The sequence below is a fragment of the Lolium rigidum genome, chromosome 2, assembly GCF_022539505.1.
Source record: "Lolium rigidum isolate FL_2022 chromosome 2, APGP_CSIRO_Lrig_0.1, whole genome shotgun sequence".
Classification (NCBI taxonomy): domain Eukaryota; kingdom Viridiplantae; phylum Streptophyta; class Magnoliopsida; order Poales; family Poaceae; genus Lolium; species Lolium rigidum.
Window position 1 is genome coordinate 106186068 of NC_061509.1, and position 72089 is coordinate 106258156.

Below are 72089 nucleotides of genomic sequence, written 5' to 3' on the forward strand. Positions count from 1 at the left end.
CTAACCTATTAACGAGATGCCGAAGAGCCGGTTGATGTTTTCTGCTGTTTTTGGTTTCAGAAATCCTAGTAAGGAAATATTCTCGGAATTGGACGAAATCAACGCCCGGGGCCTATTTTTCCACGAAGCTTCCGGAAGACCGGAGGACTTACGAAGTGGGGCCACGAGGTGGCCGCACAACAGGGCGGCGCGGCCCAAGCCCCGGCCGCGCCGGCCTGTTGTGTGAGCCCTCGTGACGCCCCTTACCTGCCCTTCCGCCTACATATAGTCTTCGTGGCGAAACCCCCGATGCGAGAGCTACGATACGGAAAACCTTCCGGAGACGCCGCCGCCTCCAATCCCATCTCGGGGATTCAGGGAGATCGCCTCCGGCACCCTGCCGGAGAGGGGAATCATCTCCCGGAGGACTCTTCACCGCCATGGTCGCCTCCGGAGTGATGAGTGAGTAGTTCACCCCTGGACTATGGGTCCATAGCAGTAGCTAGATGGTCGTCTTCTCCTTATGTGCTTCATTGTCGGATCTTGTGAGCTGCCTAACATGATCAAGATCATCTATCAGTAATGCTATATGTTGTGTTTGTTGGGATCCGATGGATAGAGAATACTATGTTATGTTGATTATCAATCTATTACCTATGTGTTGTTTATGATCTTGCATGCTCTCCGTTGTTAGTAGAGGCTCTGGCCAAGCTTTTACTCTTAACTCCAAGAGGGAGTATTTATGCTCGATAGTGGGTTCATGCCTCCATTAAATCTGGGACAGTGATAGAAAGTTCTAAGGTTGTGGATGTGTTGTTGCCACTAGGGATAAAACATTGATGCTATGTCCGAGGATGTAGTTATTGATTACATTACGCACCATACTTAATGCAATTGTCTGTTGTTTGCAACTTAATACTGGAAGGGGTTCGGATGATAACTTTGAAGGTGGACTTTTTAGGCATAGATGCATGTCTGGATAGCGGTCTATGTACTTTGTCGTAATGCCCAATTAAATCTCACTATACTCATCATATCATGTATGTGCATGGTCATGCCCTCTCTATTTGTCAATTTCCCAACTGTAATTTGTTCACCCAACATGCTATTTATCTTATGGGAGAGACACCTCTAGTGAAGCTGTGGACCCCGGTCCATTCTTTTACATCTAATACAATCTACTTGCAATACTTGTTCTCACTGTTTTCTGCAAACAATCATCATCCACACTATACATCTAATCCTTTGTTACAGCAAGCCGGTGAGATTGACAACCTCACCGTTTCGTTGGGGCAAAGTACTTTGGTTGTGTTGTGCGGGTTCCACGTTGGCGCCGGAATCCACGGTGTTGCGCCGCACTACATCCCGCCGCCATCAACCTTCAACGTGCTTCTTGGCTCCTCACTGGTTCGATAACCTTGGTTTCTTACGAGGGAAAACTTGTCTGCTGTGCGCATCACACCTTCCTCTTGGGGTTCCCAACGGACGTGTCATCTACGCGCATCAAGATCTGTTTTACAGCGCCGTTGCCGGGGAGATGAAGACACGCTGCAAGGGAGTCTCCACAATCCAATCTCTTTACTTTGTTTTTGTCTTGCTTTATTTTATTTACTACTTTGTTTGCTGCATTATATCAAAACACAAAAAAATTAGTTGCTAGCTTTACTTTATTTCTTGTCTTGCACTCTATATCAAAAACACAAAAAAATTAGTTACTTGCATTTGCTTTACTTATTTCAACATGTTTCCTTTTAATTTTACTTGTAAAATATATACTGTGGGACAAGGGTCTATAATTGGAAGAGATAATATAGAAGAATTTTTCACCCATGTTAGTATGCATGAAGATCTTAAAGATATACCCCTTGCAAAAGCTGTCCCTACTTATGAAGATGCCTCTTGTTTGTTTGGTACGCATGATGGAAGCTAGATTTATTAGTCTCAACCCCATGATACAACACATGTTTCTTACACTTTCGATATGGAGCGGGGAGAGAAGAGAGATTTTGTTCTAAAAGTCTTAGTGCGAGAATTTGCGGATATAGCTAAAGAAGCTAGAAAAGTTTTTAGTAAGCATGAGAGGCTTGGTACGATCACCGATTTTAAAATAACACTTGAAAAAATGGATATGGATAGAATTAAGTACACTAATAGTGTTAATGATGGTGGGGAGATTAAAGCACCAATACCATGTAAGCTCCTAGCGATGCATGAAGCTCTACATGATAATTATGCTTGCCTTGTTCCTGAAAATTTGTTTGATGAGAGTAGCAAGCCCAAGACTAATGAAAAGGGAGCCGCTGAAACCTATGTATCCAAAATACTATGCATGGTTGAGAAAACTCCAAACCCCGTTGTCGATGCATCATCTCTTGATAACACTTGATATACACTTTCTGCGCCTAGCTGAAAGGCGTTAAAGAAAAGCGCTTATGGGAGACAACCCATGTTTTTACTACAGTACTTTTATTTTATATTTGAGTCTTGGAAGTTTTTTACTACTGTAGCAACCTCTCCTTATCTTATTTTTGTGCATTGTTGTGCCAAGTAAAGTCTTTGATAGTAAGGTTCATACTAGATTTGGATTACTGCGCGAGAACAGATTTCTTTGCTGTCACGAATCTGGGCCTAATTCTCTGTAGGTAACTCAGAAAATTATGCCAATTTACGTGAGTGATCCTCAGATATGTATGCAACTTTCATTAAATTCGACCATTTTCATCTGAGCAAGTCTGGTGCCTCAATAAAATTCGTCTTTACGAACTGTTCTGTTTTGACAGATTCTGCCTTTTATTTCGCATTGCCTATTTTGATATGCTTGATGGATTTTTCTATTCCATTGACTTTCAGTAGCTTTGTGCAATGTCCAGAAGTGTTAAGAATGATTATGTCACCTCTGAACATGTAAATTTTAATTGTGCACTAACCCTCTAATGAGTTGTTTTGAGTTTGGTGTGGAGGAAGTTTTCAAGGATCAAGAGAGGGAGATGATACAATATGATCAAGGAGAGTGAAAGCTCTAAGCTTGGGGATACCCCGGTGGTTCACCCCTGCATATTTTAAGAAGACTCAAGCGTCTAAGCTTGGGGATGCCCAAGGCATCCCCTTCTTCATCGACAACATTATCGGGTTCCTCCCCGAAACTATATTTTTATTCCATCACATCTTATGTGCTTTGCTTGGAGCGTCGGTTTGTTTTTGTTTTTGTTTTTGTTTGAATAAAATGGATCCTAGCATTCATTGTGTGGGAGAGAGACACGCTCAGCTGTTGCATATGGACAAATATGTCCTTAGGCTGTACTCATAGTATTCATGGCGAAGGTTGAATCTTCTTCGTTAAATTGTTATATGGTTGGAATCGGGAAATGCTACATGTAGTAATTCTAAAATGTCTTGAATAATTTGATACTTGGAAATTGTTGTTCTCATGTTTAAGCTCTTGCATCATACACTTTGCACCTATTAATGAAGAAACACCTAGAGCTTGCTAAATTTGGTTTGCATAATTGGTCTCTCTAAAGTCTAGATAATTTCTAGTATTGAGTTTGAACAACAAGGAAGACGGTGTAGTGTCTTATAATGTTTACAATATGTCTTTTATGTGAGTTTTGCTGCACCGGTTCATCCTTGTGTTTGTTTCAAATAACCTTGCTAGCCTAAACCTTGTATCGAGAGGGAATACTTCTCATTCATCCAAAATCCTTGAGCCAACCACTATGCCATTTATGTCCACCATACCTACCTACTACATGGTATTTATCCGCCATTCCAAAGTAAATTGCTTGAGTGCTACCATTAAAATTTCCATTCTTTACCTTTGCAATATATAGATCATGGGACAAATAGCTTAAAAACTATTGTGGTATTGAATATGTACTTATGCACTTTATCTCTTATTAAGTTGCTTGTTGTGCGATAACCATGTTCCTGGGGACGCCATCAACTACTCTTTGTTGAATATCATGTGAGTTGCTATGCATGTTCGTCTTGTCTGAAGTAAGGGAGATTTACCACTCATTTAATGGTTAGAGCATGCATAATGTTAGAGATGAACATTGGGCCGCTAACTAAAGCCATGATCCATGGTGGAAGTTTCAGTTTTGGACATATATCCTCAATCTCATATGAGAACATTAATTGTTGCTACATGCTTATGCATTAAAGAGGAGTCCATTATCATGTTGTCTATGTTGTCCCGGTATGGATGTCTAAGTTGAGAATAATCAAAAGCGAGAAATCCAATGCGAGCTTTCTCCTTAGACCTTTGTACGGGCGGCATAGAGGTACCCCTTTGTGACACTTGGTTAAAACATGTGTATTGCGATGACAATCCCGGTAATCCAAGCTAATTAGGACAAGGTGCGGGCACTATTAGTATACTATGCATGAGGCTTGCAACTTGTAATATATAATTTACATAACTCATATGCTTTATTACTACCGTTGACAAAATTGTTTCTTGTTTTCAAAACCAAAGCTCTAGCACAAATATAGCAATCAATGCTTCCCTCTGCGAAGGGCCTTTCTTTTACTTTTATGTTGAGTCAGTTCACCTATCTCTCTCCACCTCAAGAAGCAAACACTTGTGTGAACTGTGCATTGATTCCTACATACTTGCATATTGCACTTGTTATATTACTTTACATTGACAATATCCATGAGATATACATATATGTTATAAGTTGAAAGCAACCGCTGAAACTTAATCTTCCTTTGTGTTGCTTCAATACCTTTACTTTGATTTATTGCTTTATGAGTTAACTCTTATGCAAGACTTATTGATGCTTGTCTTGAAAGTACTATTCATGAAAAGTCTTTGCTTTATGATTCATTTGTTTACTCATGTCATTACCATTGTTTTGATCGCTGCATTCATTACATATGCTTACAATAGTATGATCAAGGTTATGATGGCATGTCACTCCGAGAAATTATCTTTGTTATCGTTTACCTGCTCGGGACGAGCAGGAACTAAGCTTGGGGATGCTGATACGTCTCCGACGTATCGATAATTTCTTATGTTCCATGCCACACTATTGATGATATCTACATGTTTTATGCATACATTATGTCATATTTATGCATTTTCCGGCACTAACCTATTAACGAGATGCCGAAGAGCCGATTCTTTGTTTTCTGCTGTTTTTGGTTTCAGAAATCCTAGTAAGGAAATATTCTCGGAATTGGACGAAATCAACGCCCAGGGGCCTATTTTTCCACGAAGCTTCCAGAAGACCGGAGGACTTACGAAGTGGGGCCACGAGGTGGCCAGACAACAGGGCGGCGCGGCCCAAGCCCTGGCCGCGCCGGCCTGTTGTGTGGGCCCCTCGTGACGCCCCTTTACTCGCCCTTCCGCCTACATATAGTCTTCGTGGCGAAACCCCCGGTACCGAGAGCCACGATACGGAAAACCTTCCGAGACGCCGCCGCCGCCAATCCCATCTCGGGGGATTCAGGAGATCGCCTCCGGCACCCTGCTGGAGAGGGGAATCATCTCCCGGAGGACTCTTCACCGCCATGGTCGCCTCCGGAGTGATGAGTGAGTAGTTCACCCCTGGACTATGGGTCCATAGCGGTAGCTAGATGGTCGTCTTCTCCTTATGTGCTTCATTGTCGGATCTTGTGAGCTGCCTAACATGATCAAGATCATCTATCCGTAATGCTATATGTTGTGTTTGTTGGGATCCGATGGATAGAGAATACTATGTTATGTTGATTATCAATCTATTACCTATGTGTTGTTTATGATCTTGCATGCTCTCCGTTATTAGTAGAGGCTCTGGCCAAGTTTTTACTCTTAACTCCAAGAGGGAGTATTTATGCTCGATAGTGGGTTCATGCCTCCATTAAATGCTGGGACGAGTGACGAGAAAGTTCTAAGGTTGTGGATGTGTTGTTGCCACTAGGGATAAAACATTGATGCTATGTCCGAGGATGTAGTTATTGATTACATTACGCACCATACTTAATGCAATTGTCACGTTGTTTGCAACTTAATACTGGAAGGGGTTCGGATGATAACTCTGAAGGTGGACTTTTTAGGCATAGATGCATGCTTGGATAGCGGTCTATGTACTTTGTCGTAATGCCCAATTAAATCTCACTATACTCATCATATAATGTATGTGCATGGTCATGCCCTCTCTATTTGTCAATTGCCCAACTGTAATTTGTTCGCCCAACATGCTATTTATCTTATGGGAGAGACACCTCTAGTGTACTGTGGACCCCGGTCCATTCTTTTACATCTAATACAATCTACTGCAATACTTGTTCTACTGTTTTCTGCAAACAATCATCATCCACACTATTGTTGCGGTCAGAAACCCACCGGCGGGCAGCGACTGGCAACACAGTAGAGCCGGGAACAACTAGGGCTGCGGCTGGCCCCAGTCCCTCAGAGCGACGGCCCGCAAAGCCTTCTGGTCACACGTCCGATGCTGGTCGCAAGGGTGTGCCACCTGACCTATACACGGTCGGGAAGGTGTTGGATGATGCCTCGCTTAGTTTCTGCAGGGCATACACGTAAACGTTAAATACGAGCCTCGATCGGCTCTCGAGGTTATCCTGTGAATCGGCTCAAAGAGCCGATCCACCCATGATTCGTACAAGGTGTCCAAATATATGGTGGTCCTGCTTGATCAAGATAAAGCTAATGCGATCTACGACGATTTAGGGTTTTCACCGCATAATCGGATCATCCTACTCACGATTGGGCCTCGCGCTCGCGTACGGTGATCGTAAGCCGATCCTAGACAGGGCCTAAAAACCAACACGAGGTTGATCCCGGAACATCCTGTCTAGGGCTAGCAAACTACACCCTACACGCCGCTGGATCCTCCAACCCTTTGTAAGGCCTAACTATTGCGGATATTAAACTAATCCTTGAAGAACAAGGAGCAACCGTAACGGATCGGATCTACTAAACAATGATCAAGCGGGGTGCCGCCCCTACACCTAAGATAGGTGTAAGGGCGGCTAGATGTATAAGGGTTGCACTACGACGGCATATGATACGAAGAACAATGCTAACCCTAAGACATCTAAGATAACTACGTTGCTCGCCATCAAAAGGCTTCGGCACGAGCAACGCATGAACAACGTAGATAAAGCTTGTGCTTGCCTAGATCGCAAGATGCGATCTAGGCAGCATGGTGCTTACCAGGAGAAACCCTCGAGACGAAGGAGTTGGCGATGCGCCGAGATTGATTGTGTTGAACGTTGGTTGTTGTTTATTCCATAAACCCTAGATACATATTTATAGTCCAAGGGACTTTCTAATTCAAGCGTGCACCTAACCGTGCACAGGTAAAACTCTAATTCCTAACCGACACGTATCCTACTATGGTACAGATACATGGGCAAACTAGCCCAAACTTTGCATGTAAGGCCGATTCACGTATTTCTTCTATATATATTCTTCAAGCCCATCTTGATCACGGCCCACCTCTGACTCGGTCAAATTCTGGTGATAACACATGCCCCCCTGGTTTTGGAAATGACATTTCCAAAATCATTACGCTTTTCTTCCGTCGGGTCATGTCGTGGCAGAGCAGAAGCTGCCGCAGAATCTTCCATCATTACGCCTCGCCTCCTGGGCTTCTCTGTACGAATTGACAATTTCGGCATCACGTCCTCGAGAACCGTCACGGCATTAAATCTCCACTACACCCCCTTTATTTATCTGTGCCGAACGGTTCGCCACTTCATCCTTCTGCTCCAGACTAGTCGTCAGCCAAAAAACCCTCTCCTTTCATAGCCATGTCGTCCTCTTCCTCCTCTTCCGTTTCCCTCCAATCCTTCTCCTCAAGCGAGTCGATCCCAGAGCACAACCATATGGAGGCGTACAACCGGCGCGCTCCCAAGCATTGGGACAAGCGGGAGTGGGACTTCGATTTCGTGCCAGAGGGCGAGGAACTCGTCTGGTCAGATGGGGCCATGCCCCTAACTGACGGGGAGGATGACCTCCGATTCCTGGATCGACGGAGCACTCGGAGGCGGAGAGCGACGACGACGACCCTCCCTTCGGGGGTAAATTCACCTCCATCACCAAAGAAGAAGAGGATGACGAAGACGAAGACATCTCCTCTGACATGAAGAAGGAACAGGAGGAAGACACCTCCTCCGACGAACCGCCGCCAAAGCGCATCCGTGGCTGGGCTTGGTCAGATGAGGATGATGACAATGACGAGGAAGAAGCCTTCGCTGAAGGTTACAGTAGCAGCAACGAGGAACTCGCCGACAGCAGCAATGACGATGGCTACCTCAGCGACGGCGAAGACAGCAACAACCCTTAGAGTAGGGATCTACTAGCATAGGATTAGCTGTAGTAATTTGTCCCTTTTGTCGAACAATCGGCCCCTCTTTGTAAGAAATCTTATTATCAATGAAAAAACTTCCTTTGATTTTGCCGATGTCCTTTATGCTGATTTAGCCGTCTTTTCCTCATCCGACTTTGTCGACTGTTAGCCTAACCAATGCTCAATGTCCGGTGACAATGCATTAGCTTCTCACGATAATCTGCGAGACGGGCAAATTCAGTCATCCCTCTAAGTTAGCCAGCTCCACCGATGACGATAGCACTTGGCACAGCTAATCGCAGCAGGCTGGTGATTTGGTCTTGAGCGGGCGCCACAGGCATGTTGCGGAATCAGCTTGGATGCTAAAGCTGATATCTCCGGGAACAAAAGCACCACTTCTCGGAACGGTTGCGATGCGCGAGCCAACCGATTCCAACCAAATCGGCTCCCAGAGCCAAGAACCTTTCGGGCGAGTTGTCCCCCAAGCCCCATCCAAGACGGGAACAGTAATGAATCAGCCAAATGTGTCACCATTGGCTTCCAAGTTACAACGCAGAGCCAGCCGATTTCAACAAAATCGGCTCCCCAGAGCAGAGAACCTTCAGTGTGAGCTGCCCCCCGAGCTTCTTCAGTCCACTTCTTGCGCCCTGCTGGTCAGATCGGCTCCTTTCCTTTGGCGGATTTGTTGTAACCCATCCTTAACCTGATCTGCCCGTTCATGCCACTCTTGGCATTGGTCAGGGTCATAATCCCTCAAACTTGCCCTAGCTGATACTGCGGACTCACTTCCTGCTCCATTGAGCCTCTGCTTATAACAGTTATACCTCTTGAGTCGATGGCCATGCATCGGCTTTCTATCCTTAAGTCGATGTCTGCGCATCGGCCGTGCTTAAAAAATTTTGAATTTTTTGCGGCCGATTTATGTATCGGCCCCCATACTTCAATACCCATCATCAAAGAATATCTTGGGCTGCTGGGTGTTTGAAAGATACTCCTACTTCATATCCTCGTGTTTATCCACCTAGGTGCCCCCCCGAGCCGATTCTGTCAAGAGAATTGATGGTATCGGCTCTTTAGGTATTCCCTGCTGGATCAAATGTTGAACCCCGGCAGAATGGATGGTGAGGATAATTTTGGCCGATTGCTGGAAACGGCCTCCACGTTGCTTGCTCGATGAAGGTTTTGCAATGTTCCTCCATAAATCCTTGGGGCCGATCTCCTGGATCGGCATCGCCATGTTTGTCCATAGACGCTGTTTTTGTTACACGGTCAGGCCGGTGGATGAAACCAACCTAACCCCGTTCTTTGTCACGTCGATGCGCTCGCGAGTCGTCCAATCCTGGAGCACTAAACTCCGTTGGAAGGATGGAGACCATGTTTGTGCCGGCCGATGTCTCATCATCGGCTTTCTTTTGTACGGGGCGCCACTCTTTTCTTTGTGGCCGACCTTCTTCGTCCAGGGTTCGCTGAATTTTGGCGGCCAGATCAGGCCGTGCCTTCCTCAACGTGTGCAGGTATAACCTTTCAGCTTCTTTCAACCCACGTAGACGCTGAACCCTTCGCTTCTGGGAATGGCTGAGCCCATCAGGGCACCACCTAGGCCGATGATACTTGTCTTCTTCATCATCGTCCTCTAGTTCCTCGAGATCTTCCACCCGAGCGGACTCAGCATGCTTGTTCCGAGGCGGGAGAGGCCCTAGACGCTTGAACACGGACACGTCAGCTGCATCCTTCTTCCTTTGTTTGCATTACGGGCGGTTGCCGATTGTTGGCAATCGGCTCATTCTGAATCCCAGCGGTGTCCGAAGAAGGGGCGGTCCCGGTGCCTATCCACGTCGTCTTGCTCCCTCGACTTTTCCTTGGCGTGGCGCTCATTTCGCTCCTCGTCGTGATCATGCCGACGACGTCTCCTGTCGTCCCTAGCCCGACGATCTTTTTCATCATCGTCGTTGTATCGTCGGCGTTGGTCATACTGACTCACATACTTGTTGAGGAGGTGATCAGAGAGAGGTCGCTGACATCTTATGTTCTTCACTTCTCCCTCTGTGACGTAGCGCTTGCCGTCGTGGCGGAGCCGATCGCGTGGAGCGGCTTCCTCTGTGTCTTTGCTATGAGAGCAGCTGCCCTCATCTCCGTCCTTACCGAGTGGTGCCCGAGTCCCACCATGTTGATATTGCACGAGAAATCTGGCTGGCACCCTCCATGGTAAGTACACTCCACCATGTTAACGGCGGGAAAGGGGTGTGTGTCGACCTTCATGGCGTCTTGGTTGAAAATTAGCCGTCCTTTTTCTATCGCCATTTGGATCTGCTGACGCCACACCCTGCAGTCGTTAGTGGTGTGGGTGAATGTGTTATGCCACTTGCAGTATGGCTTTCCGTTCAACTCCTGCACCGTAGGGATCTTGTGGCCTTCGGGTACCTTTATATGCTTCTCCGTGAGTAAGAGATCGAAAATCTGCTCAGTTTTGGTCACGTCGAAGTCGAACCCTTTTGGAGGGCCTTGTGGCTTAACCCATTTGCAGGACACGGGGCCTGCCGCCCGAGTCCACTCAGCCACTGCTACCTCTCGATCTCCCGCGAGCACCTTCATCCTCGTCTCGCCTCAACCGGGACCACCGCACGCTTGAATTTGTCCGGTAAACATGCGGGTGGTGCTTGTTCATATGTCGACGGCTTACGAACCATGTGCGCTAATGAAGGGTAGTACGCTTGGAGGCCACGTCCTTGATCGATGATGAGAGACCCACCACCGCCAACTCGGCGCTTCTTTTTCACTTACGTGAACCGAATAGCATCGGTTCCTAATGGTCTGAAGCGGCTGGATGTATTCGACACTTGTTTCCCCGCGCTTACGTCGTACTTGTGCTAGATCGGCAATGCCGGCCTCGGAAGCCTCGAGTGATACTGCTCATGGAACTGCTCTTCCAAGCTGCTTCCAAGTCCGGATTGAGTTCGGTGGCGGCGATGTGTACCACCCGAAAGCCGATCTCGTGAGGGACCGTGCGAAGAACCTCACACGCAGCTCGTCCGATGCTGAGATCGTGCCCAGCTGTGCCAAATATCGGCTCATATGCTCGATGGAGCTGGAACCATCCGATCCACTAAACTTTGTGAAGTCCGGGAGCCGATATTTGGGTGGTAGCGGGATCAATTCGTACTCGTTGGGGTACGGCTTGGTATAGCCGAACGTCTTCCTTTTCGGCATCATGCCGGACCGATCTTTCAGAATTGTACAAATCTGATCCGCGGTGATGGCTGAAGGTGTCGAACCACGAAGATTCGCCGGGGTGGCATACTTAGCCGGCCATGCCTGCTTTTCCGGTTCGAGCCAAGCTGCAGGAGCTGGGCTCCGGAGGTTTGTCGGAGTAGCGTACTTAGCTAGCCACGTTCGCTTCTCGAGATCTGCTCCCGACGTTCCTCCTGGCTGTTCCGGAGGCCCTGCATGTTGCGGCCTGGTTCGAGAGTGCCCGATGCTCGCCGGTCAGCACGTATGCGCACGTGTATCCGTGCGGGATCTCCTTGGGCGCCTCGGGTAGGAATTGGTAGTCACTAGGGTCACCACCAATCTTGTAGACGACGTATGCCGATGAGTTCGGCACTTCTGGTGCTGCCAACGCGAACGGCAGCGGTGGACGGGACTGGAATGGTATTTCTCCTTTGTAAGTCCCCAGAGCTGGTCCCGACGGAGAATACTGATGGCTCATGATTTCCTGGATCACGCGCAGAGCGACACGCTCCAAAGTGTTCACCAGGCTCTCAGAGTGGCGGTGCAGCCGAATGAGCCACCATGAAGTTGATCTCCGACGCGGCGACTCGGTGCGTTCTTCTGACGGGGTGGACAGGTCCACTCCATCGAGTGCGCCTTCAGGTGAGAACCCCTTCCACCTGACGCCGTGGGAGCGGGTTACTGTGGAAAGAGCCGATGAGGTCGGCTTCGAGGACTGCCTTGATCTCGTCATGCTTCTTCTTGAGCTCGTCAGTCAGATCCTCGTACTTGACCGGAGTGCTTTCCGCCATCTCGGATGTAGATGGCGATGCGGTGGATGTCGAAGATGGTCCCACCGGGCGTGCCAGAATGTGTTGCGGTCGAAACCCACCGGCGGGCAGCGGCCGGCAACACGGTAGAGCCGGGAACAACTAGGGCTGCGGCTGGCCCCGGTCCCTCGGAGCGACGGCCCGCAAAGCCTTCGGTCACACGTCCGATGCTTTGTCGCAAGGGCGTGCCACCTGACCTATACCAGTCGGGGAAGGTGTTGGATGATGCCTCGCTTAGTTTCTGCAGTGGCATACACGTAAACGTTAAATACGAGCCTCGATCGGCTCTCGGGTTATCTCGTGAATCGGCTCAAAGAGCCGATCCACCCATGATTCGTACAAGGTGTCCGAATATATGGTGGTCCTTCTTGATCAAGATAAAGCTAATGCGATCTACGACGATTTAGGGTTTTCACCGCATAATCGGATCATCCTACTCACGATTGGGCCTCGCGCTCGCGTACGGTGATCGTAAGCCGATCCTAGACGGGGCCTAAAAACCAACACGAGGTTGATCCCGGAACATCCTGTCTAGGGCTAGCAAACTACACCCTACACGCCGCCTGGATCCTCCAACCCTTTGTAAGGCCTAACTATTGCGGATATTAAACTAATCCTTGAAGAACAAGGAGCAACCGTAACGGATCGGATCTACTAAACAATGATCAAGCGGGGTGCCGCCCCTACACCTAAGATAGGTGTAAGGGCGGCTAGATGTATAAGGGTTGCACTACGACGAGCATATGATACGAAGAACAATGCTAACCCTAACACATCTAAGATAACTACGTTGCTCGCCATCAAAAAGGCTTCAGCACGAGCAACGCATGAACAACGTAGATAAGCTTGTGCTGCCTAGATCGCAAGATGCGATCTAGGCAGCATGGTGCTTACCGGGAGAAACCCTCGAGACGAAGGAGTTGGCGATGCGCCGAGATTGATTGTGTTGAACGTTGGTTGTTGTTTATTCCATAAACCCTAGATACATATTTATAGTCCAAGGGACTTTCTAATTCAAGCGTGCACCTAACCGTGCACGGGTAAAACTCTAATTCCTAACCGACACGTATCCTACTATGGTACAGATACACGGGCAAACTAGCCCAAACTTTGCATGTAAGGCCGATTCACGTATTTCTTCTATATATATTCTTCAAGCCCATCTTGATCACGGCCCACCTCTGACTCGGTCAAATTCTGGTGATAACAACTATACATCTAATCCTTTGTTACAGCAAGCCGGTGAGATTGACAACCTCACTGTTTCGTTGGGGCAAAGTACTTTGGTTGTGTTGTGCAGGTTCCACGTTGGCGCCGGAATCCCTGGTGTTGCGCCGCACTACATCCCGCCGCCATCAACCTTCAACGTGCTTCTTGGCTCCTACTGGTTCGATAACCTTGGTTTCTTACCGAGGGAAAACTTGCTGCTGTGCGCATCACACCTTCCTCTTGGGGTTCCCAACGGACGTGTCATCTACGCGCATCAACCTTCAAGTGAATCATAAATGATTAACAACTCTATCCTGTAAATAGACATATTTTATTCCTATCTCTCTTTCTTACTTCCCTTGATTGACTCATCATGGTCTATACTACGTCATATCACTTGTTTGTATCACTTACTATCAGTTGTTTCACAAGTTTAGATAAATTTTTCTTAACCATTACTTGTCTTGCTATCCTCTTCTAGTAGGATATCTTTATTATCTTCATCATTTGATATTACTCCTATTATAGGTCTGGATAACTCTTACTTAACCATAACCTATGTTGGTATACATCTTCCAATAGGATATCTTCCTTATGGTTGTATCCTCTCTTTGGACTACCATGTATTGTATACCAGCTGGGGTCTACTCATTAATAATTTTAAGGACTTAACGATATGCTACATACTTGGGATTAGCTAACTAACTTCACTTTGGAAAGATAGGTAAGAAAGGTTGACTCAAGTGTGTCAGGATTATTCTCAAGTGAGTATCCATCTCAAGTCATTGGAAGTATTTGTTTAGCTAAGACAACTTCCTATAGACACTACCAATCCTATGGGTCTCCTTTAAAGGGTTTTAATCCTAGGGTCAAAGCATTTGCTCTGATACCAGCTGTGGTGACCCGACATACCACTGCATGGTGTAGTATGTGTAACGACCCGGAAAAACCCTAATATTAGTTTTTCTTCGCCGCTCGTTTTTCCGTGTCGTTCCAAGTCATCATGGCATCATGCATATATTTTCAACCTCAAAAATATTTTATTAAACCCTATTTTATTTCTAGTACAATACCATCTTTGTGTTTCAAATTATATCTCTCCTTTCTCTGTTTATTTCATTGCCAAAATCTATTTACGAATAGTTTTGAAACAAACAACAAACTAATAAAAGGAAACAGTTTAAAATAAAAAAAAGAGGGAGAAGACCTCCCAACCGGCCAGGCCCAGCACAAGGCCCAGCCGGCAGCCTTCCTGCAGCCCAACAATCTTTTCAGCCCATTGAACCATGCTCGCTTCCTCCCGTCGTTGTCTTCTTCGTACGGCAGCAAATCCGGACCTCCACGTCGCCATGAAACGTGATGGGACGGACGATGCACTCCGGCTCCCTCCTATAAGTTTCCCTGCGCCTAACCTGCAACCCTAGCCCTTCCAGTCCTCTTCCCCGCCGCCGCTCCCTCTCAGTTTCTTGCTTGTTCTTCCTGCTCCCGGGTCCCGGCCAGACCGTGCTCAGCTCCATGGCCATCTCCTCCTCCAAGCGCTGCTCCATATGACGTCGTCTAGCATGGCTCCGGCGCACCTCTCCAGCTTCCGTTTACCTCCGCCTCTCCAAGGTCTGCAGCGTGTGTTCCCGCCAACCAACCACGTCGCCCGGCCGTCGCCCACTGGTCTCTGCAAAGAGGGCCGCCGTTCTCCTCTCGTTTTCGTCCGCCTCGCCCACCTCTGGTTTCCGCCATCGATGGTTCATAAAGACGAGTTCCTCTTCCTTCACATGATCTGCGGAGCAGCCTAATTGGTTTGTTCCCTGCTCTTTTCTCTGATCGATCTTGTTCTTCCCTGCATGATGCAAAAGTCTGAGCCTTTCTCTGTTCCTTTTTCTACTCTGCCAATGTCCTGGACGTCCTCGTTTCTGGCCGCGTCGACCGACGTCAAGGCCTTCTCTGTCGTCCGCGCGCGCGTATTCAAGCACGCCGGCCCGTTCTCCATCCTCAGGGACGCCGCCTCCCCGCCTCCATCCATCGCCCGGCAGCTGCACCTCCTCGCCACCATCTGTGTATTCCTCTTCGTCCGCTGCAGCCAAAGGTGCAAGATTGAGCACCTAGTTAATCACAGCGAACCCATGTTTCCTTAACGTGAATCGATTTGCCTCATACTGGTTCGTTCCCTGTGCATTGTATACCAGATCCTGTGTTCAATTCCTGTGGACGCCATCGACCTTTTTCCTCGACGCTGGCACACGCCCGCCAAGATCTGCAGCGAGACAACGTCCAACATCAGTTTCGTCAGCTATCACGTGTACACGCAGTCAGGTCGCTACATGTGTTTCTTTTGGTTCCAGTACTCCACTTCATCGTGATCTGAAGCCAGCCCAACTGGTTTGCTCCTTGATTTCTGCTTGAGAGATCGTGTGTTCAATCCCATCCATGCACGTGGTAAAGCCAGCCTTTTTATTTATTTAATTCTTTGCTTCTTGACAGTCGGGCCCGCAGATCAGCGTCCCAGGCTAGGTTTCTATCCGGTGCAAACATCTCCGACGCCCTGCTGCTGAGTCCGCCTTCCTGGCCACACCATCAGCCCCTGTGCGCAGCTCCTATCTGGTAAAAACCGTTTTCCTCTTTCTCTGTTTTCTGAAAAATCCAGAATAAGTGCAATTCTTGTAAAATTCATATCTTCCAAAATATAATTCAAATAAAATGATTTATATATGAAAATTGATCAGAAAAATGCGAGAATCATGAATATGCCATTCATATGCATCTTTTCATCTTGCATCATGTCGTGCCTATATAGTTTGCATCGCACCTAATAATTAAATGCGGAGTATTTTGGAATTACCGGATAAGGTTTTTCCCCGCTCCGTTTAATTTTGAAGTAGCGCACCCCTGCCATGTTGTACCATGCTAATCAACACTTAACTTTGCCGGTAGAACTGCAACTGCAACCTAATTTGTTTGTCCGGGATTCCGACTCCGATTAATATGGATATGTTGCATTGCACCATATTTGCCATGTCATGCATATCATCTTGATCATGCTGGATCTTATTTATCCGTAGTAGTAAGATGTGCATCCGTTGGTTGTTGTAGCGCTTTGCTTCTTCCCGGATAGGATCACGAAGTGGTGCGGTGAGATACGACAAGTTCTCCGGATGTCCCTCGGCAAGCTTTAACAGGCAAGCATTTCCCCTATACTCCTGCCCCTGCAGGAGTCGCTCACCTATTTTATTTTGCCTTCTCCCTCATGCTATCCTTAAGTTGCGTTCTTGTCACGTGTCCTTTCCACTTGTTACCTCAAGCAGCCCATATTGCCACCACCACCTCCTATGGCTATTGTTTGGTTATCGGGTCTGCCTTGCGAGTCGTAGTGCATGCTAGTGATGTTTTACCTCGTTACCGTTACTGCTATCTTATCGGGTTATATGTTGGGAAGAATCATGGTTACTTTAGTTGTTGATATTTGTTTAGTGGAGGCATCGGTGGGTCAGCTGCTCGTTTTGTGACGGCTCACTTGTGTTTCCTAAATATTTTAGGACCCCGAGTTCTTGTTATCTGTTCCGAGACTGAGCGCTCTAACCACACGTGGGTATGCTTACCGGGTCTCCCCTCGACCACTGCTCGAAATCTACAGCTTTGTCCAGTGGCCACAACTAGTTTGAATGTTTGTTTTGTTTCTCCCGGGCGTGCAAGCATGTTTCTTTATGGTCAGATGATATGATGTTACTTTTGGGGAAGCCGTGAGTGCCTTGTAACCCCGTTGTCTCTTGCACGCTCGTAGGTGCGGTCCGCATTGTTAAGAGGTCATCCTCTAGTGGGCTCTGATCCTCTTAGCCGTTCTCGCAACAGCTAGGTCCGCGTCGGAGTTTCGATCGGGCTCCGAAACGGGTTAACTTAGTTAGGTGGCTTCCTGGACATTGTTGTAGTGAAGGAGAGTGCGTGTCGTGATATCCACCTGTCGTAAGTGGGTTGATCGTGCGTGTGGGCACATTTGGGCACCCTCGCAGGGTTACAATCTTATCGATAAGCCGCGTCCGCGGTTATGGACGACTTGGAGTCGTATGACTCGACCATAGACAACTTACACTGTTGTTTCAATACTATTAACTTGCATAGTAAGATAGAACAACTTAAATAATTACTGGTTAAAACTTGACAACCGTGTGAGTGCCTTTGTAAGTACCTCTTTGCGAAGGGGGAAAGCGTCGGCCGTGTTATGTTTGCGAGTATAGAAGCTGTTAGTTGTGCGCTCTCTCACCTTCTCTGATTAGACGAATGTTGTAGAGTGTCTCTATAGGTTTTTAGTGCTTGCGCGTTGCCGCCTAACCCCACCATATTGCCTATGACGTTCCTCTTGCGTCCTCTAAGTCCCCTGCGTGCCTCAAGTACAAAGGACGACTGGTTGACGAATGCTTATACGTCTTGAAGTCTTGTTAAGTACGAACCCGTACTTATTGTCGCTTCTACGGGATATAACCGGGCAGGTATGAAGATATGTTCGATGAAGACGACGATAGCAAGGTTACCCTTCCGGCTTGGCCCGGGCGGGGTTATGGACGCCGTTGGTTATCTTCGTGGACTCTTAGTCCAATTTGTATCTTGTCCGTACTCGGACGTATTTGATCTTCCGTATGATTCGGATCTTTGTATGTATCTATTTGTATCTTGACTCGTTGGAGTCGTTGTTGTATATATATGTACCTTGTGGGCTCTATTGTAATCCTGTTGTAATGTTACCGCTCGTGTTAATTCCTCTGGCATCACGTGTGTGATTCGTCGCGCACGTCGTGTCGGAGGGCGTCTCTGAATCGATATCGTGCGGATTTTGGCGGGATCGCCGGAATCCTCATGGTACCGGTTCCGGGCGTCACAAGTTGGTATCAGAGCTCAGGTTGACGGTACCCCACTAGTCCAGCCTGTAGGATAACCTTGCCAACGGACGTTGTTGTGTCTAGTGTCAAACCTATTTTCTAAAATTCGTTGGATAGATCTGATTAGTTCTATTTTTTCTCCTTACCTATATTCTTTCTCCTCTTACCTTTGCGATTTTTGAGTCTTCTCTCTTATCCGAGTTTCTTTGAGTCTTAGGTTCCAACGTGGGTTGGACGATCTTTGCCCCTCACCTATTAGGTCCGATCTTCAGAGGATCCCGACAAAAGCGCATCGTCAACAGCGGAACCACGACTTCTTGTTGGTGGTGTCGACCGTTCTACATGGAGCAACAACCCTTGTTAGTGGTGTCGAGGAGATCGACACGTCGCCAGAAGATCCGCTAGTTTCACCTCTCTCCCCCGTACCTGGACGTGGAACCTCGGGGCGAGGTTCCTTGTTAGTGGTGTCGTTTGTAACGACCCGGAAAAACCCTAATATTAGTTTTTCTTCGCCGCTCGTTTTTCCGTGTCGTTCCAAGTCATCATGGCATCATGCATATATTTTCAACCTCAAAAATATTTTATTAAACCCTATTTTATTTCTAGTACAATACCATCTTTGTGTTTCAAATTATATCTCTCCTTTCTCTGTTTATTTCATTGCCAAAATCTATTTACGAATAGTTTTGAAACAAACAACAAACTAATAAAAGGAAACAGTTTAAAATAAAAAAAAAGAGGGAGAAGACCTCCCAACCGGCCAGGCCCAGCACAAGGCCCAGCCGGCAGCCTTCCTGCAGCCCAACAATCTTTTCAGCCCATTGAACCATGCTCGCTTCCTCCCGTCGTTGTCTTCTTCGTACGGCAGCAAATCCGGACCTCCACGTCGCCATGAAACGTGATGGGACGGACGATGCACTCCGGCTCCCTCCTATAAGTTTCCCTGCGCCTAACCTGCAACCCTAGCCCTTCCAGTCCTCTTCCCCGCCGCCGCTCCCTCTCAGTTTCTTGCTTGTTCTTCCTGCTCCCGGGTCCCGGCCAGACCGTGCTCAGCTCCATGGCCATCTCCTCCTCCAAGCGCTGCTCCATATGACGTCGTCTAGCATGGCTCCGGCGCACCTCTCCAGCTTCCGTTTACCTCCGCCTCTCCAAGGTCTGCAGCGTGTGTTCCCGCCAACCAACCACGTCGCCCGGCCGTCGCCCACTGGTCTCTGCAAAGAGGGCCGCCGTTCTCCTCTCGTTTTCGTCCGCCTCGCCCACCTCTGGTTTCCGCCATCGATGGTTCATAAAGACGAGTTCCTCTTCCTTCACATGATCTGCGGAGCAGCCTAATTGGTTTGTTCCCTGCTCTTTTCTCTGATCGATCTTGTTCTTCCCTGCATGATGCAAAAGTCTGAGCCTTTCTCTGTTCCTTTTTCTACTCTGCCAATGTCCTGGACGTCCTCGTTTCTGGCCGCGTCGACCGACGTCAAGGCCTTCTCTGTCGTCCGCGCGCGCGTATTCAAGCACGCCGGCCCGTTCTCCATCCTCAGGGACGCCGCCTCCCCGCCTCCATCCATCGCCCGGCAGCTGCACCTCCTCGCCACCATCTGTGTATTCCTCTTCGTCCGCTGCAGCCAAAGGTGCAAGATTGAGCACCTAGTTAATCACAGCGAACCCATGTTTCCTTAACGTGAATCGATTTGCCTCATACTGGTTCGTTCCCTGTGCATTGTATACCAGATCCTGTGTTCAATTCCTGTGGACGCCATCGACCTTTTTCCTCGACGCTGGCACACGCCCGCCAAGATCTGCAGCGAGACAACGTCCAACATCAGTTTCGTCAGCTATCACGTGTACACGCAGTCAGGTCGCTAAGAGGGGATATTCCGCAACTAGTTGCGCCCGCACCCCATTTTTGTTTTGACATTTTCAAGTTTCCAAAAAATGCAAACTAAAATTCTAGACATACATTCTATTGTATCTTGTTTATCTGTGAAATTTCATCCAAAAATATGTCAAAATGTGGCCTACACAAAAAGAATAAATGATCTGTAAATAGTACGTGACACTATTTACGTACGTCTTCTCTTTTTTACACAGGTCACATTTTGATATATTTTTGGATGAAACTTCATAGATGCACAAGACACAACACAATGTATGTCTAGAATTTTAGTTTGCATTTTTTGGAAACTTAAAAGTGTCACAACAAAAAATGAGGTGCGGACGCAACTAGTTGCAAATGAGAGTTTCCCCTACAACCCCTACATGTGTTTCTTTTGGTTCCAGTACTCCACTTCATCGTGATCTGAAGCCAGCCCAACTGGTTTGCTCCTTGATTTCTGCTTGAGAGATCGTGTGTTCAATCCCATCCATGCACGTGGTAAAGCCAGCCTTTTTATTTATTTAATTCTTTGCTTCTTGACAGTCGGGCCCGCAGATCAGCGTCCCAGGCTAGGTTTCTATCCGGTGCAAACATCTCCGACGCCCTGCTGCTGAGTCCGCCTTCCTGGCCACACCATCAGCCCCTGTGCGCAGCTCCTATCTGGTAAAAACCGTTTTCCTCTTTCTCTGTTTTCTGAAAAATCCAGAATAAGTGCAATTCTTGTAAAATTCATATCTTCCAAAATATAATTCAAATAAAATGATTTATATATGAAAATTGATCAGAAAAATGCGAGAATCATGAATATGCCATTCATATGCATCTTTTCATCTTGCATCATGTCGTGCCTATATAGTTTGCATCGCACCTAATAATTAAATGCGGAGTATTTTGGAATTACCGGATAAGGTTTTTCCCCGCTCCGTTTAATTTTGAAGTAGCGCACCCCTGCCATGTTGTACCATGCTAATCAACACTTAACTTTGCCGTAGAACTGCAACTGCAACCTAATTTGTTTGTCCGGGATTCCGACTCCGATTAATATGGATATGTTGCATTGCACCATATTTGCCATGTCATGCATATCATCTTGATCATGCTGGATCTTATTTATCCGTAGTAGTAAGATGTGCATCCGTTGGTTGTTGTAGCGCTTTGCTTCTTCCCGGATAGGATCACGAAGTGGTGCGGTGAGATACGACAAGTTCTCCTGGATGTCCCTCGGCAAGCTTTAACGAGCAAGCATTTCCCCTATACTCCCGCCCTGCAGGAGTCGCTCACCTATTTTATTTTGCCTTCTCCCTCATGCTATCCTTAAGTTGCGTTCTTGTCACGTGTCCTTTCCACTTGTTACCTCAAGCGTACCCATATTGCCACCACCACCTCCTATGGCTATTGTTTGGTTATCGGGTCCGCTTTGCGAGTCGTAGTGCATGCTAGTGATGTTTTACCTCGTTACCGTTATCGCTATCTTATCGGGTTATATGTTGGGAAGAATCATGGTTACTTTAGTTGTTGATATTTGTTTAGTGGAGGCATCGGTGGGTCGACTGCTCGTTTTGTGACGGCTCACTTGTGTTTCCTAAATATTTTAGGACCCCGAGTTCTTGTTATCCGTTCCGAGACCGAGCGCTCTAACCACACGTGGGTATGCTTACCGGTCTCCCTCGACCACCGCCGAAATCTACAGCTTTGTCCAAGTGGCCACAACTAGTTTGAATGTTTGTTTTGTTTCTCCCGGGCGTGCAAGCATGTTTCTTTATGGTCAGATGATATGATGTTACTTTTGGGGAAGCCGTGAGTGCCTTGTAACCCCGTTGTCTCTTGCACGCTCGTAGGTGCGGTCCGCATTGTTAAGAGGTCATCCTCTAGTGGGCTCGATCCTCTTAGCCGTTCTCGCAATGGCCTAGGTCCGCGTCGGAGTTTCGATCGGGCTCCGAAACGGGTTAACTTAGTTAGGTGGCTTCCTCGGACATTGTTGTAGTGAAGGAGAGTGCGTGTCGTGATATCCACCTGTCGTAAGTGGGTTGATCGTGCGTGTGGGCACATTTGGGCACCCCCGCAGGTTACAATCTTATCGATAAGCCGCGTCCGCGGTTATGGACGACTTGGAGTCCGTATGACTCGACCATAGACAACTTACACTGTTGTTTCAATACTATTAACTTGCATAGTAAGATAGAACAACTTAAATAATTACTGGTTAAAACTTGACAACCGTGTGAGTGCCTTTGTAAGTACCTCTTTGCGAAGGGGGAAAGCGTCGGCTGTGTTATGTTTGCAGAGTATAGAACTGTTAGTTGTGCGCTCTCTCACCTTCTCTGATTAGACGAATGTTGTAGAGTGTCTCTATAGGTTTTTAGTGCTTGCGCGCTGCCGCCTAACCCCACCATATTGCCTATGACGTTCCTCTTGCGTCCTCTAAGTCCCCTGCGTGCCTCAAGTACAAAGGACGACTGGTTGACGAATGCTTATACGTCTTGAAGTCTTGTTAAGTACGAACCCGTACTTATTGTCGCTTCTACGGGATATAACCGGGCAGGTATGAAGATATGTTCGATGAAGACGACGATAGCAAGGTTACCCTTCCGGCTTGGCCTGGGCAGGGTTATGGACGCCGTTGGTTATCTTCAGGACTCTTAGTCCAATTTGTATCTTGTCCGTACTCGGACGTATTTGATCTTCCGTATGATTCGGATCTTTGTATGTATCTATTTGTATCTTGACTCGTTGGAGTCGTTGTTGTATATATATGTACCTTGTGGGCTCTATTGTAATCCTCGTTGTAATGTTACCGCTCGTGTTAATTCCTCCGGCATCACGTGTGTGATTCGTCGCGCACGTCGTGTCGGAGGGCGTCTCTGAATCGATATCGTGCGGATTTTGGCGGGATCGCTGGAATCCTCATGGTACCGGTTCCGGGGCGTCACAAGTATGCAAGTCTGATATAACACCAATGAAACACTGTTCCACTAGTATTATATCGCTCAGAGTGGTACAACAGAAACATATGCGGGTCCAAGGCATGTCTATAAAATTACAACATTGACTCTGTTACATAAGATCATCACAGCCTCCTACTTTACAATGAGGTAAAACTGCAAATAAACTCCAGAAGAAAGACTCGTAGTCTAATCTTATCACGAACTCTATTTGTAGAGTATTTAACTAGCTATAGAGGCTAAGAATAGATTCTAGCTAAATAGGAGCTAGGTTTAGGAAGCTAGTTCCTTTCTATTGCTAATCTGGGTTTCTCCTTGTTGGATGTGGTATCTGACTCCTCTGACAGGGTCCTGTTCCCTTGAAGTAGTTGTAGACTCCCCGGTCTTCGAGTTGCATGGTAGATCCTCCTTCGATGCCTCCATATCTAAGCAGGGGATTTAAGAGTGGGATGAGTACGAGCGTACTCAACAAGTTCATTATAGGAATGAGGTGTTTAATGCACTAGCTACAGCATTAGACTAGAAAGTCTAATGCCAATGCAGGTTTTCATAACCATTTCTTCAAAAGGTTGCTTTTATTCAGAAGAACTATGTTCGTCAGCCTTCACCGGTTTACTAGAACTTCATGGAGCTCCTTTCCGACCGCGTTCGCAGTTCCATATCCCGGAACAGGGAGTGACAGGTCACGGTTTGTTACACTCTGCAGAGATGTGTTGCTTTACCCATAAGAGATCTTAACCTTGGTGCCAACCGAGCCGCGAGCTCGTCCACACTTCCTTTGGTGTGAGGCCCGGTATAAGGTCTAGCCAATCATGTTCCTCCGCTACCTCGAACACCAACCCGTTGCTGCAATCTCTGACCCTGGGTCCACGCCGGTCCCATTATTCCCATATATTTCAGGGTGGACCCCGACCACGACGTCAATGCGGGGCTCTACCATACATTCCTACGCCGGCAGTTGCAACCCATCATAGACCTCATTACCGTTGGGACTTCTACGGGTTCCCACCCCTGCATAATGTCTCGCAAGATCATGTGCACCCAGTAATGAGCATCCGTTGATGAACGAGAGGTGGAAACACTTTTGACTACTCCGTCCCACTCCGGATCTTATGGTTAACACGGGTATTACGACACAAGAATCACTGGACGACATTTGTTGTTTAATCCTAGATGGATATAAACCCGTGCAATGGAACCTCCACCATATCAACACAATCCATGGTTCCATTTCCCACCACATAGTCATATTCATAGTTATGAAAATAGTGGTTTTGCTTTTCATGCGATAGTGATAAACATAGTACTTTGCAAGTAATTTGGTAGAAATACTCAATTGACATGAGCAAGTGATGAACTTGCCTTTCTTGACTGCAAGATTATGCAGGCAAGGTCTTCGATACGCAATAACTCCAAATTCTGAAATAGCATCATCGTCCGGTAAGGACGATGTTTAAAAGATTGGCAAGGATGCAATAATGCATAAGTATGAGATGCAATCGCTCTAAGCGTGACCTAACCCTGATGATTTAGGATTAGTGAGTGGTAGTGATTAGTTCAGGGTGTGTTGCACTTTTAGAGTGATTCACAGACAAGGTTCTTATTCAGGTGTGATTACTTGGTATCAGGAACAGGTAGATAATAAAGCACAATAATCAATTGAGTACACAAAGAATGATAATTGGCATAATGTTAACAAGTAAAGAATAGTGGTCAGTTTTAGTACTATATGGCATGGTTAATGATTGATTATCATATACTTTAAAAGAATAACTTTTGAAGAACACGTGCTTTGATAAAGAACAAGTATGGTAATTAGGTTGGTGGGGTTCTATGGTTAACTATGGTTCTCATTAGCTCTTGAGTAGGTATTAGATGGATCCTAACAAGGTTGGATTCATTAGCAACTAGGTTTGAATGGTTTTACTTAAGTATAAGTAACTTAAGCAATTAGTTATACATGGTTGTTATAATGGTGGGTTCATCTTGCTGGTGATAGCTAGCTAGGGTTTATAGGTCCTTATAAGCAGGGTTGATGATGATTCTTTATTTACTTCAAAAGAATAACTTTTGAAGAACATACTTCTTAAATAATAAGAAGTATAACAATTAAGGTTGAGGTTGTCTTGTATTAGCTATTGGATCTCTAAGTAGAGAATGGTTGGTTCCTAAATAGGATGGTTCATAAGTATGAAGTACTTGTAGGGTTTAGTGGGTTATGGTGATGTAATGATAATTATTGGGTATAGATGCTATTGGAGTTCATCACAATTGTGTGATGCTAATTAAGGATAAGTAAGGATGATGGCTTTGGTAATAGGATCTAGGGTTTACACTTGGTTGATCCTACTTGATTATTTAGGTCTGATGAAGGTGAATACATGGGATACCCATATATTAGTGATAGGTCTTCTACATTTTATGTGACCAAGACAAGTATTTAGTTGCTACTATGGTTCCATGCTTTGAAAGAAGGTACCATGATCACATGTTCTAACCTAGGGTTTAGGTTTAGAGGCAATTTAGGGTTCACATGTAATAATGGAACTAGGTTCTAAATGAATTTAGGGTTTGGAATTACACATGAAATGATGAGTTCCTAGTTTTCTCCCTTATGGAACCAAGGTTTCCTAATTACCCTATAATTCTTGGATTAATAACTTCATTAGTAAAGTTGAAGTTATTAATAACTTTGAAATGAAAATAATATTGGATTTGACAATTTCTTATTTTTAAACAACTAATAATTAGGGTAATTATTAATTAGGGTTTGAAATCCTTCTAATAAGGATTTAATAAGTTAATAGTAAAGGAATATTAATTTTAATGTTTTCCTTATTTACTTACTGGTTTTTATTTATTTTAGGAAGTTTTCCTAATTATTGAATTTTAATTGAATTTAGGATAAAAAGAAAATGCTTAAATAACAATTATTAAACAACTAAATTTTTATGAAAAATAAAAAATTCATATTATATTTTTATTGGATAGAGTTTATTTTTATAAGAATTTTGATATCTCATTTGTATTTTTCTGAGTTATAATGAATTTTATATGTATTTTCAAAGTTTTAGGTATTTTCTGTAATTTGAAATAAATGGAATTTACTAGGTGTACCAGGGTGAAGTCTAACCCAGTCGCGGATAGGTGGGACCATGACACGTTGGTTGCCAGGTGAGATGCTGACCAGGTCAAATCGACCAGGGGTCCCACGGGACAAGTCTCCCCACCGGCGATTAAACGCCGGCGAGTTGACCGTCGACACTGGCGGCTCTATAGGGCTTGCGGGACTCCGAGAAGGGCGGCAATCGGACCCCCACTACACGCGGAACCGAAATATAGCGGCGCCCCCACGAAATGACCACCGGAGTTACTCCGGCGAACATGTCTGCGGCGGCGAGCTCCGGCGAGGTACTCGGGATAGCGCCACAGTTGATAAGTAAGCATGGATTAGGGCTCTAAAGATGCGTATTCTCACCCTGAGTCTTCCTGCGTGGTCGACGAGGACGATGGTTGACGCAGACGACCATGATTTCACCGATTCCGTCGATGGCCGGAGAAAGGGAACGGCTAAATTGGCCTAGCTCCGTCCTCCCCTTGATTATGGGCTTCTACCAGACGTTCTTCACGTCGAGGTTCACCTCCTCGACCACTGCACGGATGCTGGGGCGACTCCAGTCGTCGACTCCTTGCTCGACACCGGCGGCCAGTAATTGAGGATCGCGAGAGATACAGAGAGATTGAGAGGGATTGGGATGGCGGAGACGAACAAGGGAGGCACGGCGGTCCTCCTGGTGGCTTTATAGGGCAGGAGATGGTCCACAATGGCGGCACGACTGCGGTGGCCGGTTGGGAATGCACGACGATGTCGGCGTGGTATTTGGGCGGGAATCTTGGCGCACCGACTAGCAGCGGATGCCACTGGAGTTCTCCTCGATTCTGAGATGGTCATTGACGTCCGGGTTGAGCTTATCGGCGGCGGGGACGTGGAGATGGTCGGCGTCGCCGTGTCGGTCTCACGGAGGAGGAAGAAGACGATTGTCTTCTGTTTTTATTTCTGAAACGGTACACGGGCTGGTTCTGGCGGTGACTGGGCCTCATTGGTGGGCTGCTGCTGGGCTGATGCTGAGGGCTGCTGGTAGGCTGCTGCGGCCAGGTGAGCCAGGTAAGGTTTTTCTCTCCTCTTTTCTTTTTCTGTTTTTATATTCTGTTTTCAAATTTCAATTCATGTTTTGTTGATTTAAATTCAACATGAATTTGCAGGTATCTGGTTATTTAAATCCTATTTAGTCTATTTAGAATATTCACCATTTCACTGGATTGTTTAACACAAGTATATGGTTCTATTTGTATGTTTGGAAGTTTTATTCCAAATTTCAATTAGGCATGAGTTTATATATTCATTTATTCTTAGGTTTTTCTTGTGAGTCAAATCCTTTGGAATGTTTGTAGTTGATACTTTTAACTCAAAGTATTCCAGAGATTAGTATTAGGACTTAGTTTCCATTTAGGAAGTGATTCCCATGCTTATTATTTGAGGGGCATAGTTATATGTTAACAAATTGGAACATAAGTTTTAATTGATGGATAATTCTGGGGTTCCAATACTATTTACTTAATGACACATGGGTTGGAACTTAATTGTGGTTTAGGTTTTAGTTGTGATCGCCCAAGTGATACACAAACTAGGGTTGAGGTTTAATTCTAGGTTGTAGAGAGGAAATGACACCATTTTGCATGAGATAGAGTTAATCTCCCCTAACCATGATAAGGTGGTTACTTGCTTCATATCTTATGTGCTTCTCCAATTACTCAGGATTTGAGAATTTGTTTTATCTTCTACCAATTAACTTCTATTATTTTTCTCAATTAATCATTAAAGTAACTAAAGTAGTTATGTTTCTTTTTATAGTTAACTTTGGTCATATGGATGTATGGTTTCTCACCATATAAAGTATAGAGTTTTACTCTGAGGTTTTTCTTATGTTTCTTAGGTGAAGAATAAGTGGAATGTAGATGTGGTAGAATTCTACTTATGATCACCAAGTGGTTCACAAGTTAAGGTTGGGATATAAGCCTAGGGTTGCTTACTAATTACCTCCCTATAATTTCATGGGTGAATGATATCTACTTATCCTATTAGGGTTTATCCCCAATACCTCAAGAACATGATCATGGATTAAGCATGATCCACTTATTCTTAATATCTCTACCTCAAGTTCTTAGGGTTTATGATCATCACTCAATTTATAATGATCAAGGTCTGGCTTCCTAAGGGATCTCTCATTAAGTGGGTTTCTCACCTCCATGATCAAGCATTATCTTGATGAACTAAGGTATAGCACTTCTATTTTATTTTCTAGGATAGGCTATTATGGTGGCCTCTCTAGTTTATATCCCAGGAGAATATCTGAGATATTACTTAGGGTTTTTTCCAAGGTATGATGATATAATCCCCTGGATATATGGATAGTTCTCTCCCTCACATTCAAGTGTTGCCTCAACTACTTGAGTGTAACACCATAGCTTGGGCTCTCTTATAAAGGAATGGTTATTCTAGGGTTTATGGTGTACTCACAATATCTCAATAGGTATTAAGTCTAAAACTCCACTTGGCTTTCTTGATTGAGTTAATCTCCTCCTTAGTTTATCAATTCCTGGATATGGTATTATTCCATGTGATATTAGGTTATCTCCCCACTCCAAGGTGAAATGGTTTACAACCTAATACTTTAGTTCAAAGGTTGTCCTTTGTTCTTAAATAGATAAAACTAGGATTAGTATGAATGGTCTCTCTCATTTGGGAAGGACTTTAATACTAACCTAAGGTTAGGCTCCATAGAGAATGATGTGGTCACCAATATCTATGGTTAACATAAATGAATTCTCTCTCTAGGGATTATCTTGAATAAGATCCAAGGGTTTCTTTCCAAGATAATGATTTGAATTCATGGATTTATATGTAAGGTTTAGCTCAAGGTTTGTTATTGCTTCTCTAATAATTATAATAGAACTCTCTCCTTTCTAGGTTTGATGCATAATAATTTGGAATGGAGAAGAATTATATTCCTTAGTTGGATCTCCTTGTCTTGTTTCCAAGATTAAGGTAGAATGAATATCATAGGGTTTATGATAAGTGCATGGATTAGTTTAAGACATGGACAAGATAAGTCAAGAATGGTTTCTCCATTTTATTGTTACTTGATTTCCAATTAAATGGATGTTCCTATGTTATGGCAAGGATTACCATATTACAACCTGTTATAAGATCAAGCAATTGATCATTGAGTAAAGTGTTGTTGTGTTGATTATTAGTTCCATTTGATCTAACCCCTTAGATCAAATCATCTCTACCCCAAAACAAGGTTTTAGCAAAGTCACATTGAGGTTTATAGTGCTTGACTTAATGAGCTACTTCAATTCCACCAAGGTCAAGTGAAACTTCAGTTACTGTGACTGTTTTACTTTAAAGCGCGAAAATTCCCTAGATTTTCTATGCATGAATGCAATGCACACCTCTGTTTCCTCTATTTTTGTAACCCCATTACCTGGGATATTACAGATTTACCCAGGTTCGGGGCCCTCGATGAGGTAAAACCCTTACGTCCTGCCTGTCTGTTCTTGATTATGATGATAATGGGTTACAATGGGGTGCCGAATAGTTCGGCTGAGATCTCGTCGAGATGGCTAAGTGCTAAAGTGACCTAGCTATGAGTTTTTGGTGGCTAAGATTGCTAAGATTGATTGTGTCCCTCGACATCCCCTCTCCTGGCCTTTATATAAGAGGCCAGGTCTCAAGAGGCCTAATCGAGTACGACTAGGTTTACAGTAGATCTATCTCTAGACTTTCCTTGTTCGGCTCCTTTCGCGTCTTGTACTTCAAGGAATCTTCCGCCGCACCGTCCTAGTGGCCCACCTTGCCATCGAGTGCCTTCATGGGCCTCCAACTAGGAAAGACAGGATAGGGCAACATTGGTTAGCCGAAGGGTAATGCCCTCGTCAGTAGCCCCCGAGTGTCTAGCCGAAGGTAGTTCGGGTAGAGACTAAAGCATGCCTCCACCCAATGTTCTTCTCCTTGATTGTTCTTGTTCTTGTTGAATCTGCATCATCTTTTTCTGTCGGGTGCGCGCCAGCGCTCCCGATGGGAGTAGCCCGTGAGTCTAGGTATGGATGCTTGCAATCCGTGCGTAGACTCAAGTTGTACCACTCGAACATTTTGCTCTGCCGAAGTTTTTCCGTGAGTCTTCATGGGTTATCCGATATAATTTCCTCATGCAAGGGATAATGAGTAACGTGCCCAACTTTTGCTGGTTAACTGCCGATGGCAAAACAACGTTACCCTACACAGAATCAAGTCCCCGGGCATGATCCTGGAGTGCGAAAAAGTTCTATCTGGTGCGCGCTCAGCGCTCCCGATGGGAGTAGCCCCCGAGTCTGGGCACGGGTGCTTGCAACCAGGTGCGGACTCGAGTCGAACAATTATCTCTTCCTTCAAGGCCTTTTTCCTTCGAATCTTCATTCTGTCGGGTGCGCGTCCAGCGCTCCCGATGGGAGTAGCCCCCGAGTCTAGGTGCGGATGCTTGCAATCCGTGCGTAGACTCAAGTTCACCATCCGACACCTTTTTATTCCTTCGACTGCTTTTGACTACATCCATGATGTCATTGATGACGTGCCACTTCCGTGGCCTGGTTGATGGGACTTGACCTAACGGGCCCGCCCTAGTTCTGCGCAGGCAGTTTCTAGGATTTGACCAGTGCATGCGCAGCGACCGAGGTGCCTCCTCGATTTTCGCACAAACGTGGGAATAATGGGCCGCCGGTTTCGTTCCTTCATTAAGTGCCACGTGTACAGCCAGATCTGCTCCACCTCCCACGACATTTGTGGAGTTATGGCCACGATCTCGCCTCAATTTTTACGACATAAATAGGGGGCCTTCTCACTTTTACTTTTTACGCCTCCTACTGCTCATCTCCTTCGCCCGTCCTTTCGTGCTTCCTCTGTTCTTCCCTCAAGAGCTTCAGTCGCCATGGGCAAGAAGAAGGGTGCAAGCACCTCCGACGCAACCAAGGTCAGCCGTGACTGGAGCGCCTCCGCCATTTCCAACCGAGATGTGAACAAGCTGCGAGCCCTTGGCCTCATCTCCTCATCTGAGGATGACATCCGTCTTCCAGGCGCCGTTTCTCGCCCAAGGCCTCCGAAGGGCTTCACCGTTATGTTCACTGCTTTCTTATTCCGTGGACTCTCTCTTCCTGCCCACGAGTTTCTACGTTCCCTCCTTTTCTTCTACGGGATCCAGCTCTGGCAGCTGACCCCTAATTCCATTCTCCATCTTTCCATCTTTATCACTGTTTGCGAAGCCTTCCTTGGCATTGACCCCCACTGGGGCCTTTGGAGGAAGATCTTCTATGTAAAGCGTCACAACGACAGCAATGGTCCTCCCGTCGTAGGCGGCGTCGGCTTCGTTGTTAGGAAGGAAGTCGATTATCTTGACTACCCAATGAAGGAATCCGTCCAAGGCTGGCGCAACAAATGGTTTTATCTGCGAGACCCTTTGGTGCCTGGACGGCGCTCGAATCTCCCTCCCTTTGAAGATAAACTGATAGCTAAGCCGAAGAAGTCCTGGCAGAACGCCCTTTCTCCCGAAGAGAGAGCGACAGCCGACAAGCTATTCGACCAGGTCATCATTCTAAAGAATACGGGAGGCTTGACGATGTGTGGTACTGAGGTTGTCTCAGTGTTTTTACAACGTCGAGTGCAACCGTTAATGTCTCGACCCCACCAACTGTGGCTTTACACGGGCAAGGAGGATAGGTCTAGAGTCAGCTCTGCCGACCTTTCGGCTGAAGACCTCCGAGATGAAGTCCGCCGCTTGACGTGCCTTAGCATGAAGGACAACATCGTCCTGACATCGGTTCGTCCTCCTTATGATTTTGACCATCTTCCGACCGAGGTAATCCTCTGTTGTTTTTCGCTTGCTGTTGTTACTCCTTTTTCTGTTGTGTCTCACAAATTTCTTTTCTTCGACAGGCCCTCGCCGTTGCTCAATGCTATCCTCCTACACCCGAAAGCGGTGTGGTACTAGAGGATGACGATGATGATTCTGAGGGGACCGATGACGCTCAGCATGCCCTCGAGGATAGCGATATCCAAGAGGAAGAAGCTGCCGAGGATGATGCCTTCATCAGGAGCAGGCGCCGTAAGCAGATACAAGACGATTTCATTACAACGGCTAAATCAAGTCCTAGCGGAGGAGATAATGATGCCGATGGAACTGCTTCGCCTCCTCCTGCTAAGAAGAGTTCAACAAGTTTCTTCGCAGGCGAAGATGATCCGGACTCCGTGAGCATCTATACTCTTTTCCTCGATTTATTTCCTATCATTTTGTATGCTAACCGTGCACTCGCACTTAAGTAGCTACGATGATGATGATGATGAAGTTCCTCTCGCGAAGAGGGCCAAATTAGCCTCTGGGAGAGCGGCATCGGCTAAGGAATCGAATCCCTCTCCTGCCAAGTCGACACCTCCCTCGCGAACGGGTGTAGAGAAGGTTCCAGTGTCGAAAGTTATTCCTCCTGGCGATGCTCCCACTCTGTCGGCTGGTCGTGATCATGTAAGTATTTAATCTGCCCTGATTTGTCGAGTTTCTGTCGACTGAGTCCTCTTGATTTTTCTTGCTGCAGCCGATTTACGTTACAGTCGATGCTGTAGCGGATTTCGCCGAACAATTCACCCGACTTGAGGCTGAAAACTCCCAACTTCGAAAGACTATCAGATTTTCGGCTGATCAGGTGCTTGAAGCCAACATGCTTGCTACCAACGCGAAGAATGAGAACGCCTTGCTGAAGGAGGAGGTGAAGAAGCTGAAGCGGCAGATGAAGGATGAACAAGATGCCAGGCGTGCGGCGGCGGCTGCAGTTGACAAGAAGGAAGGCGTCCTCCGCGAATCCATCAAGGATTTATTAGGTAAAATCCATGGTACACCATTTCTTTCTTGGTGTTTCTTCATTGATTGTTGATCTGTCTTTCTTTCAGATGCCGCCGACATAACTGTCACTCGACGTCATCAGCTTCGGGAGGACTCTACAGCCGATGCCTTGTCTCTTGCCGCTGAGTCTAATGTCCAAGTCCTTGGACTTCTGCAAAAGACCAAAGGAGCGTTGTCGAGGCTATACTCGATGATCCTCCCGAAGATGAAGCAGGACAAGACTCTCGACGAGAAGGCGGATGCTTTCCTTGTTGATCCTTCCGAGCCTGTGGAGGTATTGAAACGCCGTAACCGCTTATTTGGGGCGGTTCTTACTTTCCAATTGCTCATGGGCCATGGGATGGGGTCAGAATTGGAGAAGTTATCTAAGGCATTGCCTGTCGATGATGAAAACCATTTAGTCGACCTTGAGCCTTTCAAAAGATCGCCAATAACTTGTGCCAATCAACTTCTGAAGCTGGTAGATGAAGCACAAGCCAAGCCTATTCCTGAATCTGCCCCTGGTTCATCATCGGCGAACCCTTGAACTTTTGTTTGACTTGTTGTAAATAAGATCAACCATAACTTGACGTAGTCCAGTTTTAATTCGACTCTGTTGCCAATTCAAACATCCTTTTGAATGTATCATATATGCCAAGCGCTCCCGATGGGAGTTTTTATGTTAAAGCTGGTCTGAACTAGGGACTGTACTGCAGATTCCTTCATCTTCTTCCCGTGCCGAGCTTTTTCCGAACCCTTCGAGTAACGATGAATCAGGCCTTGTTCGCCTCTTACGTGACCAAGTGTCTTGTCTAAATAAAGACATCACTTCTCTTCGGGCAATGGCATCCTTGGTGAAGAAAAAGGGAGAGATAGCGACTGCTATCGAACAGTACGCTCTCGATGGTCTTCATGTTGCTACCGAAAGTTTGGGCTGTAAGTATTAGCCCATCTTCTGATTTCTGACATAGCTTGAATGTTCTTTTAATCGACATTCGTTCCTTTTCCGATCGTAGCTTCGGATGCAACTGAGGAGAACAAGAAGATCCATGAAGAGGTCGAGACGATGACTGACGTTGCGCACCCGAAGCATGATTTATGGCTGCATCGTCCGAAGGCTGTTGTCATGGTGAAGTTTAAGTACCGGGTGGGGAAGGCACATTATTACTTTGATAAGTTCCACGCTCATCTCACGATGGTTTGGAACACCTTGTTCCCTCTGGACCAAGCACCCGAAACCTTATCTGCCTTGTTCACCCGATTCAAATCTCCCGAAACGATTCGACAGTTGGTGCGGAAAGAACTCCTGGCTGGTGCTGAGCTTGCCTTTGCTTCGATATTGGCGTGCCATCCGTCTTTAGACTTGGGAACCGTAGCAAACACTGAGAGGAGTTTAGGCCAATATTATGATGTTGCTAGAGGTCCTACTTACACCATTGTTTCTCGGATGGAGTCATGCCTTGAGAAGGATCTAAAGGCCCACTGGGACCGGGGAGCCCGATCATGAATGTAATAACCTTATACCTGCATAAGATTGTTTTGTATAAATTTACTGCGTACGTTGCACGCTATGTTAGTTAGATTGATATTTTTATTGTCGAGGGCAGCTGAGTGATCAGTTCAACCTGCTCTCTCGACGACTTCGTTGAATTATGCAATATTATTGCGAAGCCTATATGTAAGTTTTGTAAGAGCGAGACCCATCGACTTAGTCGAGGGAATTAGACGCTTGGCTTCGTCACACGGTGCACCGGTTTGAGCCTTATTTTGTGATAATGTAACCATCGACTGCAGCACTCGTGTATTTTCTCGAGGCTTGGATTGGTTGTTTTTGTGCATCATTTATCTTAGCTCCCGTTGAGAGTTTTTAATTAATGACACTGTGTAAGCTTATTTTTTTTAGGCCAGCGCTCCCGATGGGAGTAAGAGCCAATGGCAGGGCCCCATACGGTATGTTCGGGTGATAAGGCCTGGAGCAAGAAAAAGGGTAGAAATCTTGATTAGAACTTTTATTCATAGTGCAAAAGCAACCTTAAGGGCTGTCGAGTACTTAAAAACAGTCGTATCCTATGTATAGAACCGTCGCAAATGTGCGATGTTCCATGGATTCTCAACGTCTTTTCCGGAAGCTGGGTTTTTGAGCCGATAGGCTCCTCCTGGTATCACTTCAGTGACGATATACGGTCCTTCCCATGGGGATTCGAGTTTCAAGGGTCTCTCTTGCTTCAGCCGAAGTACCATATCCCCGACATTAAAGCTTCGATTGCGTATTCGTCGGCTGTGATAATTTCTCAGCGCCTGCTGGTATACTGTCGTTCTTGCCAAGGCAATATCTTGTGCCTCGTCGAGGAGGTCCACAGCGTCCTGTAGCTCGATATTGGAAGAGGTTTTCGTGTATGCTGTCACCCGAGGTGCTTCAAACCGAACGTCGACTTGTAGGACTGCCTCGGCCCCATGCACCAAGAAGAATGGGGTGTACTGAGTCGACCTGTTAGGTGTAGTGCGTAAACTCCAAAGTACGGATGGTAATTCTTCGACCCAGGCTCCAGCTTCACCCGTAAGGCGTTTCTTGAGGCCATCCCCTATGAGACCGTTGATCCTTTCCACCTGGCCATTGGTCTGCGGGTGGGCCACTGATGCAAATTTTAGTTTGATTCCTCCGTCATCGCAAAATTTTCGAAACTCTTTGGAGTCAAAGTTGGTTCCATTGTCTGTGATGATACTGTGAGGCATACCAAATCGACATGTTATTCCCCTGAAGAATTGTACTGCTGTTTTTGCTTTCTGGTTTCGCACCGGTACTTCCTCGATCCACTTTGTGAATTTTTCGACTACAACCAATAGATACGTGTGTCCTCCAGGCGATGATCTTGGTAGCGGTCCAACTTTGTGGAGCCCCATTGAGCGAACGGCCACGCCAGAGGTATCGTCATCAGGTCTGTGGCAGGGGCGTGTGGTTTTGGTGAAAATCGCTGGCAGGGGTCGCACTTCATGACTAGATCTCGAGCATCTGATGCCGCCGTTGGCCAGTAAAATCCCGCTCTGAAGGCCTTCGCCACGAGGGCCCTGCTTCCTGCGTGATGTCCGCAAGTTCCTTCGTGTATCTCGCGCAACAGTGCTCTTCCATCGTCAATGGCAATGCATCTTTGGAAAATACCGGAAATGCTGCGCTTGTGAAGTTCACCGTTTACTATGGTGAAGGCTTTCGATCGTCTAACGACTCGTCTCGCTTCTACCGGATCCTCTGGTAACTCCTGCTTCGTCAGATACGCTAAGAACGGCTTGGTGCATAGTGGATCGAGGAGGAGGACTTGTTCGGCAGGAGGAGTTAGAGATTCTTCGGCAGCTTGCTGCGAGCTCGCCTCTAATTCATCAGCCGACGGTTTTGGAGGTGCCGACGCCTTTTCTTTTATTGATCGCTGAGTGATCACTTCGTAAAACACTCCGTCTGGAATAGGGGAGCACACGGACCCGATGTTTGCCAAAGTGTCGGCTTCCTCATTGCTGGCTCTGCCGATATGTTTGAGCTCACATCCTTCGAATTTAGCTTCCATATTTTGATACAGCTGCCGGTAGGCGATCATGTTGTCGCTGACTCGCGTCGCACGAGTTCATCGACTTCGCACCACCAAGTTTGAGTCTCCATAGATTTCTAGACGAGTTGCCCCGCATGCCTTTGCCATCTTCATTCCGTGCAGCAGCGCTTCGTATTCTGCTTCGTTGTTCGTTGGCAGAGAGAAGTTCATATGTAGTATATACTTCATCTTATCTCCCTGCGGTGATATCAACACCACTCCTGCTCCTGCCCCTGTACTCCGTTTTGACCCATCGAAGTACATTACCCATGACCCCGACATGTCGGGTGCTGCTGGCGTTTGTGATTGGATCCAATCTGCCACGAAATCTGGGAGGATTTGGGATTTTATTGCTGTTCGATTGATGTAGGTTATGTCGTGTGGTGCTATCTCGATAGCCCATTGGGACACTCGATCTGTGGCCTCCTGATTAGTCATTATGCTTTTCAGTGGTGCTTCGCTCACGATGATAATCGAGTGCTCTGTGAAGTAGTGCCGTAACTTGCGGGCTGACCTCCATACTGCATATGCCAGCTTCTGATGATGGGGGTACCTCTGTCTTGTGGGTGTGAGCACTTCACTGAGGTAGTAAACGGGCCTCTGCACACCATGAACTCTCCCTCGTTTCTTCTCTTTCGACGACCAAGACGCCGCTAAAGACTTGGGCCGTTGCGGCTATATACATGAGCGAGTGTTTCCTTCTCACGGGGGTTACAAGGACTCGGAGATGTCGACAAGATTCTCTTCGGATTGTCGAAGGATTCCTGCGCCTCCTTTGTCCACTCGAAATTTTCTGATTTTTTCATCAAATTGTAGAAGGGCAAAGCTTTTCCCCTAGCTTGGCGATGAACCCGCCGAGCGCTGCTAATCGTCCTGCCAATTGCTGCACGTGGTGCAGATTCTTTGGCGGCTCCATGTCGAGAATAGCTTTGATCTTCAAAGGGTTGGCTTCAATCCCCCTGGCTGAGATGAAGTACCCGAGTACTTGTCCCCCACGATATCGTCGATGTAGACTTCGATGTTCCTCCCGATCTGCTCTCCAAGGCAAGCCTGCATGCAACGTTGATAAGTTGCTCCTGCGTTTTTCAACCCGAAGGTCATGACGTTGTAACAGAAAACGTCGTGTGGGGTGATGAACGCGGTTAGCTCCTGGTCTTCTTTCTTCAGCTTGATCTGATTGTATCCGGAGTACGCATCAAGGAAGGAGAGGCGATCACATCCGGCTGTGGAGTCGACTATCTGATCAATACGAGGCAGTGGGAAGTGGTCCTTTGGACAGTGTTTGTTGAGGCCGGTGTAATCGATACACATACGCAGAGCGGTGTTATCGCATATGGGAGATAAAGTATTATCAGAGCAAATTGTCTCCCCTGAAGTTGGGAAGCTAAAAAGATCACAAAAACTAGCTTCCCCAAGCTTAGACTTCTCCATAGCATTAGCAGTAATTGCATTCATACTAATAACATTGCTACTATCATGCAAATAAGGTTCCATAGGTTTTTTAATTTTCGCATCAAACAATTCATATCTTAACTTGGAAATAGATTAAAAAGCTCATTGTTGTTTTCCATTATGCCTAACTAGTGTAAAACAAGAAACAAAAAGATGCAATTGCAGGATCTAAAGGAAATAGCTTCGAGCACTCACACACCGGCAACAATTCTAGGAAATAGCTTAGTAGTCGGAGGATATGAATACCTTTTACCTTACCTCCCCGGCAACGGCGCCAGAAAATAGCTTGATGTCTACGCACACTCCTTTTCATGTAGACAGTGTTGGGCCTCCAAGAGGAGAGGTTTGTAGAACAGCAGCAAGTTTTCCCTTAAGTGGATCACCCAAGGTTTATCGAACTCAGGGAGGAAGAGGTCAAAGATATCCCTCTCAAGCAACCTTGCAATCACGATACAAGAAGTCTCTTGTGTCCCCAACACACCTAATACACTTGTCAGATGTATAGGTGCACTAGTTCGGCGAAGAGATAGTGAAATACAAGTGGTATGAATGAATATGAGCAGTAGTAACGGCGCCAGAAAATAGCTTGTCGGCGTGCGATTGATGGTAGTAATATTGCGGGAAGTAAAGATGCGATAAAACGATGAAATAAGCGATGATTGCAGTATTTGGAAACAAGGCCTAGGGATCATACTTTCACTAGTGGGCACTCTCAACATTGATCACATAATAAAACCACTCTACACTCTCTTGTTGGATGACAAACACCATTAATTGTGTAGGGCTACAAGAGCACCTCAATGCCGGAGTTAACAAGCTCCACAACATTCGATGTTCATATTTAAATAACCTTAGAGTGCATGATAGACCAACGCAATTATACCGAGTACTAACATAGCATGCACACTGTCACCATCAAGCTATGAAAGGAGGAATAGATCACATCAATACTATCATAGTAATAGTTAACTCCATAATCTACAAGAGATCACAATCATAAACTACGCCAAGTACTACATGATGCACACACTGTCAACATTACATCATGGAGGAGGAATAGACTACTTTAATAACATCACCAGAGTAACACATAGATGATATTCAACTAGATCACAAAGAGAGATGAACCACATAGCTACGGTAGAGCCCTCATCCCCGGGGGAGAACTACTACCTCCTCATCATAGGAGACAGCGATGGCGATGAAGATGGCGGTGGTGTCGATGGAGATGACTCCGGGGGAAATTCCCCGTCCCGGCAGGGTGCCGGAACAGAGACTTCTATCCCCCGAATTGGAGTTTCGCGATGGCGGCGGCGTTCCTATAGTCTTTCTGGAGTTTCGTCAATCGGTGTCGAAGATTTAGGTCACGAGGCATCTTATAGGCGAAGAGGCGGAGTCGGAAGAGTCCCGAGGGGCCCACCCCATAGGGTGGGGTGACCACCCCTCTGGCCGCGCCGGCCTATTGTGAGGAGGCCCTGGGCCTCCCCCTGGCTTGCCCTTCTGGCTCCGTGAGTCTTCCGGCGAAATAGAATTTCTGTGATGTTTCTGGATTTTTCCGAGCACTTTGGGTTTTGGGCCTTTTCTGCAATAAACAGACATAATAAACAGAAACTGGCACTGTGGCATCTTGTTAGTAGGTTAGTCCAATAAATTCCATAATATGATATAAAGTGCAAGCAAAACATGTAGGTATTGTCATAAAACAAGCATGGAACATCAAAAATTATAGATACGTTGGAGACGTATCAGCATCCCCAAGCTTAGTTCCTACTCGCCCTCGAGTAGGTAAACGATAAAAAGAATAATTTCTGTAGTGACATGCTACTTACATATCCTTTGATCATACTATTGTAAAGCATATGAGATGAATGCAGCGATTCAAAGCAATGGTAAAGACTATGACTAAACAACTGAATCATAAAGCAAAGACTTTTCATGAATAGTACTTTCAAGACAAGCATCAATAAGTCTTGCATAAGAGTTAACTCATAAAGCAATAGATTCAAAGTAAAGGCATTGGTGCAACACAAAGGAAGATTAAGTTTCAGCGGTTGCTTTCAACTTTCAACATGCATATCTCATGGATAATTGTCAACATAAAGCAATATAACAAGTGGAATAGGTAAACATGTAAGAATCAATGCACAGTTGACACAAGTGTTTGCTTCTAAGATGGAAAGAAGTAGGTAAACTGACTCAACATAAAGTAGAAGAAAGGCCCTTCGTAGAGGGAAGCATGGATTACTATTTTTGTGCTAGAGCTTTTATTTTGAAAACAAAAAACAATTTTGTCAACGGTAGTAATAAAGCATATGTGTTATATACAAGATATCCTACAAGTTGCAAGCCTCATGCATAGATTACCAATAGTGCTCGCACCTTGTCCTAATTAGCTTGGATTTACATGGATTATCATTGCATAGCATATGTTTTAACCAAGTGTCACAAAGGGGTACCTCTATGCCGCCTGTACAAAGGTCTAAGGAGAAAGCTCGCATTGGATTTCTCGATTTTTGATTATTCTCAACTTAGACATCCATACCGGGACAACATAGATAACAGATAATGGACTCCTCTTTAATGCATAAGCATTCAGCAACAGATAATATTCTCATAAGAGATTGAGGATTGATGTCCAAACTGAAACTTCCACCATGATTCATGGCTTTAGTTAGCGGCCCAATGTTCTTCTCTAACAATATGCATACTCAAACCGTTTGATTATGATAAATCTCCCTTACTTCAGACAAGACGAACATGCATAGCAACTCACATGATATTCAACAAAGGTGTAATAGTTGGTGGCGTCCCAGAAACATGGTTACCGCTCAACAAGCAACTTATAAGAAATAAGATACATAGCTACATATTCTTCACCACAATAGTTTTTAAGGCTATTTTTCCCATGAGCTATATATGGCAAAGACAAGGAATAGAATTTTTAAAGGTAGCACTCAAGTAATGTACTTTGGAATGGCAGAGAAATACCACGTAGTAGGTAGGTATGGTGGACACAAATGGCATAGTTTTTGGCTCGAGGATTTGGATGCACGAGAAGAATTCCTCTCAATACAAGGCTAGGCTAGCAAGGTTGTTTGAAGCAAACTCAAGTATAAAACGGTGTAGCAAGACTCACATATGAACATATTGTAAGCATTATAAGACTTTACATTGTCTCCTTGTTGTTCAAACACCTTAACCGGAAAATATCTAGATTCTAGAGACCAATCATGCAAACCAAATTTTAACAAGCTCTATGTAGTTCTTCATTAATGGGTGAAAAGTACATGATGCAAGAGCTTAAACATGATCTATATAACAATTGCCAAGTATCAAATTATTCAAGACATTATACCAATTACCACATGAAGCATTTTATGTTTCCAACCATATAACAATGAACGAAGCAGTTTCAACCTTCGCCATGAACATTAAGAATAAAGCTAAGAACACATGTGTTCATATGCAACAACGGAGCGTGTCTCTCTCCCACACAAGCATGAATTTATTCAGAGAATGAAAATAAAAAAACAAAAATAAAAGCACACAGACGCTCCAAGTAAAGCACATAAGATGTGACGGAATAAAAATATAGTTTCACTAGAGGTGACCTGATAATTTGTCGATGAAGAAGGGGATGCCTTGGCCATCCCCAAGCTTAGATGCTTTAGTCTTCTTGAAATATGCAGGGATGAACCACGGGGGCATCCCCAAGCTTAGACTTTTCACTCTTCTTGATCATATTGTATCATCCTCTTCTCTTGACCCTTGAAAACTTCCTCCACACCAAACTCAAAACAAACTCATTAGAGGGTTAGTGCATAATAAAAAATTCACATGTTCAGAGGTGACACAATCATTCTTAACACTTCTGGACATTCCCCAAAGCTACTGAAAGTTAATGGAACAAAGAAATCCATCCAACACAGCAAAAGAGGCAATGCGAAATAAAAGGCAGAATCTGTCAAAACAGAACAGTCCGTAAAGACGAATTTTTTAGAGGCACCATACTTTCTCAGATGAAAATGCTCAAATTGAATGAAAGTTGCGTACATATCTGCGGATCACTCACGTAAATTGGCAGATTTTTCTGAGTTACCTACAGAGAACCCTGCCCAAATTCGTGACAGCGAGAAATCTGTTTCTGCGCAGTAATCCAAATCTAGTATGAACCTTACTATCAAAGACTTTACTCGGCACAAAAATGCAATAAAATAAAGATAAGGAGAGGTTGCTACAGTAGTAACAACTTCCAAGACACAACAAAACAGTAGCAAAATAAAAACATGGGTTATCTCCCAAGAAGTGCTTTCTTTATAGCCATTAAGATGGGCTCAGCAGATTTTAATGATGATGCTCTCATAAGGATGAGATTTGAAGCAAAGAGAGCATCAAAAAGCAAGTATGAAACAAATTTAAGCCTAACCCACTTCCTATGAAAAGGAATCTTGTACACAAATAAATTCATGAGGAGCAAAGTGACAAGCATAGGAAGATAAAACACGAGTAACTTCAAGTTTCTCAACATAAAGAGGGGAAACTTAATATTATTAAGATGCATATAACTGTGTTTCCCTCTCTCATAATAACTTTCAGTAGCATCATTGAGGAAATCCACAATATACCCATCACTTAAAACATTCTTATCATGGTTCATATGCATAAGAGTATCATTAATTTTGGCATAAGAAGAGTTCTTCTCATTAATAGTAATTGGAGCAAGATTATTATCAAGAATTTGAACATGGTAAACAAGTTGCATATTAAGGGAATTGTTTTTAGCAATCCAATCATAACTATGACAAGTTTCATAAGGATAGTTGTAACATATATCATAGCATTCTTTATAATAATCATCAAAGATTGGAGGCATAGTGTCATCATAAGAAATAGAATAGTTATCTTTCACAGTATGCTCATCTGTGACCATACCATCGTTTTTACTAGAAGGAGATGTATTAAACATATAATGATCAGTAGCAAAAGGATTTTCAAACACCTCATCCCCAACCTTAGAGCTTTCTATATCATTATGGGAGGAAGCATGGCTAGTACTGATACTATGGCAATTATTAACATCATCATTTTCAGAATTAGTTTCCCAGAGATTTCCAATATCAAAAGTAGTGTGCTCTTTCAAATCATGATCACTAATGTAGGTAAAGGGCATAGGAAGATCATTGTACTCAGGTTCATTATCATAATAATCATTAGGAGCAACATACTTACGGTTACCTATCGTTATCTCATACACGCGGGGATATGCCGTTACCTCTTTCTCTTTATTCCCCTTCTTCTTCTTCTTCTTCTTCTTCGTTCCCTTCTTCTTCTTCTTCTTCTTCTTCTTCTTCTTCTTCTTCTTCTTCTCTTCCTTCTCCTCGTTCCCTTCTTTAGGAGGAAGAGGCTTGAAGGGAGGCTCCTCCACATAACCTGATTTATTTCCAGAAACAATAGAAGAAACTTGGAAGGATTCCTCCTTTTCATTAATAAGTTCAAAACACACAGAGGTCCTATCATATTTTGGCAAAGTGTCATCTTCTAAAATATTTTGTATGTAAGTATTTGTATGGCAATTATCAATGCAATAAGAAAAACACCCACGAAGGACATCATCAATATCAAGATCACTCATATGTAACAAAGAGATTTTTCTTGATAACTCTTCACACCACAAAAATAAAGTAAGTTCATCATGCTGATTAGAAGTAATTTCATCATCACAATACAAATTTGCAGCACTCATGGGGTTCGAATTATCATTGGAGGAGCATTGAAAATTAAAATGACCCACTCTATGGAAAAGTTCACAAATAAAAGGATAGATGGCACAAACCTTTTTACCAAGATCATCTAGAGCCCTAGACCACTTTCTAGTCTTTTCATTAATATGATGGATACAATATTCATCTTCGATTTGATTAATTCCACAAGGTCTATGCATTCCACAAAAATTAACATGCTTATAAGAAATAGTATTTTCAGAAGTTTGGGCATGCTTATTGCAATCATTAATAACAATTTCATCCTTCATGCAAGCGTCTTTAAAAGGTTCATGATACTTATCAAAGTTCTTCCTAGGCAATTCAAAATGAGAGGCAAAAGCTTTATAAAGATTTGCAACAACTTGAGAGTCAAGACCATAAGTAGAACTCATATTTCGAATTTTATCAGTATCCATAAAAGTTTCAATGCATTCATAATCATAATTTATACCTGACTCTTTACCTTTGTTGTTCTCCCATCCTTCAGTATTCTCCTGAATCCGATCAAGAAGGTCTCTTTTAAACTCTTCTTCATTGCGTGTAAATGATCCAGAACAAGTAGTATCCAACAAGGTTTTATCTTGAAAAGAAAGTCTTGCATAGAAATTATCAACGATGATATTACCAGGAAGCTCATGAATGGGGCATTTGAGCATTAAAGCCTTCAATCTCCCCCATGCTTGGGCAATACTCTCTTCATCATGAGGCCAGAAATTATATATGCGGTTCCGATCTTTGTGAATTTCACTTGGAGGATAGAATTTAGAGTAAAATAGAGGCACAATATCCTTCCAATCAAGAGAATGCCCATCCATCAGCAGTTTGTACCAATGCGCCGCTTTACCAGACAGCGACATAGAGAATAGTTTCTTCTTCACTTCATCCATAGAGATACCTGCACACTTGAATAACCCGCATAATTCATGCAAAAAAGTAAAAGATCTCCAGGATGGACAGTTCCATCCCCTTCATAGCGGTTATCCATAACATGTTCAATAATTTTCATAGGTATTTTATACGAAATACTTTCAGCAGGTGGATTTAAAATATCAGAAGCATCATTAGAGTTATCGCATATGGGAGATAAAGTATTATCAGAGCAAATTGTCTCCCCTGAAGATGGGAAGCTAAAAAGATCACAAAAACTAGCTTCCCCAAGCTTAGACTTCTCCATAGCATTAGCAGTAATTGCATTCATACTAATAACATTGCTACTATCATGCAAATAAGGTTCCATAGGTTTTTTAATTTTCGCATCAAACAATTCATATCTTAACTCTGGAAATAGATTAAAAAGCTCATTGTTGTTTTCCATTATGCCTAACTAGTGTAAAACAAGAAACAAAAAGATGCAATTGCAGGATCTAAAGGAAATAGCTTCGAGCACTCACACACCGGCAACAATTCTAGGAAATAGCTTAGTAGTCGGAGGATGTGAATACCTTTTACCTTACCTCCCCGAGCAACGGCGCCGGAAAATAGCTTGATGTCTACGCACACTCCTTTTCCCGTAGACGGTGTTGGGCCTCCAAGAGCGAGTGGTTTGTAGAACGGCGACAAGTTTTCCCTTAAGTGGATCACCCAAGGTTTATCGAACTCGGGGAGGAAGAGGTCAAAGATATCCCTCTCAAGCAACCCTGCAATCACGATACAAGAAGTCTCTTGTGTCCCCAACACACCTAATACACTTGTCAAATGTATAGGTGCACTAGTTCGGCGAAGAGATAGTGAAATACAAGTGGTATGAATGAATATGAGCAGTAGTAACGGCGCCGAAAAATAGCTTGTCTGGCGTGCGATTGATGGTAGTAATATTGCGGGAAGTAAAGATGCGATAGAAACGAGTAAATAAGCGATGATTGCAGTATTTGGAAACAAGGCCTAGGGATCATACTTTCACTAGTGGACACTCTCAACATTGATCACATAATAAAACCACTCTACACTCTCTTGTTGGATGACAAACACCATTAATTGTGTAGGGCTACAAGAGCACCTCAATGCCGGAGTTAACAAGCTCCACAACATTCGATGTTCATATTTAAATAACCTTAGAGTGCATGATAGACCAACGCAATTATACCGAGTACTAACATAGCATGCACACTGTCACCATCAAGCTATGAAAGGAGGAATAGATCACATCAATACTATCATAGTAATAGTTAACTCCATAATCTACAAGAGATCACAATCATAAACTACGCCAAGTACTACATGATGCACACACTGTCAACATTACATCATGGAGGAGGAATAAACTACTTTAATAACATCACCAGAGTAACACATAGATGATTTTCAACTATATCACAAAGAGAGAGATGAACCACATAGCTACGGTAGAGCCCTCAGCCCCGGGGGAGAACTACTCCCTCCTCATCATAGGAGACAACGATGGCGATGAAGATGGCGGTGGTGTCGATGGAGATGACTCCGGGGGCAATTCCCCGTCCCGGCAGGGTGCCGGAACAGAGACTTCTATCCCCCGAATTGGAGTTTCGCGATGGCGGCAGCGTTCCTGGCGTCTTTCTGGAGTTTCGTCAATCGGTGTCGAAGATTTAGGTCATGAGGCATCTTATAGGCGAAGAGGCGGAGTCGGAAGAGTCCCGAGGGGCCCACCCCATAGGGTGGGGTGACCACCCCTCTGGCCGCGCCGGCCTATTGTGAGGAGGCCCTGGGCCTCCCCCGGCTTGCCCTTCTGGCTCCGTGAGTCTTCCGGTGAAATAGAATTTCTGTGATTTTTCTGGATTTGTCCGAGCACTTTAGTTTTTGGGCCTTTTCTGCAATAAACAGACATAATAAACAGAAACTGGCACTGTGGCATCTTGTTAGTAGGTTAGTCCAATAAATGCCATAATATGATATAAAGTGCAAGCAAAACATGTAGGTATTGTCATAAAACAAGCATGGAACATCAGAAATTATAGATACATTGGAGACGTATCAATAGTTCCCATGCAAATATCTCCCAGCGCTCACGGAGGAACTCGATGAGCACGCCTTCCTATGCGACCGTGAGGTCAGCCGACGTATTGACCGTTTTCTTCGGGTCAGTGGGATGCACCTGCAACTTTTTGGCTTCCTTTGTAGCATCGAATTCATCGGATCTTACGTTTTGATTGTCGGCTGGTGGTTGCGTATGATCTGTGGCAGCGTCGATTGCATTGAGTTCTGCCTTGGCACCGAACTTTGAGGCGATCTTCTGGAACTCCCTATCGCAGGTGTTTGACCGAGCAAAGCTCCCATGAACGGTTATTGGGGTCCCGTTGTTGCCTGGCATCTTCAGTTTTAGGTACGCATAATGAGGTACGACCATGAATTTGGCAAACGCGGGCCTGCCAAGGATGGCGTGATATTGAGACTCCCAGTCGACCACTTCGAACTCGATCTTCTCCTTCCTGAAGTTGTTGGGCGTACCAAAGACTACATCCAATGATGTTTTACCAAGAGAATAAGCGGGTCGAGTCGGTATGATGCCATGGAACCCTGTGTCAGACTCTCTTTGCATGTCGACTGTTAAACCCATTGCTCTCATTGTGTTGGCGAATAGTAGGTTCAAGCCACTTCCTCCATCCATGAATACTTTGCTCATATTGTACCCTCCAATCTACGCCTCAAGGACAAGGGCTGCATGACCTGGTCTAGGGACGGCTTTCGGGTGGTCTGTCCTGTCGAAGGAGATGCTTTGCTCCGACCAGTCGATGAATTCGGGTGTGTCAACCATAGCCACTTCTGCATACTTCACTTCTCACGAGAATTTCTTGATTTCCCTCTTTGAAAAGCTAGTTTTATGGATCATGTTGACCTGTCCGCGTGGCTCTGGGAATGCTTCGACTGGTACATACTCGTCTCTTTCCATTGGTTCGTACGGCTCTGGTACATACGGTTCTAGCGGATGGCCGTAAGATCTTGCCCTCTTCTCCATCATGTGAACTCTTGATATGGCTTTGGCTCTAAGATCATCACAGAACTGTCGAATCTCCAGGAAGTGTCGGCAGTTCCTTAGTAGGTGACTGGATTTCTCTCGACCATCCTTCGGATCAATGTAGGAGTGGAGGTAACATGGTGCCTCGAGTTGCTCTGTAGCCGATAAACACGGTGAACGGGTGCGGCCGTGGATCGGTTGCATGTCCTGATGCCTTCGTTCGGACTGGCGAGGGTGAGTCGATGTGCGTTCTTCCTCTCCATGGTGCGAATCCCTTCGTCTTTTCCTTCGTCCCGTTACGAGGTCGAAACTTCCTCGGCTGCCTCCCTGCGCGTTTCTGGGCGGGATTTCCAAGGTTGCCGCCGGAACGACACCTGCCGAGACTGAGGTTCTCGAGCCAGATGTACTTGCCCTAGGGAGGCGAAGAAAGCCTCCGGAGTCGATGATGAAGTGAACGCCTCCGAAAGTTGTGGTCATGCCGTCATGCGATTCTGCGCGAGATCGAATGCGGCGGCTCGAGATGTGGTACGAACTCAAAGGATCCGCAGCGGATCGGGTCTTTTGGATCTGGTGGCGTTGGCGACTCGAGTACGAACGCCGCAGACGTGACTGGTATTGCCGATGACCTGCCTTGTGCCGACAGGTTCCGCACAGACGGCGCCAATTGTCGAGGGTGCTCCTCGGCAATGCCCTCCGATAGGGGCTTAGGGTTGATGGAATCCTGCAAGCTGACACGAGACATCGGTTCACAGACAAGCGGGGAGAGCGATTTACCCAGGTTCGGGGCCCTCCATGAGGTAAAACCCTTACGTCCTGCCTGTCTGTTCTTGATTATGATGATAATGGGTTACAATGGGGTGCCGAATAGTTCGGCTGAGATCTCGTCGAGATGGCTAAGTGCTAAAGTGACCTAGCTATGAGTTTTTGGTGGCTAATTAAGATTGCTAAGATTGATTGTGTCCCTCGACTTTCCCTCTCCTGGCCTTTATATAAGAGGCCAGGTCTCAAGAGGCCTAATCGAGTACGACTAGGTTTACAGTAGATCTATCTCTAGACTTTCCTTGTTCGGCTCCTTCCGCGTCTTGTACTTCAAGGAATCTTCCGCCGCACCGTCCTAGTGGCCCACCTTGCCATCGAGTGCCTTCATGGGCCTCCAACTAGGAAAGACAGGATAGGGCAACATTGGTTAGCCGAAGGGTAATGCCCTCGTCAAGTGGGTTTCTTAGCTCCATTAAATTTCAGTAACTTTGGGTAATGTCCAGAAGTGTTGGGAATGATTGTGTCCTTGCTGAACATGTGAATTTTTGATTATGCACTAACCCTCTAATAAGATTGCTTTGAGTTTTGTGTGAACGAAGTTTTCAAGGATCAAGAGAGGAGGATGATATAATATGATCAAGAAGAGTGAAAAGTCTAAGCTTGGGGATGCCCCCGTCGTTCATCCCTGCATATTTCGAGAAGACTCAAGCGTCTAAGCTTGGGGATGCCCAAGGCATCCCCTTCTTCATCAACAACTTATCAGGTCACCTCTAGTGAAACTATATTTTAATTCCGTCACATCTTATGTGCTTTACTTGGAGCGTCTGTGTGCTTTTATTTTTGTTTTGTTATTTAAATTCTCTGAATAAATCGGATCCTAACATGCTTGTGTGGGAGAGAGACACGCTCCGCTTTTTCATTTGAACACTGGTGTTCTTCATTTTACTTTTAATGTTCATGGCAAAAGCTGAAAGCCGCTGCGTTTATTGCTATTTGGTTGGAAACAGAAAATGCTTCCTGTGGTAGTTGGTATATTGTCTTGAATAATTTGATACTTGGCAATTGTTTTGAGCTCTCAAGTAGATCATGTTTAAGCTCTTGCATCATGTAGTTTAAATCTATTAGTGGAGAACTACTCGTAGAGCTTGTTGAAATTTGGTTTGCATGATTGGTCTCTCTAAGGTCTAGATATTTTCCGGTAAAAGTGTTTGAGCAACAAGGAAGACAAGTGTAGAGTCTTATAATGCTTGCAATATGTTCTTGTGTAAGTTTTGTTGTACCGGTTTATACTTGTGTTTGCTTGAAACAACCTTGCTAGCCAAAGCCTTGTACTGAGAGGGAATGCTTCTCGTGCATCCAAAACCTTGAGCCAAAACCTATGCCATTTGTGTCTGATGGCGTGTAAGACACACGTCCGTTGGGAACCCCAAGAGGAAGGTGTGATGCGCACAGCATCAAGTTTTCCCTCAGTAAGAAACCAAGGTTGTCGAACCGGTAGGAGTCAAGGAAGCACGTGAAGGTTGTTGGTGGCGGAGTGTAGTGCGGCGCAACACCAGGGATTCCGACGCCAACATGGAACCTGCACAACACAATCAAAGTACTTTGCCCCAACGTAACAGTGAGGTTGTCAATCTCACCGGCTTGCTGTAAACAAAGGACTAGATGTATAGTGTGGAAGATGATGGTTGTTTGCGAAGAACAGTAAAGAACAATTGCAGTAGATTGTATTTCGGATGTAAAGAATTGGACCGGGGTCCACAGTTCACTAGTGGTGTCTCTCCCATAAGATAAACAGATGTTGGGTGAACAAATTACAGTTGGGCAATTGAAAAATAAAGAAGGCATAACAATGCACATACATATATCATGATGAGTACTATGAGATTTAATCGGGGCATTACGACAAAGTACATAGACCGCTATCCGAAGCATGCATCTATGCCTAAAAAGTCCACCTTCGAGTTATCATCCGAACCCCTTCCAGTATTAAGTTGCAAACAACAGACAATTGCATTAAGTATGGTGCGTAATGTAATCAACACAAATATCCTTAGACAAAGCATCGATGTTTTATCCCTAGTGGCAATAGCACATCCACAACATTAGAACTTTCTGTCACTGTCCCGCATTTAATGGAGGCATGAACCCACTATCGAGCATAAATACTCCCTCTTGGAGTCACAAGTATCAACTTGGCCGAGCCTCTACTAGCAACGGAGAGCATGCAAGAACATAAACAACATATATGATAGATTGATAATCAACTTGACATAGTATTCAATATTCATCGGATCCCAACAAACACAACATGTAGCATTACAAATAGATGATCTTGATCATGATAGGCAGCTCACAAGATCCAACATGATAGCACAATGAGGAGAAGAAAACCATCTAGCTACTGCTATGGACCCATAGTCCAGGGGTGGACTACTCACACATCGATCCGGAGGCGATCATGGTGATGAAGAGACCTCCGGGAGATGATTCCCCTCTCCGGTAGAGTGCCGGAGGCGATCTCCTGAATCCCCCGAGATGGGATTGGCGGCGGCGGCGTCTCTCGAAGGTTTTCCGTATCGTGGCTCTCGGTACTGGGGGTTTTGTGAGGACCCCGGACTAGCTGTCCGAAATACCCTGTTATGTATACAGTTCACGTTCCCATGATCAGTGTGCCGTGAACACATAACCGAACTGATATCAAATTACATCATCCTTTACAAAACGGAATAAGAAAATTACAATAAGGTCATATGACCAACCTTTACATTATAGCCTCGAAGGGCCTAATCTAATCATCAGAGTAGCAGAATCACTTCAGCAGCGCAGAGCCCAAGTCATCTGCCTTAACCCTACAGGCAACTGACTGGGAATACGTTCCTAGCTCGCATAGACGTCGCCAACTCCTTCTTCATCCGCCGTGTTCCTCCAAGTCTGGCCAAGTAAATAGCCAGGGACAAAGCCGTGAGTACATTTGGAATTGTACTCGCAAACCATCAAGAAGGTACTTTGCAAGAGTGCAAGATGATAAGTGCTAATCTAAGATGACAAGAGGGAAGAGCTAATTTCTTTTGTGAAAATAGCATGAAGAAGAGAAGTAGTTCATCTTGTGAATATAGCATCCCAACATCACAGTTGAAGGGGACACTAAGAGGGTTCTATGGCATCTCTATATCTTTGTTGAAGAAGATACTTCAAAAGAGTTTCACAACATAAAACACTAGGAGGGGGGTAACCCAATTTATTTATCCTTCCCGACCATCTCCATATGGTCGACACAACCTTTCTCGTACCCTTCCGATACTTCAAAACAAGTTCTTTCCTTTCATTTGCCAAACCATTTTGTAAACCAAAACTCATCAGGCTAAGCAACAGCCATTCCAACCGTCCATGACCACGGACGCGGCTATTCGAATAGATTTAACTCTGCAGAGTGTGCGCACTTTCCCCACAAAAACCGATAAATCCGCCGGGATCATCCCCGGATCGTCATACGAAAGTATGCGAGACTCGGATAATCGGTCATAGTCTTTCGCCTGTCTCCCTTAACATGAGCCCTTCCCTGCGGGCTTAACCCTTCTCGGCACCCCGGCAGCATACCTCCTTTTTGAGCATATCTCCGGCGCCACGACAGAAGACCCTCAGTAATCGTCCGGCTGCAAGTTAATGCGGTGTATTGCCTCCTTCGGAGCGCAACCCGGTGTCGGAGGTCATCGTGACCCTCCTAGAGAGTGGTGAAGGTATCTCATGTTAAATTCAACAAACTACGGACTAAGCCCGTACCCACTTTGGATATTGTGGTTGCGCTAGTAAATTGTCATGGGTGAGTACTTAGGCGCCAAAGTTTTCGAAAACAAGATTCTCTTTCCAACCATCTTTGCCAAGATCCTTTTCTTTCATAAACACACACTTAGGTAAGTCCAACTTACCCAAGGTTTTCCAAAAATTCTTTTCAACAAGGTATTTTTCCAAGGGGTTCCCAACCTATGGTTTCATGTAAGAACTAAGAGACAACAGTGGCATGATGCCAACCATCACACCACTAAGGAGGTGATAAATGAGGTGTCAAGGGGATCATACATACTTAGGATAAGCATGCATAGGGACAACATAAGTAGTATGATTAAACAAGGGTCATGATGTTAATCATCATGCCACTAAGAAGATGATAATATAGACGGTCAAGGGGGCATACATGCTTAGGGTAAGCATGCATAAGATCAACAAGGGGTTCAACATACTCGAGAGTAAGTATGCAGAACATCAACAAGGGTGCAACATACTTGAGAGTAAGTATGTATAGCATCAACAAGAGGTTCAGCACACTTGGGAGTAAGTATGCATAGCATCACTCAAAGTAGAAGATATAACAACGGCACGATACTAACTATCATACCACGAAGGGGTGCAAAAAGGGTGTCGAGAGGTCGACACACACTCAAGGTAAGTGGGCATACCCATCACACGTAGAGGGTACACCGAGATCATGATGATGACAACCACCATGTCGGTGAGGTGCCAAAGAGACTAAACATGCTCACGGTGAGCATGCTCCAACAACAAAAGTAGAAACAACACAAGATAGATTGAGAGACAATAATAACAACAAAGTAACCACAATATGTGATTCAACATTCAGAGATCAAGAGATGGCTTGCCTTAGCTTATTTGTCCCTGGACTTCTTCAACTCCATCAGTATAAGAATCCCAACAATATAAATAAAATCCTCGCCCGAACCACTTCTCCTTCTTCTCTGGAATTGTTCGCATCTATTGCCGGAAAACATAAAAGAAACACAATCAACACATTGCACCAACTAAACAAACATGCAACAATCAGAAACTAACCACTCAACCAAGGGCTAATATACTAAGGACTTATAGATACTACAAAACAACTTTAAGAGTTTTTATTTAGAAAACTCAATTTATTCACCTAATAAAGGCATGAGAGCCTCATAAAAGAGCAATTGCCTCTTTGGGTATCACCATGGCATAAATTAATTATCCCTTGGTATATAACACCACAAAGAAGACAAGTGCATTGGTTAGGCATCAAAAGCATTCATATTTTACTTTTAAACATTTTTTTGAAAAGTAGGAAATCATTTTCCTAGTTTATTTGGCTAATAGACACTATACAAAAATAGGAGGTAAACAATATGCTACACTCTTTTGAAAACTTAAGAAAAACAATAGGACTAAGGTTAAGTTGCGGAGGTTTTGTTTTGCAAGAATAAAACATAGGTTGTCCATTTTTAAATAAAAAGAGTTGGTTTAAGAATTTTAAATAAAAAAAAGTTTTGGTACAACATTTCATGCGATACACACATTAACACAAACAGTAACAATTTGTCATGACCAGAGGCTATCACTAATTAATCTAGATGGCCAGTACTTAAACAAGGCTAACAAAATTGGTTTCACTCAAAAAGGTTAATTTTTCAAATTTAGGAATTAACTTGAATCTGAATCATACATCGAGCAAGATACACATGCCAAATATTGTAGAAAAATCCTAAAAATATGGGGCCAGTGGCATTGGAAAGATATTTGAATTTGTGAGCTAATGCAATTTGTTTCACTCAATTTGGGTTTGTATATACGGAGTTATTCACATTTGAAGGTCTCAGGTTTTAACACATTTTAACAGAAAACGATTTTGAAAACGGGCGGGAAACGCCTGGGCCGCACGGGAGAGAAAATGGGCCGGCCCAGGGGATAATCCACGTGGAGGGGGAGGGAAATAAAGAAAAACAAAGAAAGGGAGGGGGGCCAGGCGGGCCAGGCCACATGGCCTACGTGGCTGCATGGGCCATGCAGCCCATGGGATGACGATCGAGCGGCCACGAGGCCGTCGTCCTCGTCTCGACATGCAGGCGCACTCGGGGCGGACGGGGGAAGACTGGGAGGCGGCCGGGCTTACCAGCAGAGGGCAGCGGTCGCCGGCGGCGGTTGGGGCGGGGTAGGGCGGGTCACGGCGGTCCGGGGACGTGCCCAGCGGCGTTCTCCTCCTCCCCAGCTGCTCCTCCCGGCGGTGTTGGCTCGCAGCAGCTTTCGGCCTGCTCGCCGGCGACGCCCTCCGGCGAACTCCGGGCGGAGAAAAGGGTGGGGTTAGGACTACCAGGAGGTGGTGAACGGACAACAAAGAAGGGGGAAGGGAAGGGAACGTCGGGGCGAGCTCCTTCTGCCCGAAGTCACCACGACGGCGAGCCTTGCTCCGGCGAGCAGCAGTGGAAGGGGAGGGCTGCAGCGCTTCGGTGTGGCTCAGGGAAGTGGGAGGGAGGTGGTGTGGCGAAGGAGTGAGCTGGGGGTTCGGTTTTATAGGCGGGGGAGGGAGACCAGCGGGCGAGCGGGCGGTGACCACGGCCAATGGACGCGCGCGTGGTGCCCACGACCAACGAGCTCGCGAGGGCTGACGTCTGGGTGGTGCAAGAGGGTGATGTTGCGGTGATGGCGTCAGCAGAAGAGGGGCGCGCGCGGGAAGAAGTGAGGGATCGAGCGGGAGGGTCTCCAGGGGAGCGTTTTTGCTGTTAGAGTTTGGTGTGGTTCGGGCCAAGTCCTTGTTTGGCTTGGGCTGAGTTTGGGGGAGAGGGGAGAGGTTCCAGGGGGTGGTTCTGTTGGGTTTGTGGTCGGGCCATAGGTGGGGCAATGGCTGGGGCCTCAAACAAAAACAAGCCATGGCTCGGCCATGCAAAAGATAAAAGAAAGAAGGGAGAAGAGAGAGGGGGTAATGCCCTCCTAGGGTTTGCCATAAGAGAGAAAAAGAGAGAGGGTGCAGTGGTAAGAGGAGAGGGAGGGTTCCATGCAAAGGCAAGGATGTGTTCATGCCAAAGGTCAAAGAAAGAAAATAAAGGGGTGAGGGAAAAATAGATGGGGTGGTGGTGATAATGCCACTATATGATGAAGGAGAAGAAAGGTGGAGGGGAGGTGATAAAGAAAGATAAAGGAGAGAGGAGAAGGATATTATTCTTTAGAAAATATCCAAAGATCATGTTGGTCCAATATGCTTAGGAAATTTTAAAACAAAGTGAGAGGGAGATGGTGGTGATTTTGGTGAGGTGGAGATGAGATAGATATACCAAAGGAGATTGATTTGTTAGACAAAAGGTAATTTTCCAAGGTCAAGGCTATAAGGAGGTGTGATCTTGATTGATGGCTATGTGAGATGTATTAATGGCAAAGGCAATGCCATGGGTATTTGATCACAGATTCAAATACCTTTTAATTTGGTGTCTAAGGCTTTGATTTTGATTTAGATAAAACAATTAGGCTTACTTGAAAATTTTGAAAAAAAAGGGTTTTAGAAGAGTAGAATAATCCATAGAGAAAAATAGAATGAAATATTAAGAAACCAAAACTACAAAGAAAAGCTTTCACAAGATTTTAGATTCACATAAAGTAAGGGTAAGCTGTTTGGTAAATAATTTGTGTTAAAACAAAATAACTTTAGAAACTATTTTGTGATACTGTGATCAAAGGTGATCATAGTCAAATTTTTAAAAGAAGGGTTGTTGACAAAATCCTTTGAATTAATATTTTGAGTCATAGGAAAAAACCAAAAGAGGTTTTGGGGTTTAGGTCAAAAGGTTTGATTATTTGAAAGAGAGGAGGTTAAGGTAATACAAGAGTGACCATAACTTTACTATTTTCTGGAGACTAGAAATTGTGTGGTGAGGTATTTATGGGGAAATCACCAAGCATAGGGTTGATGCATTGGTACAGAAAGGAAAAGAATTTTTCTAGGGCCACACATGTGTTTTATTTAGTGAGTTGTTAAGTTGTTTTAACACTAGAGGTGTTATTCTAAGAGGTAACTCAAGACAATTGCAACAACCAAATCAAAACAATTCATCTACCAGCAGATCAAAGAAATTTATTATAACAAACAGATCAAGGCAATACATCTAATATGTCTTTAGAAAAAGTTTTTGTTCCCCCTGATTTTTGCATTATGGACACTAAATCAAGGTCGCAAAAGTTAGGGTGTGACAGATCTTCCACCCTTAAAATAATCTCGTCCCGAGATTACTGAGCGTAGAACTAGAGGGGTTATAAAGTTTTAACTAAAGTTAGACTCCATTCTTTTGTAGATGTGTCGTTGTCAAGAAGGTCGTTTGCTTCATCTTCTGGGAGACATGGTGGATTCCTGCCGATGGCGAGCTTCATGAAGAGGTTGACTACTCCATGTAGGTGTTAGATCTGTATCTTCTAAATGATCCTAGCGGGGGTTCAAGATTCTAGGAGAGTTAGTGCACTCCCGCGGCGCTTTAGCAGGGTTGAAAACTTTTTAGAGCTAACTTTAAATTTTAGTGGAAGACGAAGTCTTCCACCCTTAAAATTGTTCATAGGGGGTTTAAAAATTCTAAGCTTCGGCCATGAAGTCTTGTCAGGCGCTTTCGAAGAAGTCATCAATCTCTCGTCTTGAATTGAAACATCTTCAGGGAGCCATGTGTAGTCAACAGCTTCAAGGGGCACTTAAGGTGTTTACTAAACCATATAACGCGCGGTGAGTTAGTAAGTCGAAGAAGCGCCTGGTTGTTGTCCAAATGAAGCATCATCAAAGGTCATCGGAGACAATCTTCAGCTTGAGGGTCGGTGCTGACTTACACCAGTTAAGAAGTGAGCGGGTAAACTACACCTAATCTTGAGTCTTGAGGTATCTTCAGGAGCTTCACTTGATGAGGACCAGATGAACCATGTGATGTAGCTTGGCTTTGACGCTATTGTCCTCTCAGCTTGTTAGACGGTGTGTTAGAGGGTAGTATCAAAAAGTTATACTTGAAGTTAGTGCAATTATACTCCAAGGTTAGACAAAGTTAGTATGTCTTCTCGTAGAGATGCAGTCACTCATGAAGGTAGGGGCTTCTGTCTTCTCGGCTTAGTAGAGATGCTTCAGCTGATCTTGAAAGTAGTTGGCGTGGATAGGGGTCTGGGTTAGTTTCTCTGACGGTTGAGAATCGATGGTTAACAGAGTTAACTTATCCAGTAACTAGCAGTTAGTACTCTAACGGCGCGGTTGATGAGGGTAAAAACATCTTAGGGAGGCTGTCTAAGCTAGGTTATCACACCGAGGGTGTTTTTCAAACCGAATGATCAAGACAATCATGCACACAACAAACAGATAAAAACACTCACGGCAACACACTAGGAAACAACAAACAATCATCAAACCAAACATGGTACTCTAAGTACCCAGAAATTCTTAATGCGCGGGGGTAGCTCAATCAAAGCGATTGAGTTTGTCCTATCCATCCTATTGGTTTGAGATGGTCACATATGTTGATGTCTTCATACCGCCGACATCGTCTTCAATAAGGACTTTCGAAGCTGTTGGTGGTGAAGCAGGCCTGGTGTTGAGTCTCCGATGTTGAGGTGGAGGCGAAAACTGCATAGTCTTCTGTTCTCAACATCCCGGGGACGAGAGGTCTTCGAAGGGGTAGCCGCTGAGGTGCTCTCCGAAGTCAAGATCTTCTTGTGGCTGGCCTAAAAATTACTAGTCAAGAACAGAGGACTTGATCCCCGACGACCGAAAAAGTGCAAGTCCACGGAGGAACAAGGTCAGCTCATCGACGTACTTTGGCGACAACCAAAGACATGATCTTCCTATCCCTTTATGCGTACGGCTAAGTTGACATCCAATCTTCAATAACCGCAGCTTGGAGCTACTTGAGTCTTCCCGAAGGATTTAGTCATCTTTGAGTTCGACTCTCCGATCTGAGTTGGGGACATCGTCCAATATGTAAGTTTGAAGTGGATGAGACAATAGAGTAAGAATTTTCTATCCTTTTTATAAAGCGGAGAGATAAGAATTTAGAAGTTTTGAAGAATTAAGAGGATTAGAAGCTATGCTTCCGACTAACGAAAGAATTTGTTTCGTAAATAGTTTTGTCCAAGTAATTGTTTCCTAACTAACGTCCATGCTAACTAAGGTCTCCTACAGTCAGGATAGCTCTGATACCAGCTCTGTGTGAGGACCCCGGACTAGCTGTCCGAAATACCCTGTTATGTATACAGTTCACGTTCCCATGATCAGTGTGCCGTGAACACATAACCGAACTGATATCAAATTACATCATCCTTTACAAAACGGAATAAGAAAATTACAATAAGGTCATATGACCAACCTTTACATTATAGCCTCGAAGGGCCTAATCTAATCATCAGAGTAGCAGAATCACTTCAGCAGCACAGAACCCAAGTCATCTGCCTTAACCCTACAGGCAACTGACTGGGAAGACGTTCCTAGCTCGCATAGACGTCGCCAACTCCTTCTTCATCCGCCGTGTTCCTCCAAGTCTGGCCAAGTAAATATCCAGGGACAAAGCCGTGAGTACATTTGGAATTGTACTCGCAAACCATCAAGAAGGTACTTTGCAAGAGTGCAAGATGATAAGTGCTAATCTAAGATGACAAGAGGGAAGAGCTAATTTCTTTTGTGAAAATAGCATGAAGAAGAGAAGTAGTTCATCTTGTGAATATAGCATCCCAACATCACAGCTTGAAGGGGACACTAAGAGGGTTCTATGGCATCTCTATATCTTTGTTGAAGAAGATACTTCAAAAGAGTTTCACAACATAAAACACTAGGAGGGGGGTAACCCAATTTATTTATCCTTCCCGACCATCTCCATATGGTCGACACAACCTTTCTCGTACCCTTCCGGTACTTCAAAACAAGTTCTTTCCTTTCATTTGCCAAACCATTTTGTAAACCAAAACTCATCGAGCTAAGCAACAGCCATTCCAACCGTCCATGACCGCGGACGCGGCTATTCGAATAGATTTAACTCTGCGAGTGTGCGCACTTTCCCCACAAAACCAATAAATCCGCCGGGATCATCCCCGGATCGTCATACGAAAGTATGCGAGACTCGGATAATCGGTCATAGTCTTTCGCTCGTCTCCCTTAACATGAGCCCTTCCCTGCGGGCTTAACCCTTCTCGGCACCCCTGCAAGCATACCTCCTTTTTGAGCATATCTCCGGCGCCACGACGAAGACCCTCGCAATCGTCCGGCTGCAAGTTAATGCGAGTGTATTGCCTCCTTCGGAGCGCAACCCGGTGTCGAGGTCATCGTGATCCTCCTAGAGAGTGGTGAAGGTATCTCATGTTAAATTCAACAAACTACGGACTAAGCCCGTACCCACTTTGGATATTGTGGTTGCGCTAGTAAATTGTCATGGGTGAGTACTTAGGCGCCAAAGTTTTCGAAAACAAGATTCTCTTTCCAACCATCTTTGCCAAGATCCTTTTCTTTCATAAACACACACTTAGGTAAGTCCAACTTACCCAAGGTTTTCCAAAATTCTTTTCAACAAGGTATTTTTCCAAGGGGTTCCCAACCTATGGTTTCATGTAAGAACTAAGAGACAACAGTGGCATGATGCCAACCATCACACCACTAAGGAGGTGATAAATGAGGTGTCAAGGGGATCATACATACTTAGGATAAGCATGCATAGGGACAACATAAGTAGTATGATTAAACAAGGGTCATGATGTTAATCATCATGCCACTAAGAAGATGATAATATAGACGGTCAAGGGGGCATACATGCTTAGGGTAAGCATGCATAAGATCAACAAGGGGTTCAACATACTCGAGAGTAAGTATGCAGAACATCAACAAGGGTGCAACATACTTGAGAGTAAGTATGTATAGCATCAACAAGAGGTTCAAGCACACTTGGGAGTAAGTATGCATAGCATCACTCAAAGTAGAAGATATAACAACGGCACGATACTAACTATCATACCACGAAGGGGTGCAAAAAGGGTGTCGAGAGGTCGACACACACTCAAGGTAAGTGGGCATACCCATCACACGTAGAGGGTACACCGAGATCATGATGATGACAACCACCATGTCGGTGAGGTGCCAAAGAGACTAAACATGCTCACGGTGAGCATGCTCCAACAACAAAAGTAGAAACAACACAAGATAGATTGAGAGACAATAATAACAACAAAGTAACCACAATATGTGATTCAACATTCAGAGATCAAGAGATGGCTTGCCTTAGCTTATTTGTCCCTGGACTTCTTCAACTCCATCAGTATAAGAATCCCAACAATATAAATAAAATCCTCGCCCGAACCACTTCTCCTTCTTCTCTGGAATTGTTCGCATCTATTGCCTGAAAACATAAAAGAAACACAATCAACACATTGCACCAACTAAACAAACATGCAACAATCAGAAACTAACCACTCAACCAAGGGCTAATATACTAAGGACTTATAGATACTACAAAACAACTTTAAGAGTTTTTATTTAGAAAACTCAATTTATTCACCTAATAAAGGCATGAGAGCCTCATAAAAGAGCAATTGCCTCTTTGGGTATCACCATGGCATAAATTAATTATCCCTTGGTATATAACACCACAAAGAAGACAAGTGCATTGGTTAGGCATCAAAAGCATTCATATTTTACTTTTAAACATTTTTTTGAAAAGTAGGAAATCATTTTCCTAGTTTATTTGGCTAATAGACACTATACAAAAATAGGAGGTAAACAATATGCTACACTCTTTTGAAAACTTAAGAAAAACAATAGGACTAAGGTTAAGTTGCGGAGGTTTTGTTTTGCAAGAATAAAACATAGGTTGTCCATTTTTAAATAAAAAGAGTTGGTTTAAGAATTTTAAATAAACAAAAGTTTTGGTACAACATTTCATGCGATACACACATTAACACAAACAGTAACAATTTGTCATGACCAGAGGCTATCACTAATTAATCTAGATGGCCAGTACTTAAACAAGGCTAACAAAATTGGTTTCACTCAAAAAGGTTAATTTTTCAAATTTAGGAATTAACTTGAATCTGAATCATACATCGAGCAAGATACACATGCCAAATATTGTAGAAAAATCCTAAAAATATGGGGCCAGTGGCATTGGAAAGATATTTGAATTTGTGAGCTAATGCAATTTGTTTCACTCAATTTGGGTTTGTATATACGGAGTTATTCACATTTGAATTCTCAGGTTTTAACACATTTTAACAGAAAACGATTTTGAAAACGGGCGGGAAACGCCTGGGCCGCACGGGAGAGAAAATGGGCCGGCCCAGGGGATAATCCACGTGGAGGGGGAGGGAAATAAAGAAAAACAAAGAAAGGGAGGGGGCCAGGCGGGCCAGGCCACATGGCCTACGTGGCTGCATGGGCCATGCAGCCCATGGGATGACGATCGAGCGGCCACGAGGCCGTCGTCCTCGTCTCGACATGCAGGCGCACTCGGGGCGGACGGGGGAAGACTGGGAGGCGGCCGGGCTTACCAGCAGAGGGCAGCGGTCGCCGGCGGCGGTTGGGGCGGGGTAGGGGCGGGTCACGGCGGTCCGGGGACGTGCCCAGCGGCGTTCTCCTCCTCCCCAGCTGCTCCTCCCGGCGGTGTTGGCTCGCAGCAGCTTTCGGCCTGCTCGCCGGCGACGCCCTCCGGCGAACCTGGGCGGAGAAAAGGGTGGGGTTAGGACTACCAGGAGGTGGTGAACGGACAACAAAGAAGGGGGAAGGGAAGGGAACGTCGGGGCGAGCTCCTTCTGCCCGAAGTCACCACGACGGCGAGCCTTGCTCCGGCGAGCAGCAGTGGAAGGGGAGGGCTGCAGCGCTTCGGTGTGGCTCAGGGAAGTGGGAGGGAGGTGGTGTGGCGAAGGAGTGAGCTGGGGGTTCGGTTTTATAGGCAGGGGAGGGAGACCAGCGGGCGAGCGGGCGGTGACCACGGCCAATGGACGCGCGCGTGGTGCCCACGACCAACGAGCTCGCGAGGGCTGACGTCTGGGCGGTGCAAGAGGGTGACGTTGCGGTGATGGCGTCAGCAGAAGAGGGGCGCGCGCGGGAAGAAGTGAGGGATCGAGCGGGAGGGTCTCCAGGGGAGCGTTTTTGCTGTTAGAGTTTGGTGTGGTTCGGGCCAAGTCCTTGTTTGGCTTGGGCTGAGTTTGGGGGAGAGGGGAGAGGTTCCAGGGGGTGGTTCTGTTGGGTTTGTGGTCGGGCCAGAGGTGGGGCAATGGCTGGGGCCTCAAACAAAAACAAGCCATGGCTCGGCCATGCAAAAGATAAAAGAAAGAAGGGAGAAGAGAGAGGGGGTAATGCCCTCCTAGGGTTTGCCATAAGAGAGAAAAAGAGAGAGGGTGCAGTGGTAAGAGGAGATGGAGGGTTCCATGCAAAGGCAAGGATGTGTTCATGCCAAAGGTCAAAGAAAGAAAAAATAAAAATAAAGGGGGTGAGGGAAAAAGAGATGGGGTGGTGGTGATAATGCCACTATATGATGAAGGAGAAGAAAGGTGGAGGGGAGGTGATAAAGAAAGATAAAGGAGAGAGGAGAAGGATATTATTCTTTAGAAAATATCCAAAGATCATGTTGGTCCAATATGCTTAAGAAATTTTAAAACAAAGTGAGAGGGAGATGGTGGTGATTTTGGTGAGGTGGAGATGAGATAGATATACCAAAGGAGATTGATTTGTTAGACAAAAGGTAATTTTCCAAGGTCAAGGCTATAAGGAGGTGTGATCTTGATTGATGGCTATGTGAGATGTATTAATGGCAAAGGCAATGCCATGGGTATTTGATCACAGATTCAAATACCTTTTAATTTGGTGTCTAAGGCTTTGATTTTGATTTAGATAAAACAATTAGGCTTACTTGAAAATTTTGAAAAAAAAGGGTTTTAGAAGAGTAGAATAATCCATAGAGAAAAATAGAATGAAATATGGATCATTCCATTTTATGTTAAGAAACCAAAACTACAAAGAAAAGCTTTCACAAGATTTTAGATTCACATAAAGTAAGGGTAAGCTGTTTGGTAAATAATTTGTGTTAAAACAAAATAACTTTAGAAACTATTTTGTGATACTGTGATCAAAGGTGATCATAGTCAAATTTTTAAAAGAAGGGTTGTTGACAAAATCCTTTGAATTAATATTTTGAGTCATAGGACAAAACCAAAAGAGGTTTTGGGGTTTAGGTCAAAAGGTTTGATTATTTGAAAGAGAGGAGGTTAAGGTAATACAAGAGTGACCATAACTTTACTATTTTCTGGAGACTAGAAATTGTGTGGTGAGGTATTTATGGGGAAATCACCAAGCATAGGGTTGATGCATTGGTAAAGAAAGGAAAAGATTTTTTCCAGGGCCACACATGTGTTTTATTTAGTGAGTTGTTAAGTTGTTTTAACACTAGAGGTGTTATTCTAAGAGGTAACTCAAGACAATTGCAACAACCAAATCAAAACAATTCATCTACCAGCAGATCAAAGAAATTTATTATAACAAACAGATCAAGGCAATACATCTAATATGTCTTTAGAAAAAGTTTTTGTTCCCCCTGATTTTTGCATTATGGACACTAAATCAAGGTCGCAAAAGTTAGGGTGTGACAGGTTTCGCGACGAAGGCTTTAAGTAGGCGGAAGGGCAGGTCAGGAGGCGTCACGGGGGCCCCACATGCTAGGGCCGCGCGGGCCCCCTCTAGGCCGCGCCGCCCTAGTGTGGCGGCGCCCCGTGGCCCCACTTTGTGACTCCTTCGGTCTTCTGGAAGCTTCGTCTAAAAATAGGCCCCTGGCGTTGATTTCGTCCAATTCCGAGAATATTTCGTTACTAGGATTTCTGAAACCAAAAACAGCAGAAAACAGCAACTGGCTCTTCGGCATCTCGTCATAGGTTAGTGCCGGTAAATGCATAATAATGACATATAATGTGTATAAAACATGTGAGTATCATCATAAAAGTAGCCTGGAACATAAGAAATTATAGATACGTTTGGGACGTATCAGTGTCCACCATAACTACCTACTATGTGATATTTTTGTGCCATTCCAAGTAAATACTTCATGTGCTACCTTTAAACAATTCAAAACTTTATTACTCCTTATTTGTGTCAATGTTTTATAGCTCATGAGGAAGTATGTGGTGTTTTATCTTTCAATCTTGTTGGGCAGACTTTCACCAATGGACTAGTGGCAACATCCGCTTATCCAATAATTTTGCAAAAAGAGCTGGCAACGGGGTGCCAAGCCCCAATTAATTAACTTTCATTAATAATTCTCTTCACATGTTTTTCCCTGATTTATCAGTAAGCAACTTAGTTTGCAAATAGACACTCCTCCATGGTATGTGAAATGTTGGAAGGCACCCGAGGATTCGGGTAGCCATGGCTTGTGAAAGCAAAAGGTTGGGAGGAGTGTCATCTACAAATAAAACTAAAATACATGTGTAAACAAAAGAGAAGAGGGATGATCTACCTTGTCAGGTAGAGATAACGTCCTTCATGGGAGCCGCTCTTTGAAAGTCTGTTTGACAAGGGGGTTAGAGTGCCCACTACCATTCGTTGACAACAACAAACACCTCTCAAAACTTTATTTTTATGCTCTCTTTATGATTTCAAAACTTGAAAATCTCTAGCACATGATTTAATCCCTGCTTCCCTCTGTGAAGGGCCTTTCTTTTACTTTATGTTGAGTTAGTTTACCTACTTCTTTCTATCTTAGAAGCAAACACTTGTGTCAACTGTGTGCATTGATTCTTACATGCTTGCTTATTGCACTCATCATATTACTTTGTGTTGACAATTATCCATGAGATATACATGTTGAAAGTTGAAGGCAATTGCTGAAACTTAAATCTTCATTTGTGTTGCTTCAAAACCTTCTATTAAGAATCTATTGCTTTATGAGTTAACTCTTATGCAAGACTTTTTTATGATTGTCTTGAAAGTACTATTCATGAAAAGTTTTTGCTATATGATTCAGTTGTTTAGTAATTATCTTTTTGTTAGCAAACTATAGACCATTGCTTTGAGTCACTTCATTCATCTCATATGCTTTACAATAGTATTGATCAAGATTATGTTGGTAGCATGTCACTTCAGAAATTATTCTTTTTATCGTTTACCAACTCGAGGGCGAGTAGGAACTAAGCTTGGGGATGCTTGATACGTCTCCAACATATCTATAATTTCTTATGTTCCATGCTAGTTTTATGACAATACCTACATGTTTTATTCATACTTTATAATGTTTTTATGCATTTTCTGGGACTAACCTATTAACAAGATGCCACAGTGCCAGTTCTCGTTTTCTCGCTATTTTTGGTTTCGTAAAAGTTAGTTTACAAATATTCTCGGAATTGGACGAAACAAAAGCCCACGGCCCTATTTTCCACGGAGTGTTCCAGAAGATCGAAGAAGACTCGGAGAAGGCCAGCAGGGGGGCCACCCCACAGGGCGGCGCGGCCGGGCCCACATGCGCCTATTTATTCCTTCGTCTCGAAAAACCCAAGTACCGAGAGTCAAAATACAAGAAAAGTTCCAGAGACGCCGCCGCCGTCAACCCCATCTCGGGGGGTTCTGAAGATCACCTCCGGCACCCTGCTTGAGAGGGGAATCATCATCGGAGGGCTCTACATCACCATGCCCGCCTCTGGACTGATGCGTGAGTAGTTCATCCTTGGACTATGGGTCCATAGCAGTAGCTAGATGGTTGTTTTCTCCTATTATGCCATCATGTTTAGATCTTGTGAGCTGCCTATCATGATCAAGATCATCTATTTGTAATGCTAAATGTTGTGTTTGTTGGGATCCGATGAATATGGAATACTATGTCAAGTTGATTATTGATCTATCATATATGTTATTTATGATCTTGCATGCTCTCCGTTGCTAGTAGAGGCTCTGGCCAAGTTGATACTTGTAACTCCAAGAGGGGGTATTTATGCTAGATAGTGGGTTCATGCCTCCATTGAATCCGGGACAGTGACAGAAAGTTCTAAGGTTGTGGATGTGCTGTTGCCACTAGGAATAAAACATCAATGCTTTGTTTAAGGATATTTGTATTGTTTACATTACGCACAATACTTAATGCAATTGTCTGTTGTTTGCAACTTAATACTGGAAGGGGTGCGGATGCTAACCCGAAGGTGGACTTTTTAGGCATAGATGCATGCTGGATGGCGGTCTATGTTATTTGTCGTAATGCCCTAAGTAAATCTCATAGTAGTCATCATGATATGTATGTGCATTGTTATGCCCTCTCTATTTGTCAATTGCCCAACTGTAATTTGTTCACCCAACATGTTATTTATCTTATTGGAGAGACACCACTAGTGAACTGTGGACCCCAGTCCATTCTTTTACATCTAAAATACAACCTACTGCAATCATTGTTCTCTTTTGTTTTCTGCAAGCAAACATAATTTTCCACACCATACGTTTAATCCTTTGTTTTCAGCAAGCCGGTGAGATTGACAACCTCACTGTTAAGTTGGGGCAAAGTATTGCGATTGTGTTGTGCAGGTTCCACGTTGGCGCCGGAATCCCTGGTGTTGCGCCGCACTACACTCCTTCACCAACAACCTTCACGTGGCCTTCATCTCCTACTGGTTCGATAACCTTGGTTTCTTACTAAGGGAAAACTCGCTGTTGTACTCATCATACCTTTCTCTTGGGGTTCCCAACGGACGTCTGCTTTACCGTCACAAGCAAAGGGACGCAAGGAAATTAAGGTTTGGTCTAAGTACAGATGACATGAATCCTTTTGGCGAGTAGAGCTCCAGTCATAGCACCTTGCCCGTGACTCTATGCATCTACAACCTTCCTCGTTGGTTGTGCATGAAGCGAAAGTTCATTATGATGTCAGTGCTCATCCAAGGCCCGAGGCAACCTGGCAACAACATCGATGTGTACCTAAGGCCATTAGTTGATGAACTTTTACAGTTGTGGGGCAGACCTAGTGTACGTGTGTGGGATGAGCACAAAGAAGAGGAATTTGACCTGCGAGCGTTGCTCTTCTTAAGCATCAATGATTGGCCTGCTCTTAGTAACCTTTCGGGATAGACAAATAAGGAATACAAGGCATGCATGCACTGCTTACATGAGACTAAAAGTATATATTTGGATAATTGTAACAAGAATGTGTACCTGGGGCATTGTCGATTTCTTTCCCAACATCATAACTTAAGAAAGAAAGGCAAGGCAGATCACCGGCCGAAGCCTACAGAACGTACTGGTGTTGATGTATTTGATATGGTCAAGGATTTGAAAGTCATCTTTGGAAAGGGTCCTGGCGGACAATCAGTTTCGCAGGGAGTTGACGGGCACACACCCATGTGGAAGAAGAAATCTATATTTTGGGAGCTAGAATAGTGGAAAGTCCTAGATGTCCGCTCTGCAATCGACGTGATGCATGTTACGAAGAATATTTGCGTGAACCTGCTAAGCTTCTTGGGCGTGTATGGGAAGACAAATGATACAAAGGAAGCACGGTAGGACCAACAACATTTGAAAGACCTAGAAGACTGACATCCGAAACGGTTTCAAGGTCGTGCCAGCTACGCTCTTACCAAAGAAGAGAAGGTCATATTTTTTGAATGCCTGAGCAGTATGAAGGTCCCGTCTGGCTTCTCGTCGAATATAAAGAGAATAATAAATATGTCGGAGAAAAAGTTCCAAAACCTGAAGTCTCATGACTGCCACGTGATTATGACGCAATTGCTTCCGATTGCTTTGAGGGGGCTCCTACCGGAAAATGTTCGAGTAGCCATTGTGAAGCTATGTGCATTCCTCAATGCAATCTCTCGGAAGATAATCAATCCGGAAGATCTACCACGATGCTACGTAACGATGTGTTCCAATGTCTTGTCAGTTTTGAGTTGGTGTTCCCACCATCCTTCTTCACTATTATGACGTACCTCCTGGTTCACCTAGTCGAAGAGATTTCCATTCTCGATCCTGTATTTCTACACAATATGTTCCCCTTTGAGAGGTTCATGGGAGTATTAAAGAAATATGTTCATAACCGTGCTAGGCCAGAAGGAAGCATCGCCAAGGTCTATGGAACAGAGGAGGTAATTGAGTTTTGTGTTGACTATGTTCCTGACCTTAAGCCGATTGGTCTTCCTCAATCGCGCCATGTGGGGAGACTAAGTGGAAAAGGCACGATCAGAAGGAAATCAAATGATATGTATGGACAATACTTCTATGACGGAAGCACACCGCACAGTTCTATAAAATTCCAGCTTGGTGGCTCCGTACTTCGAGGAACAGAAGAATATTTTACGCTCAAACAACCCGGGGAAGCCTGAATCCTAGATTACATAGTTGTAACATCCCAAAAATTTCAAAACAAATAAAAGGAATTTCACTTATTTCAAAAATTGGAGCCAACAAAATTTTTGGATTACTTTCTCTTATGTGCATAGTGTCCATACATGTGTGTGGGGTTTTTAACCTACATATTTGCTTGAAATATTAAATAAGATCAAAACCCTAAAACCCTACCCTTTTCAAAACCCCAAGAGGAATAAATAAAGATAAAATAAAATAAAAGGTGAGACCTATGTGGGTTTATGGCCATTTCCACCAATAATGGCCTATGCCCTATTTACCTTACCTAAATGGTTGAAACCATTACTAAACCCAACCTAACCCTAAATGAACCCACATGAATACTTTTTGGATCAAAAAGAAACCAAACAAAAGAAAAAGGAAATAAAAGAAAAAGGCATATGAGAGCAAATAGCAATTTTTCAAATGTTGGCCTAAGCCATTTCTACTTTGGGGAGATGGTTGGACACCATTAGTAAACTTAACCTAACACTCTTTGAACCCAAAACAAGGACCTTAGGTCAAAGAAAAAGAAAATAAAATAAAAACATGAAATCCACATATGAGGCTATGGCCATTTTTGTAAATCTCTAACCTAGGGCATTTTATTTTGTTTCAATGGTTTGGAAATGTTACTAAACTAATAAGAAGCACTTTTGAATCAAGAAAACCCAAAACAAATCAAAAGAAAAATCAAAATCAAGTGGCATGTGATAATGGTCACATGCGGAAATTTTAACATCTTAACCTCTTTGAGCCCCTGGATTAAGAGATTCTTAAACCAAAGTCTCAAAAATCTTTGCACCTCATCCGAGACCTCATCAAGGTGAATGATACGTCTCAAACGTATCTATAATTTCTTATGTTCCATGCTACTTTTATGATGATACTCACATGTTTTATACACATTATATGTCATTATTATGCATTTTCCGGCACTAACCTATTGACGAGATGCCGAAGAGCCAGTTGCTGTTTTCTGCTGTTTTTGGTTTCAGAAATCCTAGTAAGGAAATATTCTCAGAATTGGACGAAATCAACGCCCAGGGTCCTATTTTTCCACGAAGCTTCCAGAAGACCGAGGGAGATACGAAGTGGGGCGACGGGGCACCACCACACTAGGGCCGCGCGGCCTAAGGGGGGCCCGCGTCGCCCTAGCATGTGGGGCCCCTGTCAGCCCTCCGACTCTACCCTTCCGCCTACTTAAAGCCTTCGTCGCGAATACCCCAGTACCGAGAGCCACGATACGGAAAACCTTCACTAGTAGGAAAAGCCTCATCAGTGGCACACGAAAATTTGATTCTGTGGCGCATGGGTGGTGCGCCACAGAAACGTCGCCACAAAAATAAGCTTTCTGTGGCGCACCTGCCCATGCGGCACAGAATTGAGGTTTCTGTGGCGCACTTGTTCTTAGGTGCGCCACGTAAAAGCGTGCGCCACGAATTGGTTTTTAGTGCGCCACAGAATTTGCTTGTATTATACACGATTTTGTGCTGCTCGCTATACACATGCGGTTTATAGACGTAAATACGGATACACAGGTTATATACAAGCAACATTCAGATATAATATAAATATCATGTACATTGCACAGATATAACATAGACATCATCATCACATTACTTAGAGCCCGATCGAGATACATATATAGTGGCAAGTGTCAAATGTTTTGCATACAACTCTTAATTCATACAAAATTCACAATTTCGAGATACAAAGTAGTCTTCATCCGGTTCCTCCTTTGCTCCGTCATCTCTACCCACCAGGCTCGCTTGCATCGGGGTCCTTCATCCAGTTCCTACTATGATGAAAATGGAAGAAAGTGAGACCAACAAGTCCGATGCACAAGAGAAATGGAATAAATGCCTCCTACATTGTTGGTCAACACAAATATTAACATTCAGGGACGGTGTAAGTGAGACCAAGTCCGATGCACAAGAGATTGATATTTGTGCTATCTTACCAGGCTCACTTACGCCGCCCCGAGTGTACGGTGACCAAACATTTTAATCATCGGCATTTTGAAAATCTCAAAGCAAATGGAATGACAAAATGGAATAAGTGCCTCATACATTGTTGGTCAACACAAATATTAACATTTAGGGATGGCGTAAGCGAGGCCAGGTAGGATGCACAAGAGATTGATATTTGTGCTATCTTACCAGGCTCACTTACGCCACCCCCAAGTGTACGGTGACCAAACATTTTAATCATCGGCATTTTGAAAATGTCTAAGCAAATGGAATGACAAAATGGAATATGTGCCTCATACATTGTTGGTCAACACAAATACTATGGTCAGAAACCATAGTTGCAGTATACACCGCCGTATACTTTGCAGAAGGGCCCCCTTTCCCCGGCCGGCGTTCCGTCAACGGGTGCTTGACGACACAACAACGCCGATCTGCATCTCCGGCGCAGAACCACGCCAGTCCCTCGCTGTCCAGCTGAACGAGTCCTTGATGCAAAGACCGTGCCGGCCTGCCCAGCATTATGCCGGGCCGTGTTGCCGCGCTTCAAGCCGTGTGTCCCGCGCCCGCATCGTTCGACTTCTTGCCGGTGAACCAATAGGCTGATCGTTGGAATAAGGAAACCGATGACAGCCGGTCGCAAGATTAAATTGCGATCGGCCGTCATCGGCTTCCTTATTCCAACGATTAGTCTATTCGTTCACCGGGCAAAAAGGCGAAGAGTGCAGGGCGCGTGATCGACACGGCCTGAAGCGCAACAACAGGGGTCGGCATGATGCTAGGGAGGCTGGCACCGTCTTGGCATTAAGGACTCGTTCACGTACTGGTGTTATCACAAGAATTTGACCGAGTCAGAGGTGGGCCGCGATCAAGATGGACTTGAAGAATATATATATGGAAGAAATACGTGAATCGGCCTTACATGCAAAGTTTGGGCTAGTTTGCCCTTGTATCTGTAACATATTAGATTACGTGTCGGTTAAGAGTTAGAGTTTTACCCGTGCACGGTTAGGTGCACATCCACGTTAGAAAGTCCGCTGGACTATAAATATGTATCTAGGGTTTATGGAATAAACAACAACCAACGTTCAACACAAACAAATCTCGGCGCATCGCCAACTCCTTCGTCTCGAGGGTTTCTCCGGTAAGCACCATGCTGCCTAGATCGCATCTTGCGATCTAGGCAGCACAAGCCTGCCCACGTTGTTCATGCGTTGCTCGTATCGAAGCCTTTTTGATGGCGAGCAACGTAGTTATCTTAGATGTGTTAGGGTTAGCATTGTTCTTCGAATTACATGCTTTCGTTATGCAACCCTTGCACATCTAGCCGCCCTTACACCTATCTTAGGTGTAGGGCGGCACCCCGCTTGATCATAGTTTAGTA